Genomic DNA, 52,157 nt, shown 5'->3' on the forward strand with positions numbered 1-52,157 from the left:
ATGCTCCACCACGCCCGGCTCACCTTGCCTTTCTTGATCTTCCATGTTGATCATTGTTTTATTTATGTTTAAATGTCTTAAAGATTTCATTTTATTACTATCGTATGTGTATGGGCATTTTATTTGCATATGTTTGTACATATACATGGGAAAGGAAGGGTTCTTCTCTATCACTATGTTCCTTATTCCTTTGAATCTGAAACCTTCTCCCCATCCTCACCTCTGCTGAAAGCCAGCAAGTCCCCAAGATCTTCTTATAATCTCTCCCCTAATTGTTGGAGTTACAGGAGTATTCCCCAGTACTGGGATTGGAATTTGATTCTCAGGCTTACTCAAAAAATTGCCCTTATGGCCGGGCGTGGTGGCGCACGCCTTTAATCCCAGCACTCGGGAGGCAGAGGCAGGAGGATTTCTGAGTTCGAGGCCAGCCTGGTCTACAAAGTGAGTTCCAGGACAGCCAGGGCTATACAGAGAAACCCTGTCTCGAAAAAAAACCAAAAAAAAAAAAAAAAAAATTGCCCTTACCCATGAAGTCCTCTATCCAGTCCAGATTTTCTTTTACTTTTTTTTTTAAGATTTATTTATTTATTTATTATATGTAAGTACACTGTAGCTGTCTTCAGACACTCCAGAAGAGGGAGTCAGATCTCTCGTTACGGATGGTTGTGACCCACCATGTGGTTGCTGGGATTTGAACTCCATACCTTCGGAAGAACAGTCGGTACTCCTACCCACTGAGCCATCTCACCAGCCCCAGTCCAGATTTTCATGAGTAATCAAAATGCCTGAAGCAGGCTGTTTCAGAGCTTTGCTAGAAGCTAGGTACAGTGGCACACACCTGTAACCCAACACTTGTGAAGTACAGTCAGGAGGACCATAAATTCAAGGTCATCTTCAATTATATCAAGGCCAATCTAAGCTGCAAGATATTCTACTTATAAAGCAAAAACAAGCAGGCAGTGGTGGCACATGAAAAGATGAGCCAAGAAGATGGCTTGTCACCAAGACTGACAACCTGAGCTTGACTCCCAGGACTCAAATGGTGGAAGTGGACATTCATTGCCATGTTACATGTACACACACACACACACACACACACACACACTAGGATGCACTGTGTGAAAGTTGTCTTTGTATTATTCAATTGTTAATTCTGTACCAGTAGGGAGTACTGACTAGATTTTGGTGGTGTTATTCCTATACTTCATCATTGTCCTCACTCAATGACTGGTTTAATAAAGATTTGATGACCTAGGCAGGAAAGGTAAGGCATGGCTCTCTTGCCTCTCTCTCTTGCCTCTTGCTCTCTTGCTCCCTCTTGCCGCCCCCCTCCCCATTCCCTTTCTCCCTCACTCCACATGGTCATGGCAGGCCTCTTTTTTTTGTGGGGGGGGGGCGGAGGTAAGAGGGGTGAGACAGGGTTTCTCTGTGTAGCCCTGGCTGTCCTGGAACTCACTCTGTAGACCAGTCTGGCCTCGAACTCAGAAATCTGCCTGCCTCTGCCTCTGCCTCCCAAGTGCTGGGATTAAAGGTGTGCACCACCACACCTTTAGAGGTTTGGCCTCTACTTCTCTACTCTATCCATCTCTCTGCCTTTCTCTGCCTCTATTAGTCTCTTAACTCCCCTCCCCATGCACTGAATATACAAAGAAAGAAAGGGAAGGCATGACTAAGAGGGGATCTGTGGGAGGCCCCACTTGTTCTTTTTTTGTAGGTAGGGTCTCTTATAGCCTTGAGCTCAGGATGTAATTGAGGATGACTGTGAAGCAGAGGTGGAAAAATTAGTAATTGAGATTGGAGAAAAAGAGAGGCTCAGTGGTTAAGAGCACAAACTGCTCTTCCAGAGGACCTGAGCTCGATTCCTGGCAACCACATGATTGCTCACAACCATCTGTAATAATGGAATCTGACTCTTCTGGTGTGTCTGAAGGCAGCTACAGTGTATTTATATACACAAAACAAATAAATAAATCTTTAAAAGAAGAAAGAGCACCATTGCATACACTAGCAAGTGTTTGCTGAAAGGACCCTGATATAGCTGTCTCTTGTGAGACTAGGCCGGGGCCTAGCAAACACATAAGTGGATGCTCACAGTCATCTAGTGGATGGATCACAGGGCCCCCAATGGAGGAGCTAGAGAAAGTATCCAAGGAGCTGAAGGGGTCTGCAACCCTATAGGTGGAACAACAATATGATCTAACCAGTACCCCGGAGCTCTTGACTCTAGCTGCATATGTATCAAAAGATGGCCTAGTTGGCCATCACTGGAAAGAGAGGCCCATTGGACACGTAAACTTTATATGCTCCAGTACAGGGGAATGCCCGGGCCAAAAAGTGGGAATGGGTGGGGAGGGGAGTGGGGGAGGAGGGCATGGGGGACTTTTGGGCTAGCATTGGAAATGTAATTGAGGAAAATACGTAATAAAAAAAAATAGTGTGATCAAAAAAAAAAAGAAGAAAGAAGAGAGGGGGTAAGAAAGAGAGAGGTGGGTAACATGGATTAGGTGAATTAGTATATTTGGGTTAATTAAGTTTGATGAGTAGGTAGGAGGTAGCCTAAGGTAAGGCCTAAGCTACAATAAAATTAATAAGTCTCTGTGTCATTATTCTTCTGCTGCTGAAGGCCAAGGAACACACACACATACATACATACATACACACACACACACACACCACATACAATCCTTATCTTAAAAAAACAAAAAAGTCGGGGGCTGGAGAGATGGCTCAGCAGGTAAGAGCACCCGACTGCTCTTCCAAAGGTCCTGAGTTCAAATCCCAGCAACCACATGGTGGCTCACAACCATCCGTAACGAGATCTAACTCCTTCTTCTGGGGTGTCTGAAGACAGCTACAGTGTACTTACATATAATAAATAAATAAATCTTAAAAAAAAAAAGTCTTCTAAAATAAAACTGGGAGTCTTGAAATCCAAGCAGCACAGCACAAGTTCTTTCAAGGATTCTCTTGACTAAGTTATCTTGGCAGAATCCCTCATGTGTCTCTCTGAGATTTCTATCCTTCTCCTTAGAAAGTGACCAGGATGCAATGTTGTAAGTTTCCCCTTATCCACTCTAATTGATTCCCAAATGCCTTACCCTTACTAAATAAGATGACTGAGATTACACTGTGAGGAATTGGGCTACAGGCTGGTCTCCAGTCGAGCTGAGGTCTGAACCCCAAAGGGTGATAATTCACCTACATGACATGGTAGGCGTTCACCTCATGCTCCTGGAACTATGGCTTTTGCCTAAGTTCCACTGACCCCACAGCCTCTACAAGAGAAGCATGGCTAGAAGTCACGTAGGCAATGGCCCAAGCTTCTGACCTTCAGGCTAAACACCCCAGTCACCTAGCAACAGTAGAGACCATAAAAAGGGCTGGCTGTTCAGCCCCACCTCGCTCTCTTACTTGTTTCTCTTACCTCTTACTTCTCACTCTCTTACTTGTCTCCCTCTTACCCCTCACTCTCACCCCCCCCTTCTCTCTTTGTCTTCTCTCCTCTCCTCTCTCCCGCTTACTCTTTTTCTCTCTTCATCAAGATCCTCCACTCACTCTCTCGGGTGTTGGGAACCTCTCTTCCCTCATCCCTCTCTCCTATAACCTTGGTGGCTTTAGCAAAGTAGCTCTGGGGTTCCTAGGTAGGGCTGCCCCTTTGCCAACCCCCAAAGAGTAGGTCAGAGGAATGCCCACCCGGGGCTGAGTGGAAAGTGTATGACAGCTCTCCCACACCTGACAGACCAGAGAATTAGGTAAATCTCTGGTGGGGCATGGGTCTCCCCTTCCCTAGGGCATCCCCTGGGCCCCTCCCCTTTTTAGTTCCCAACATTACACTAGTACCCTCTCAACCTCACTACCTTAAAACTCTGGAGATTAGACTTCTACATGACAAGAAAACAACTCTATTTAAACCACAACACTGAGTTGTTTTTCTTCTCTGAGATCTTTTCCTGCTAAATCCTCATTGCCCTAATAACTCTTAGATGCCTTTTAAAATGTATACTCCATTTCTTTCTCTCCACTTTTTTTTTTTTTTTCCAGACAGGGTTTCTCTGTGTAGCCTTGGCTGTCCTGGAACTCACTTGTAGACTAGGCTGGCCTACAAACTCAGAAATCCACCTGCCTCTGCCTCCCGAGTGCTGGGATTAAAGGCGTGTGCCACCATGCCCGGCTACTTTTTCTAGTTAGTCAGAACAGAGTAAGTTAAAAACAATGGTGTATTCACTGGCTTCCGTAAATAGATTTTTCCCTTCTAGACAAAGCAGTATATACGACCCATCACTTGAAAGGTCAAGGTAGGATTGATAGTTTGAAGTCAGTTTGGAATATGGATTGAATTTCCACCCAGGCTGGATACAAATCCTTCCTCAAAATTAAGTATTGCCTAGGCTGACTTCAAACTTACTATGTAGCCAAGGCTGAAGTCCTTGATCCTCCCGCCTCATGTCCTAAATGCTGGGATTAGAGTTATTCACCAACACTGCCAACACCTAACATAACATCTTCATTAAACTGAAAAGGTCCCTTGTAGCTGGACTTTGGCTACCTTGTGGGTTCTTTTTTCTTCCACCCTTTTTCTACCCTTTCAACCCTCTAACACTAGATAGAAGAGAAAAACAGATAGAGCGGAAAGGGGTTGATGTAATCCTGCTAATTTGGGGCATAAAGTTCCTTGGGGCAAGTTTGATTTTTTTTTCACTGTCAGGATATCTAGTTTCTTCTTTCTTTTTTTGTGCATGACTACTCAACAAACTGCAACCAATAACAACCAACTAAACAATCCACCCCACCTTTCAGGGCCCTAGCATTTTTATACACCCTCTGTAAAATCCCTAGAAATACAAATGTCACACAACCATAGAAACTATCTGCTGCTGCCAAATCACACTTCTACTAGAGCATGAGGTAAATCATAGTCATCTGCTATGGACAATCTGAAGAAGTCCTATATCCCACACCTGGGATTAAAACAAAAATATATTCCCATAATATTTCTGGGTTTTTTTTTTTATTAAGGAAACTAAAACTTCAAAATTGTTACTATCATTCCTATTGTTGCCTGAGAATGTATGTAGCCAATATGGATGGCAGAATATGGAAATTGGTGGATTTTCATCTCTTATAGAAAGGGGTAGGGATAGAGAGATGCAGAGAGAGAACACGAGAACATGGTTGGTTGAACACTACAATTGTTCCCTAATTGCAATGATAATTATCCATTTAACCTACACTGATAAAAGAAAAAAGGCAACACAGCCCCTCATGGGCATGGTGCACAATTGCGGTGCTAGCACCAAAGAGGCTAAGCAGGAGGTTTGTGAATTCAAGATGAACTTAGGTTACACAGTAAGGCTCTGTCTTCCAAAGATGAATAAAATCCCACTCATACAATTCTTTGTAAGAAAAAAGTCTTATTTTAATAAATAGAGCAATTCAGTTAGGCATGGTGGCACATGCCTTTAGTCTCAGCACTTGGGAAGCAGAGGCAGGTAGATCTCTGTGGGTTCAAGATCACAGTTGCCTACAGAGCAAATTCCAAGGCAGCCAGGACTACACAGAGCAATACTGTCTCAAAACAAATAAAGGAAAGAAAGAACAGATGAAGCACAATAATCAGACAATACATTGGAAGAAGGGATCAGAGAACGATCTGCAGAGCTCTGTTCTCTAGCTATCAAATGTGTGCTTGATGTCAAACTCGGGTATTGTGCCAGGCAGTGGTGGCACACGCCTTTAATCTCAGCACTTGGGAGACAGAGGCAGGCAGATCTCTTGAGTTTTCGAGCCAGCCTGGTCTACAGAGTGAGTTCCAGGACAGCCAGGGCTACACAGAGAAACCCTGTCTTGAAAAAAGACAAAGGTACCTTTACCTTCTGAGCTGTGGCCAGGCAGCTCTGCCAATGACAAACTTTTTTTTATTTATTTATATGAGTACACTGTAGCTATCTTCAAACACACCAGAAGAGAGCATCAGATCCCATTACAGATGGTTGTAAGCCACCATGTGGTTGGGGGAATTGAACTCAGGACCTCTGGAAGAGCAGTCAGTGCTCTTAACCACTGAGTCATCTCTCCAGCCCCATTGACAAACTTTTATGGAGCTTGCATCCTAGCTGGAAAGGAGATGGAACTGTGGTTTGCAGAGAGAACAGGTTTTCTTTTCTCTCTCTCTCTCTCTTTTTCTCACTATTTTATTTCTATGAGTACACTGTAGCTATCTTCAGTGGGCATTGGATCCCATTACAGATGGTTGTGAGCCACCATGTGGTTCCTGGTAATTGAACTCAGGACCTCTGGAAGAGCAGTCAGTGCTCTTAACCACTGAGCCATCGCTCCAGCCACATCTCTTTTTTTTTTTTTTTTATAATTTTTTTTAAAGATTTATTTATTTATTGTATGTAAGTACACTGTAGCTGTCTTCAGACACTCCAGAAGAGGGCGCCAGATCTCGTTACGGATGGTTGTGAGCCACCATGTGGTTGCTGGGATTTGAACTCTGGACCTTCGGAAGAGCAGTCGGGTGCTCTTACTCACTGAGCCATCTCACCAGCCCCACTTTTTTTTTTTTTAATGATTTATTTATTTTTATGTATATGAGTACACCATTGTTCTCTTCAGACACACCAAAAGAGGGTATCAGACCCCATTTGTAGATGGTTGTGAGCCACCATGTGGTTGCTGGGTCTTGAACTCAGGACCTCTGGAAGAGCAGTCAGTGCTCTTAACCTCTGAGCCATCTCTCCAGCCCAAGAACAGGTTTTCTTTTCCATTAATTATTTTATTTATTCATTTTATAATCTGTACTATGTTTCTTATTGTCATCTTTTTTTTTTTAAAAAGGACTTATTTATTATATATAAGTACACTGTAGCTGTCATCAGACACACCAGAAGAGGGAATCAGATCTCATTACAGGTGGTTGTGAGCCACCATGTGATCACTGGGAATTGAACTCAGGACCTCTGGAAGAGCAGTCAGTGCTCTTAACCTGTGAGCATCTCTCCAGCCCCAGGACTTATAGTTTTAACCTGTTAAAATGACAGTAAGAGATGACAGGAGAGATGATTCAGTCATTAAGAGCACTGACTGCTCTTCCAGAGGTCCTGAGTTCAGATTCCAGCAACCACTTGGTGGCTCACAATCACCTGTAATGAGATCTGATGCACTCTTCTGGTGTGTCTGAAGACTCATATAAATGAAATAAATTAATATTTAAAAAGAACTGTAAGTTCTCCTGTATTCTCCTATTACCTAATATCTCCCATATCCTATTTTTCAAATTTTATTATTTTTATGTGTGTATGTCTGTGTGTAAGCCTCACATATGTGGGTGCCTGAGGAGGTTAAAAGAACAAATCAGATACCCTGGAGCTAGACTTACAGGCAGTTGTGGTCATTGGGAACTGAATTCTGAACCCTTGGAAGAGCAGTAAGTGCTCTTAACCATCGAGCCATCTTCCCAGTCCCCCATAGGTTCCCTTTAATATTTCTTTGTACCATTTTTCCTTGACCCAGTACTTTGTTTAATAAGATACTTCAGGGAATTTTCAGAACATTATTATCTTTGGCCAATATCCAAATCTAAATCTGAGACAGTTCTGAAGGACAGTATTGAGGGAGTTGTGTAAGTGGCAATTTTCAAGGACAAATTCTGGAAAATGCTTGCCAGCGATTTCTCATTCAGTAAAAGGCATCTTTTCCTTTTAGAAAAAAAAAAAAGATACAAATGTTTAGATGGAAGGAAAAGAATTTTACTTTCTGAAGGCATTCCTTTATTTAAATCGTAAGAATTACCTAATCAGATCCAACGCAAAGGTATCTGGACACTGTTAAGCATGAACTGCAGGTAGAACTCTCCAGGAAATGATATTTGTATTAAGTACACAAGACATTAAATAGTTGGAGTTAATATATATGGTGCTTCTGGCTCATCCATCTGGCTATATGTTCTTTTCCCAGATCAAGCTATTGGGATGCTATTCTCTGCCCCATTGTACTGTTGTTCTCTTCTTCTCCTATTGCTTTTTCTTGTCTCCCTAAATATGGTAAATGTAGCTGTAGCTATAATCAACTCTGCTCTTGCCTGCAGTCCTAGGAATCCCTTTGTATTCCCCATATGTCCATCCTTTCTGTTGTCCAAACAAGGATACTCTTTCCTCTTCATTCATACTGTAAAATTGTTACAGAATGTCAAGTTGATTCATCTTCCACATTTTTCTGTAGATCCAAAATTAATGTTTAGAACTAGGCAACAAGGAACGTTCTACAGCCATTGGAAACTAGATTTGTGAAGAACTGGGGTATTTAAATCTAGTCATTGAAAGTACATAGCCACACAGACATATCTAATCTTAGCACTCTGGAACCCAACCTTTGGTTCCATCCCCAGCACCAATAAAGTTGGTGTGGTGGCATATGCCTGTAATCTCACTATTGTGGAGGTGGGGGTGGGAGGACCTCTATGACTCAAATTTCTCTGGTCTACTTAGATACAAGATATAGTTACAGGGCTACATCGAAACCCTGTCTCAAACAAACAAATTGTTTTTGAGCAAGGTCATGCTCAACTTCATAGTGAGTTTGAGGCTAGTCTAAGATACATAAGACTTTGTTTTAAAGTAAACCCAGCCGGGCGTGGTGGCGCACGCCTTTAATCCCAGCACTCGGGAGGCAGAGGCAGGTGGATTTCTGAGTTCGAGGCCAGCCTGGTCTACAAAGTGAGTTCCAGGACAGCCAAGGCTACACAGAGAAACCCTGTCTCGAAAAACCAAAAAAAAAAAAAAAAAAAAAAGTAAACCCAGCCACTGAGGCTGAAAGTTTCCATAAAAGAAATTGCATTGAGACATGCTTAAATTCATACCTTGGAATCATTTTAAACACAACCCTCCCCGCCTCCGAAAATATCTATATTTATAGCTATAAAAGAAATCTTTGCTAAAAACCTGTTTGACCAGAGAAGAACCACCAGGAAATGATCCTGGTTATTAGTTTGCTTCCCTTGCAGAGGACCTGGTTGGGTTCCCAGCACCAACGTGACGGCTTACAATTGCCTACAACTCCGGTTCCAGGTCAGATCCCCTGGAACTCACTTACTGATGGGACCCGAGTACATGTCCTCATCAAGAAAAAGTGAAGCCGGGCGTGGTAGCGCGCGCCTTTAATCCCAGCACTCGGGAGGCAGAGGCAGGCGGATTTCTGAGTTCGAGGCCAGCCTGGTCTACAAAGTGAGTGCCAGGACAGCCAGGGCTATACAGAGAAACCCTGTCTCGAAAAACCTAAAAAAAAAAAAAAAAAAAAAAAAAGTGTTCTGCGTTGTTTTAAAATAAAATATCTTTTACATGGCGGGGCGGGGCATAATGTGTTGTAAATCGTTTTGTGTGCTGTAAATTATATACGTGTACTTATATATTATATATAAAACAAAATATAGATAATGTACACAGAACCTTTTTCTTCTTTACATGACCGCCTAACCTGACAGCTTCCAGCCTCACTCCAAAACTTAAAAAAAGTCTCGCGATATTTTAAGGCCGTCTCTTTCCGGACTCTACGGTGGGCGGGAAAAACCCGGAAATGACCTCACGCTCTACGGCATTGATCGACCAGAAGTGACGTTACTTCCCAGAATTCTTAGAGAAGGAGACTCGCGTATTTGCTGCTCCATGAGGAGGGTTGTGGAGCGGCTGGGCAACGTGGTCTGTCTGTCCGCGGGGAGGCGACGGCGTTTGCGCTCCCCTGCGTCCGAGGCCTAGCGGGTCTTCAGCGGCCGAAAGGTAGTCATTTGCAGTGGCGTAAGGGCTCGCGGCTAGCCGCGTAGCGCCCTGACCTGGTCTCATCATGTTGGTCCTGTTTGAAACGTCCGTTGGCTACGCCATCTTTAAGGTAGGTGAGATGGAGTTGTTGAGCTAAAAGGCTTATGTGGGACAGAGAGCTGGGTAAGACTTAAGGAGAGACGAACAACGGAACGTATTTTAGTGTCTTTCAAGTCCCCGGGCTCCGAAAAGATGTGAAAAATCAAGAGCCCGCTGGTTCAGGTGAACACGTGGCTTCTCCGACTTTAGGGCGACCTCTGCTTTAATTACTCAGTTTAAAAAATGGGCAGGACCCTTTTATACAAGTGACAATAAAGCGTTCATTTAATCACCTGAGGCTTTGTACATGTTAGATCAGCGCCGTGTCACACAGCTACACCTCCAATCCAAGATAAGTTTAATATTTATCTAATTTATGTATATGAGTACATTATAGCTGTCATCAGACACACCAGAAGAGGGCTACAGATCCCATTACAGATGGTTGTGAGCCACCATGTGGTTGCTGGGATTTGAACTCAGGACCTCTGGAAGAGCAGTCAGTGCTCTTAACCGCTGAGCTCCAGCCCCAGATATTTATTTTGAGTTTCACTGTGCTGTTCAGGCTTTCCAGGAATTCCCTCTAGCCAGGCTGGCCTAGAACCCAGAGATCCACCTACCTCTGCGTTCTAAATACTGGGATTAAAGGTGTGCACCATCACCGCTGGACTCTTTTTTTTTTTTTTTTTTTAAAAGATTTATTTATTATATGTAAGTACACTGTAGCTGTCTTCAGACACTCCAGAAGAGGGCGCCAGATCTCATTGCGGATGGTTGTGAGCCACCATGTGGTTGCTGGGATTTGAACTCTGGACCTTCGGAAGAGCAGTCGGGTGCTCTTACCCACTGAGCCATCTCACCAGCCCACCGCTGGACTCTTATTTACATTTGAGGAAGGGCTTCCCTATGTAGGTTTGGCTGGCCCCTAACATTTCATTTATATTTAACTAGATTAAAGCTGGGGTTCAAGATCAGGGTCCTTCCAGGCATGATTGGAAGGTTTTGAATAGTGACTGGCTTTGTTTGTTTGTTTTTCCGAGACAGGGTTTCTCTGTGTAGCCCTGGCTGTCCTGGAACTCACTCTGTAGACCAGGCTGGCCTCGAACCCAGAAGCCTGCCTCTGTCTCCCAAGTGCTGGGATTAAAGGCTTGGGCCACCACCACCCAGCTATAGTTTGTTTTCTTGAAAGATTATTTTACTATGTGATGATAAAAGGAAGAGGAGAAAGGTATACTGTGCTTTAATGTAGACAACGTGAATGTCAGGTCTCAGGACAAATAGCTGAGGTGCCTATTATGGCAAGGCTGACTGGCCACAGCCAGTCCACTGGGCTGTACATTCTTCAGCCCAGAAACTGAGCTGGAACCCTTTCCCCAGCTTCATTGATTCCTGTATAAACAGCGTTCTCTTGGTCTTATGTTTTCTGTTCCTCTCCGTTCATGTCCCTGCTCTCAACCTGGCCACTTCTAGATGCCTCTGGCTGTATTCTTTCCCTGGTATCTATAATGAAACCTCTCGTGCCTAGGAATGTCATGTCCCTTTTTTTTTTTTTTTTAATTCAGTGATTCTGCTTGAATGCAGAAATTTGGACTGCAAGCAATAGGATCGAAGGGGGTTTTTGTTTAAGTAAGACATGGAATTGTTGGGGACATGGTATTCACCATTTCCAGTTTGGGCTATGAGGCTTGCCCATGAGCTATCCTTATGTAATTGTGTAAACCAGGGAGGGAGTTCGTAATTACAAACATGAAAGTTAGGCGAGAAGTCTAGGTGGCTTCTATTAACTTGAGTGTCCCTTATTTAAATAGGGAAAGGTTTTTGGTCTTTTTGTTGTTTCCTTTTTCTTATTTTATGTGCATTGGTGTTTTTCCTGCATGTGTCTCTGTGAGCTGTCAGACCTTGGAGTTATAGATAATTGTGAGCTGCCATGGGGGTGCTGAGATTTGAACCCAGGTCTCTGGAAGAGCAGTTGGTGCTTTTAGTCACTGAGCTATTTCTCAGTATAAGAAATAGCTTACAAGTTTATTAGCACAGAAATGGTCTAACAGTGGCATCTTCCTACAATGGGATGCTATTGAGCTGTGGGGAACAATGAGGTAGAGTAAGTATGTAAGCATTTATTTACTTATTAGGTCACATTACATGTAGTATTCAGTGATTTTTGTGATAAATATGCTCTGTTACTTTTGGAAAGTTTTGAGTATTATGTTGAAGTTTTCAGTTTATAATTATTTGGTATTTATATTACCAATCCCTTACCTATGAAATAGGCATGTTCTAGACCTAGTGCTAGTGATTACTCAGTTTGTGAGAAGGGAATTGCATACTTTCTGAAGGTGAGGAATTTTTTTGTGAATCCCTCCAAAAAGTAGATAAGACTAGTTGCTGCCTTCTTTTTTCATGATCTTTCTTTTTTTTTTTTTTTTTTGGTTTTTCGAGACAGGGTTTCTCTGTATAGCCCTGGCTGTCCTGGAACTCACTCTGTAGACCAGGCTGGCCTCGAACTCAGAAATCCGCCTGCCTCTGCCTCCCGAGTGCTGGGATTAAAGGCGTGCGCCACCACGCCCGGCTCTCATGATCTTTCAAAATGCTAGAATATGAATTAGATTTTGAGAGAAAGCCTGTTGGCACAGACTAATGCCTGTACTCATGAATTATAATTCCTGGAAGGGAAGACAAGTGTCCTGACCAAAAGTTCCAGTTATGCAAGTAACTTAATGAGATCGTGTCACAAAAGTTAAAAAGAGGGCTAGGGATAGAGCTCATAGTAAAACACTTGTCTGGCATGTGTGGCCCTAGGTTCAAATTCCAGACATTCCAATATCTTCAGTTACATTGACTACTTCCTCACGCTTGGGCTAGGCAGTGAGTATTCTAACTACTGCTTAGACTGCTGCCTGCTTGCAGTATGCTATGTCTTCAGGTTGTGAGCCACCATGTGGTTGCTGGGAATTGAACTCAGAACCTCTGAAGAGCAGTCAGTGCTCTTACCACTAGCCCCAAATTAATAATTTTTTAAAAATTAGACAACTGTGAACACTTTATTTATTTATTTTTGGTTTTTGAGACAGGGTTTCTCTGTATAGCCCTGGCTATCCTGGAACTCACTTTGTAGACCAGGCTGGCCTCAAACTCAGAAATCACCTGCCTCTGCCTCCCAAGTGCTGGGATTAAAGGTGTGTGACACCACACCTAGCCAAAAACTTTATTTTGTTCAAATTGTTGTTACTAGTAACAATATAAGGATATATGGTAGCATGATTGGGTATAGCCAAAGTTTTATTTGCTCTACACATTTTTCTAAATATTTGGATAACTATTAATCATCATGCTTTTATTACATTTTCTTTGTTGCTTTAACTTTAGTTTTAAGAATAATGACAATTTGGGGTTAAAGAGATGGCTTAGTGGCTAAGAGCACTTGTTCTTGCAGAGGACCCAGCTTCCTGACACCCAATCACATGGTGGCTCGACTATTTGTACCTCCAGTTCTAGGGAACACTCTTGACCTCCAATAGCAGGCATGCAATTGGTACATATAACATGAATTCAGGCAAACGCACTCATATAAAATAAAGTGAATGGTGATTTAAAAAATCTTCCTGAGGCTGGTGAGATGGCTCAGTGAGTAAGAGCACCCGACTGCTCTTCTGAAGGTCCAGAGTTCAAATCCCAGCAACCACAAGGTGGCTCACAACCATCTGTAACAAGATCTGACGCCCTCTTCTGGAGTGTCTGAAGACAGCTACAGTGTACTTACACATAATAAATAAATCTTTAAAAAAAAAATCTTCCGAATACGACAATTCTGTTAATCTAATTGTTATCTTCTAATAATACTTTTTTTTTAAATAGAATAAAATGTGAATTTTTCAAGAGTTACTCTCAATTTTTTTCTTGACAGTTGGTGAGCAATAAGTCTCAGAACAATTAGAAATTGAGACTTTTGTGTGATAGGATAACTTCTAATATATACTCATGGGTCTATATCATATACAAAATAAAATAACTAATCCAACTGATGTATGCTATACAGTACAAGTTGTAGCTTACAATTTTTGACACCAGCACTGTTTTGTAATTGGTAGCTCTTATTGCTTGATTTCTTCAGTCTTTCAAGTTTGTTTGATTAAAATTAAACTCGGAGGCTAAAGAGATAGCTCAGCCCTTAGGTGTCCTGGTTGTTCTTTCAGAGAACCTAGATTAATTCTCAACACCTTCATTCAGCTCACAACCCTCTGTAATAACCTTTCAGGGAACCCATCTCCTTCTGGCAATTGGTGCACAGACGTGCAGGCAAAACACCCATGTACATAACATAAAAGCATTTTATATATATATATATATGAATGAAATATATATATGGAGCTGACCTCAAATTTGCTGCATAGTCAAGGATAACCCATAAATGCTAATATGTAATTGTTCTGTGACCTAGACCTGACAATTACAGGCTATATTGTCCAAAAAAAGTATATGCATAATTGTATAGTGCATTGTGTCATAGTTAGCATGCTTTATTATAATGCTGTTTATATTAACCTGTCATTAATTGTAAAATATCCCTATTTGAGGTGTGTTTGGTATAGAGAGTGTAGATTTGAGGATTGGCTTGACTTAATACAGAAAATTGGTGTTGAAATGAAAATCTTTAATTTACTCTTTTGGTTTTTCGAGACAGGGTTTCTCTGGCTATCCTGGAACTCACTCTGTAGACCAGGCTGGCCTTGAACTCAGAAATCTGCCTGCCTTTGCCTGGGATCAAAGATGTGTGCCACACTACCCGGCTTTTTTTTTTTTTTTTTTTTTCCATCTGCTTGCTCAGTCCCTGCTCCCTCTGACCCAAAGATTTATTTATTATTATACATAAGTACACTGTAGTTTTCTTCAGACACATCAGAAGAGGCATCAGATCTCATTATGGGTGGTTGTGAGCCACCATGTGGTTGCTGGTATTTGAACTCGGGACCTTCCGGAGAGGGGTGTTCTTACCCACGGAGCCATCTCTCCAGCCCCTTAAATTTACTCTTGATTTTATGTAAAGAAACCTATGTAAAGAAAGTGTTAAAAGTGGGTCAGAGGTTCCAGCTTAGTTGATAAAAATGCTTGCCTATATGCACAGAGCATCTTGAGCACTGGGTAAACTGGAGGTTGACGGCACATAGCCCATAATCCAGCACTGGGGATGTGAGGCGATGGTTTGTTTTTAATTATGCATGTATTTGTGAGTGCGAGTGCCTTATTAGGCCAGGGGTACCTGATATGTCTAGAGCTGTAGTTGTAGGTGTTGGCCTTTTGTGACCCACCACATGTAGGTGTTGGCAGTATAACTTGAGTCCTGGAGAAGTACAGTATACTCTCCCACTGAGCCCTCTTCCCAGCCCCAAAGTTTACCGATTTCGTTTCATTAGTTAACCCCACTTTCAGAAATCTGCCCTAAGTGTTTGTCAACACAAAAGTATGGTTAGGTGGTTAGGAGAAAAAATTGAATACATTTAAATACCAGAAGGAACAGAAATTATTGTATACTCACACAAGTCTAGATTGGTAATAATATAGGAAAGATTCTAAAAGACTATAACTAGGTTTAACTTAGATAATTAATTTGACTATAACTTAATGCTGCATAAGAAAACTAGCTTATTTCAATAAGAGAAAATTTTTTTCCTCATATTTTACGTGAATAGTTGTTAACTTGAAAAATAGTTGTATATGTCTAAGTTGCTTTTGAAAAAACTGGTTTATTGCAGGTTCTGAATGAGAAGAAACTTCAAGAGGTTGATAGTTTGTGGAAAGAATTTGAAACTCCAGAGAAAGCAAATAAAATGTAAGTAATCGGGCTGGTGTGATGGCTCAGCGGGTAGGAGCACTGACTGCTCTTCCAGAGGTCCCGAGTTCAAATCCCAGCAACCACTTGGTGGCTCACAACCACCCATAGAAAAACCCACCCATAAGGAGATCTGATGCCCTGTTCTGGCGCGTGTGAGAATGGCAACAGTGTACTTATGTATATTAACAAATAAATCTTTTTTTTAAATGTCTACTGAAGAATTAAATGTCTATCTTGAAGAATTTAGGTGTGCAGTAGTTTGTGGGGACCTCCTCATTTGTATGCTATTTTCAGCTTTTTGGTTTTTGGAAATCTGTTTTATGAACAGTGTTGGTGTGAATTTAATGAAGGCTGGATTTTGTTTGGCAGTGTGGGTATTAAGACAGGGTGTAGTCTTTGCTGTCCTGGTAGTGCTGTAGATTAGGCTGACTCACTTGCTCTGCCTCCAGAATGTGGGGATTAAAGGTGTGCACCATCGCCCAGTAATTGAGGCTGTTTTATTTGGAACATTGGTCATCACAATTTGTATTGTAGATTACAGTGGGCAATAAACCAAGGGATATTTGAGGACACACTATATCATAATTAAATGTAAACTTCTTTCAAAGAAGGAATTGTATAAAGTGTGAGCAAGTTTTCTTTTTTGTGGGTTGATAATTCAAAGGCTTTCTAGTTTACTCTGTAGTGTATTTATCCTCCATGACTTATTTCTGTCTAGCTCTTGGGGATAAAAGTAGGTTGTAAATTCTAGGTTTTAAAGTACTCCCATGTTTCCTCAACTAAATTGGTTGAGGGGAAAGGCGGTAGGCTTTCTTCCAGGTAGAGTCAGGGTCAGCATTTAACCCTTCCTGAACCATCCTGTGAAGTAACCCAGCAGGTGTGTTCAGTCCTGAGAGGAAACTCTGATCCAGTTGCTTACCCCCACGGGAGGGGCCATACCTGTGGATGCCCATGTTTAGTCATACGTCTGCTACTGCTGATAAATACACCAAAGAGTAAAGCATGGCTAACTGAGAGAAAAGTGAAACATAAATACAGTCATCATTTGTGGTTCCATCAGTAATAGCATTGTTGAATGGATTGAGTATATATGCATGGGGTAGGGCTTTTAGTGATTTGGAGAGATGTTCATGATACACTGAGGAAAACCATGCTCCAGAGTAATTTAATATAATTCCACTTATAACTCTCTGTATCCTTGAATATTTAGACAAGATCTGAGAGCTAGAGAATGGAGTTTCATACAAGCAGAAAATGGGATTAGGATAGGACAAAGAAATACAATCAGTACTTTTTTCTTAGCATCTGTATGCTTTTAAGTGTGCATTTGGACTATCAGCATTTACCTTTCCAGGTAAGAAAAATTTGCTTCAACTAATTCTGTTTTAAGGACTATAGGAGACTTCATTGTTGTCAATGATGTATACCTTTTGGAACTGAATCTAAGTGATTTAACAAAAATTCGTCACTACCACTGAGACAACAATGAGTTAACTAATACATTTTCTTTGTACAGAAAGCACTATCATACACAAACTGTGTAGGTGATAGTGTACAATAAGTCTGACAATGAACTCTTTTTCAATCACACTTGTACTTGGAGGGTAGTTGGTTAGTTAGTACTGAGGATAGAACCCTGGTCCTTGGCTATACAAGGAAATGCTCTACCATTGAACCAAATTTCCAACTTTTGTGGTTTTGGTTTTTAAAACAGCATCTTTTTGTAGACCAAGCTAACCTTGAGCTCACAGAGATCCTCTTGCCTCTGTTTTTGATTTTGAATAAGTTAGAACAGGGTTTAAAGTACTTGAACTTTTGATCCTCTCGGGTTGGCCTCTGAATAGCTGCAATTACCGACATATGTTACTACATCTAGTGCATTTATTTTACTGTTAGTATATGCTATATAGAAACAGCTAGCTTCTATTTTCTGGCTATGTAGCTTTTGCAGAATCATTTCTTTCAATAACATTTGTTCTCTTCTAATTCTAGAGTAAAGCTAAAACATTTTGAGAAATTTCAGGATACAGCAGAAGCATTAGCAGGTAAATAAGAATTTAAAAGAAGTTTTCTTTTTTCTTTACTTTTTTTTTTATTTAAAAATGTAGTATTTGTTTTTCTTATTAAAAGGTTATTGTCTTCAGTTGCCTGAGTTAATCTTCCTCAATGTTGTCAATGATGCATCTTATTGGAACTGAATTTAAGTGATCTAACCCATTCGTCACTACCACTGAGACAACATTGAGTTAGCTTTTTTCACCATAGGGTTGGTTTCCCCCATGTGATGAGAGATGACAAGTGGTTAAATTGATCTCCCTGTGGAAACCAACAGCCTAATGCTGAAGCACAATTCAGTAAGAGCTGTTCTACAAGGGACCAAGGTAATGTGCCCATGTACCCAGCTCTCTAATAATTTTATTAATTCAAGGGTAAAGTTGAAACTAGCCACTAGAAATAAAACAATTGGTAAAAAAGCTTGCCAGAGTATACAAAAGCATATCAATATTAAAAGTTGAAAGGAAATAGTTCTTTTATATATATATATATATATATATATATATATATATATATATACGCACACAAAAGGGCATGAGAGCTTATATAAGGAAACATTTTTTTTGTTTGATTGATTTAATTTAAAGGAGGTGGTAATTCAGAGCCTTCAAATTTGGGTCATGTTGGGGGACGGGCATGTTCTGTGTCATTAATCACCCAATTGTTTGAATGATTGGAGAATGAAGGACTGTAAAAATGGTTTAAAACTCGACAAGAATTTTATAGGTCTAAACACTTTAATTAATCACACATGGGGAAAAGATACTGCTTTGATGGGGATATTGAGATATGAGTAGTCTCCTGACTACTGGGATGTGCCACCATATTTGGTCCTCTCTCTCTATATATATATATTTTTTTTTTTCGGGGGGGGCGGGGGGGTGAGACAGGGTTTCTCTGTGTAGCCCTGACTGTCCTGGAGCTCACTTTGTAGGCCAGGTTGGCCTTGAACTCAGAAATCACCTGCCTCTGCCTCCCGAGTGCTGGGGTTAAAGACATGGCCAAAGGACCTGAGACCTGTCCTCTCACAGAATGTTGCTGCTGCTGCTGCTGCTGCTGCTGCTGCTGCTGCTGCTGCTGCTGCTGCTGCTGCTGCTGCTGCTAGTGCCACCATTTGGCATCTTTCCTGTGTTCCAAGATACCCTTCACCCAGACTCGGTTTTAACTGGAAATCATCACAGAGTAGGATACAGAGCCAGACAGCGCAGCCTACACTGTAATGTGAATGTGACCTACAAGCAAGGAACATTTCTAATAAAGTTTGTCATTCTGTCCTTCAAAAAAAAAAAAGACATGGCCAAACACAAAGCAAGTTTCTGTACTACCAATATCTAATGAACTGATGACAATCTTTGAAACAGTCGTATGAGAGAAGGATATTATCTTTGTTGTAAGTGATAAAACATAGGTTTATAATAAACATTTTTGGAAACTAGGGAACTATATCAAGAAGTCCATGAGAGAAATTTCTACAACTAATGGCTTTTTTAATATTCTGATTTTTATCATTCTTACTGTTCATAAAGGTTTTTTTTTTAAAGATTTATTTATTTTTATTATATATAAGTACACTCCAGAAGAGGGTGCCAGATCTCGTTACGGATGGTTGTGAGCCACCATGTGGTTGCTGGGATTTGAACCTCGGACCTTCGGAAGAGCAGTCGGGTGCTCTTAGCCACTGAGCCATCTCACCAGCCCAAGTGGCTGTTTTTATCAGATGAATTTTTTTTTCTGGTAATAAATGGTATATTGTCTCTTACAAATTGGTTTGTTTGGGGGCTGGGGAGCATAGCTAGAAGACCCTGCAACTGAGGATGACCTTTAATTTAGAGTGGTCTTAGACAAGTGCTCCACCAACTGGCCAGTATCCCAGGTACTGTGAGCAGTTCATGCAGGTGCACCTAGCATGACAGAAGATTACCTACGGAACCACTTTCCTGGTCCTATAAGGCAGAACCAAAACTGAGTAACTGTAGACCGGAGTATACAATTTAGATTTTGTAGGATTAATAGTCTCTGATAGAAGTTCATTTATGACATTTCTTTTAACATTTTATTTACTTGGAAGGGTACAATTGTGTCAGAGGACAGCTAGTGAGAGTATTCTCTTTACCAGATAGGTCTTGGGGGGTCAAACTTAAGGGCTCAGTTTGGTGGCAGAAGCCTTGGCCCATTGAGGTGTCTTGTTTGGCCTTGTTTTTGTTTGAAGTTACTTTTTAAAAATTTATTGATTCAGGCATTTATGTAAATAGGTGTTTTCTCTGCATGTTTATCTGCACATCAAAAACGGGCATTGGATCCCATGAAACTCCTCCAGTGCAGTGTGGTGCTGAGAATTGAATCCAGGACCTATAGAGAATAGCTTAGTTCAGGCCCCTGAAGTTATATGAGCAAGTTTTTTAAAGTGATAAGTATTGTTTGATTGAAGAAGATGGTGACCTAGAATGGAATCTAGAGTTAGTCTAGTTTAGAGATTTTACACTTAGAAAAAGTATGTTTAAGGGAAGGACTATTTTGTATGCTGGATTTAAATTGGATAATACAGAAGATTACAAACTAGAAATGAGCTGGAGAGACTGGCTGCTCTTTCAAAGGACCCAGATTCAATTCCCAGTACTCACATGGCAGCTCACAGGTGTTGATAATCCCAATTCAATTGCTCTTACGGCCCTTATAGGCATTAGGCCTGCACATGGTGCATGGACATACACCCATATACATAAAACAACAGAAATTTAAACTTAAACTAGAAACATGAAATGCAATTTTAATGTTTTTTTGTTTTTTCTTTTTTTTTGGTTCTTTCGAGACAGGGTTTCTCTGTGTAGCCCTGGCTGTCCAATGAGCAATGTTTATCCCAGCACTTGGAAAGCTAAAGGCAGGCTCACAAATTTGAGGCCAGTTGAGGCTATAGACTGCCCTATAAAAAGAAGCTGAATCCTAACAATCTTATTTATTTCAGGGTAGGATCTCACTTTGTATACCCAGCTGGCTTTAACTCAGGTGGTCCTGCTTTTTCATGCCTCCCAAGTACTGGGATAAAAATTGTGCATCATCATGTCTGGCATTTATGAGTTTTGGGGGGGGTGGTTTTGTTTTTTTCTTTGTTTCTTTGTTTGTTTTGTTTTTCGAGACAGGGTTTTTCTGTGTAGTCCTGAGTGTTCTGGAACTCATTATGTAGACCAGGCTGGCATGGAACTGCCTCTGCCTCCCAAGTGCTGGGATTAAAGGTGTGCCGCCACCACGCCCTGCCATGAGTTGGTTTTATAAAACATTTACACAAATATTTTTTTAATGTACCTAATAAAAATTTTCTTTGCTTTAAAGTTTACATCAGAAGAGTTCTCAGTTATAAATCTAATTTTTCTGTTTTCCTGTAAAGCATTCACAGCTCTGATGGAAGGCAAAATCAATAAGCAGCTGAAGAAAGTTTTGAAGAAAATAGTAAAAGAAGCCCATGAACCTCTGGCTGTTGCTGATGCTAAACTAGGAGGGGTAATAAAGGTAAAGTCGGGCTGAGGCTGTGGCTGTGGCTTAAAGGGCAAGGCATAATTCTTCCAGGCCTTTTAGAGCTGCTAATCCTGCTCTACTATGTGTTCTCATAGTTGATGTTTTTCTGTTAGGCAGCATAATCTCAACTAGAAGTTGCAAAACACGTTTTCCCTGTACACTGTAGAAAATAAAGATGAACAAAAATGATAATATAAGGTCTAAGTCGTCTAATGCCGTCTGTTCACATTTGTGATGATCCTCACAGAATATAAACTCTTTTTGTTGAGTAAAGAAGTGAGTTCATTGGAAGCTTTAATAGCAGGCATAAAGTACAAGAGGGGAAGATTTAAATGTCTGTGATGGTACCTAGAGTTACTTGCTTGTGATATTATAAATTTTGGCCTATATGAGGGAATTAACAAATATATGTGACAGGGAAAATGTTATGATTGAAACAGTTTTGTTTTTTAAAACAAATTTTTTTCTCCAACATGGAATTTGTGTGCCACAAAATCCAGGGTCAATAAGATACTAGTTATCTGTGTTTATACTATTCATTAATATTCTTTGGGAGGGGTATTTGAGGGATGCACTTATCCATAGGGAAAAGATTGAAACTTTTTGCTGTTACTTTTGGTTAAAATCCGGTGAGTATATGAGTACCTTGTAATTTTTATTTTTAAGATTTATTTATTTTATTTATGAATATACTGTGGCTGTCTTCAGACAGACCAGAACAGGGCATTACAGATGGTTATGAGCCACTGTGTGGTTACTGGGAATTGAACTCAGGACCTCTGGAATAGCAGTCAGCACTTTTTTTTTTTTTTCTTATATATCCAAAACGTGTTTATTGGGAAGGTTCCCACTCATCTTCAATCAGGGGCTTTCAGTGCTGCTTCCTCCTGAAGGAGCATCCTTCTGTCAGCCTCGCTTTTCCACCTGTAGGCTGACAGAGGACAGTGGAGCAGCCAACACACAAGACTACCGTTTGTGCATGGCTAAAGACCGTGGTGATTTTATAGCATCCTGGGCATTTCACGTCCATAAAGTAGGAATTGGGGCTCTGCACCAGGCGCTTTTTCTTGTGTTTCCTCTTCTCCTCTTCTGGAGAGGGATGAAGGAGATCCTTTGCGAGAGGCATGTTCTCGTAGGGAGGTCGTCACCGCCGGAAAGGCAGCAGTCAGCACTCTTAACTGAGCCTTCTCTCCAGCCCAATACTTTGTAATTTTAAAGCTAAATAAATGGCTGGAGTGATGATGGGTGAGTGGTTAAAAGTGCTTAATACACTCTAGCAGAGGACTGGGCTTCAGATCCCATGACCAACATTACACAGGTCATTACTACCCATCACTCAGTTACAGGGGATTTGATACTGTCTGGCACCTGCACTTGTCTACTGCACAAAAACTCCCTTTGGCTGGGGCTAGAGAGATGGCTCAGTGGCTAAGAGCACTAAACTACATGGTAGCTCAACAGCCATCTGTAATGAAATCTGATGCCCTCTTCTGGGGTGTCTGAAGATAATGACAGTGTACTCACATATATAAAATAAATCTTTTTTTTTTTTAATCACATAGGTACATGTGCAGATTTTAAAAGTCTGGAAATCAAATAAAATAGCAGTAGTCCACTTAGTCCAACAAGCAAGAAAAAAACTTCCTCAGATTTAATAATGCTTTGCATCTTGGGATGTAGCCTAGCCAAAAGGGTAATTGGAAGGTTTCTCTATTTAATTTCCATCAACTTCTTAACAAACATACTAGAAACAAACACTATGTACAGTTGAGAAAAGTATATATATTATACCCTGAGATCAATATTGTTTTAAAATACCAGATTCCAGTGAGGTAGTTCATGCTTATCTGTTGTATCCCTGCCTGCGGCTTACAAGGACCTGGTACACCAGGGAGGCAGGCTGGGGATGAAAGAGACTTAGACGACGAGAGGTTAATGGAGCCAAGACATGATTCTGTTCAAGGCTCTCCAGTTTACTACGAGAGACTACTTATAAAAGGGGAAGGCCTATTCCCCACCCCACCCCCTGTCCAGTCTTCCTGTCTGGAGCAAGCCTGTAGGTGATGTGCAGAATAGGATGTTCCTCCAAAATGTATCAGGTGCTTCTCAGCAGGTAGCAGTTGGTGAGAGTAGTGGCTGGTGGCAGAACAAAAGAAAGAGCCTTCTAGGTCGGAGGCACCACCCCAGGTAATTTCCTTCTCAGTGGCAACAAGGTCAAAAAGTCTGGATCAGCCTGCTTCAGGGTTGAGGGAGGCCACACTTAACATTTCCGGAGACTGAGGCAGCTTGTTACTGTGAGTTTGAGTTGAGCCTGTGAATTCACATTAATTAGTGAATTCTTTTTGGTTTTTCAAGACATGGTTTCTCTGTATAGCCCTGGCTGTCCTGGAACTCACTCTGTAGACCAGGCTGTACTCAGAAATCCCCCTGCCTCTGCCTCCCAAGTGCTGGGATCAAAGATGTGTGCCACTTCTGCCTGGCTACATTGGTGAATTCTTAAAAGACAATATCTGAAAACTCACAATGGTGAATTTTCAAGAAACTTTTTTTTTCATTTAATGTGAATTTCTTTTATAGGAAAAATTGAATCTCAGCTGTATCCATAGTCCTGTTGTTAATGAACTTATGAGAGGAATCCGATCACAAATGGATGGCTTGATTCCTGGGGTAGAACCACGTGAGATGGCAGCCATGTGTCTTGGATTGGCCCACAGGTAAGTACAGAAAAGTTAAATATATGCTTACTCGTATACATACACATATTTATATACTGCCTCCCGAGTGCTGGGATTAAAGGCGTGCACCACACTGCCCGTCGAGAAAGAACTTTACTGTGTACACGTGTTTCTGGTTCGGCCAGAAAAGGCTGTCAGGTGTCCCTTCATCCTTCCTATTCCTTTGAGGCAGACTCTCCCCCTGGTTTCCTGGGCTAGGCCAGAAATCCGCAAACCTCATTGATCCTTCTGCCTCCCAGCTGAGGTTTAGGCACACATGGAATTGCTGGCTTGTTATGTAGGTACTGGGATCAGACTTCCCCGGCTCATGATTGTATAGCAAGTACACTTACCTGCTGAGCCATCTTTATTACTCAGCGAGCCATAACATGCTAGGATTGTTGAAAGTAGTGTCCTAATTGGCAGTGGTGGAACATACCTTTAATCCCAGCACTCTGAGATCCCAGATAGTCTGGTTTACAGATGAAGTTTCAGGACAGCCAGGTAAGAAAGGGTTTTATGTATAGTGCTTAAAAATAGTACAACACTTAAAAAAAAAAAACCCAACTGCTTTCTGATAAAAATCAGAGATACTAAGTCCAGCAGCGATGGCGCACACCTTTAATTCCAGCACTTGGCAGTCAGAGGCAGGTGGATTTCTGTAGGCCAGACTAGTCTACAGAGTGAGTTCAAGGACAGCCAGGGCTACACTGAGAAACCCTGTCTCGAAAAACCTATGTATATATTCAAGATACACTGAAAATGTTCTGCAATGTAAAGATAATCCCCTGAGGTATGCAATTGTAAGGCTACAGATGTCATTAATAACATGATTTGCTAGCTCACATGAAGCCTTTTCTATAATTTTCTGTATCCAGATATTATACAAAGGCTGTGGTATTTCTTTTGAGTGTATTGAAGACCTATGTAAAAGCAACAAAACTATGAAATCAATATGACTTGCTATATCCTATTAATTACCTTTCTCACCGTAACAAATTAATTCATACAGAAATATAGGCTGTATTGGTACAGGTCTATTCATCCTCAGTATGTGGCGAATTCAAAGCTAAGTGGTTAAGAGCACAGACTGCTCTACCGAAGGTCCTGAGTTTAAATCCCAGCAACCACATGGTCGCTCACAACCATCCGTAATGAGATCAGACGCCCTCTTCTGGGATGTCTGAAGACACATACAGTGCACTTACATAAAATAAGTAAATAAATCTTTAAAAAGAAAAAAACTAGCCATACTAAGCTATATTAAAGCCCTTCTAGGTATGTAAATAGGTATGTAAATAAAACAACCTATTTAGTATAACTAGATTTACATCATCTCAAAATGGCTTTATGCAACACACTCATATCTAGCAGGTTTTTTTCCCACTTATAAAGACAATCTAGGTGAGAATAGAGATTTAACACTAAAACCCTTTTCAAGGTGAATTTAGTACGCTGTCAAGGTTTCTTTTACTGAGCTTTTGACATGGTCTTAACCCTGGTAACCAGACGCTGTGGTGGGAAAACACTGGGTTCAAAGGCCAGCCTAAGCTGTACAGTGAATCTCCATCTTGAAAGACCAAGGAGTTTTAGGAAATAACTCAGTTTATAAGGTATTTGACAATCCCCTAGATCCCAGGTAAAGATCCTGGGAGTGGCCAGTTAAATTTCCAGGGCATAGGGAGAGACAGACAGATCCTGGAGCTCAATTGCTAGCCAGCCTAACCTAGTCTGCAAATTCCAGTCCAATGATAAACCCTGCCTCAAAAAACAAGGTAGATTTCTAGCCTACACTTAGGTACCCACTCAGGTGACACACAATGAAGTTAGTTAATGTGCTTGTAAAAAATGTTGTCGCCGGGCGTGGTGGCGCACGCCTTTAATCCCAGCACTCGGGAGGCAGAGGCAGGTGGATTTCTGAGTTCGAGGCCAGCCTGGTCTACAAAGTGAGTTCCAGGACAGCCAGGGCTATACAGAGAAACCCTGTCTCGAAAAACAAAAAACAAAACAAAACAAAAAAAATGTTGTCTAATTTATTTTTCATGTCTCCAGCCTGTCTCGATACAGATTGAAATTCAGTGCTGATAAGGTGGACACAATGATTGTTCAGGCAATTTGTAAGTACATGGCCATCTGACTGTTTAGTTATATTTTTTTCCTAAATGTTGTTACTATTTCTGTCTGTTGAAAATGATGAACTAAAACTTTAATAAGTAGATAATTGGGAAAGCACAGTAGAAAAAAATATAAGCTTTGATTCTCTTGATGAGGGACTGTTAATACATACTGATTGATCTCAGAGGAATCTTTATAGTTCTATATTTCACCTGTCCTTTTTTAGGTTCTCATAAATTGAGCATAATATTACGTAACATTTGTAGTACAAATATGTAATATAGTGTATAATGTATTATATCATATGTTATATTGTATGTCATGTTGTTATTATTACCATTATTATTATTATTATTACAAACTTTACATACATTATGGCCCCCACTTCCAAATACTTGACTTTCTTTTGGGGGTGTTTCGAGACAGGTTTTCTCTGTGTAGCCCTGGCTGTCCTGGAACTCACTCTGTAGACGAGGCTGGCCTCGAAAACTCAAGACATCTGCCTGCCTCTGCTCCTAAGTGCTTAAATTAAAGGTGTGCGTCACCACTGCCTGGCTAAATTGAGAATTTTTTTTTTTTTTTTAAAGATTTATTTATTTATTATATGTATGTACACTGTAGCTGTCTTCAGACATTCCAGAAAAGGGCGCCAGATCTCGTTGCGGATGGTTGTGAGCCACCATGTGGTTGCTGGGATTTGAACTCTGGACCTTCGGAAGAGCAGTCGGGTGCTCTTACCCACTGAGCCATCTCACCAGCCCGAGAATTTTTTTTTTAAGATTTATTTATTATTATAATATCTAAGTACCCTGTAGCTGTCTTCAGATGCACCAGAAAAGCACTTCAGATCTCATTACGGATGGTTGTGAGCCACCATGTGGTTGCTGGGACTTGAACTGGAGACCTTTGGAAGAGCAGTCGGTGCTCTTAACCACTGAGCCATCTCTCCAGCCCCTAAATTAAGCAATTTTAAGAAATATCAAAGTTTATAGTATTTGCAAGTAATAAAAATTGATTTGACTAACAATTCCATTACTTAATGTGTATCAAAAGAATTAAAATCATAAGACTTAAGTTCTTTGGGTTATCATACCTGAGTTCATAACAGTATTATTTACTAGAGTTAAAAAGGATTTTGGGGCTGGAACAGCAGTTAAGAGCACTTCCAAAGGTCCTGAGTTCAATTCCCAGCAACCACATGGTGGCACACAACCATCTGTAATGGAATATGATGCCTTCTTGTGTGTCTAAAAGCAACTACAGTGTACACATAAATATAATAAATTTTTTTAAAGGAAAAATGTTAACCAAGAGTGAATAAAAAAAATGTAAATAGCTATATACACATACAGTGTGAGGCTATTTGGCATTTAAGAGAAATAACATAATGCATGCCACAGTGTGAACAGAAATCAGTGGCTTTTCCACGGATATGGCTCTTCGAAGGGAGCAGGATTTAATGCCCAAAGTGGGTCATACCTATCCAGTTCTAGGCATAGTGTGTCTGTACATTCACAGGATCTTTTTTTTTTTTTTTATTGTAAAGAAGCAAGGCGAAAACAAAAGAGAAATTGCTCATTGTTTCACTCATGAGATTCCTAGAATAGAGAGTTTACAGATTCTTGGGAGTTATAGGAGATCAATCAATAGTTGTAGGAGTATTATTATACATTATGTGGCTTTATATACACCACAGAATTCGTTGTATTAAGAGGCAACTTATGTAAGTCTCATTCCTTGTTTCATCATGTGGGTCTTGGTGATTAGACTCAAGTTATCAGGATAAAGCAAGTGACTTTACTCCCTGGGCCATTATGTTTGTCTTTGGTTTGTTTGCTTGCTTGGAAATGGAGTCTTACTATGTAGCTCTAGCTAGCCTATGAAAATCATACTAGCCTTAAACTGCAGCATCCACCTCTAGATTGCTGGTATTAAACCTTTAGTACCTGGCTCCATGGGTAAAGGGTATAAGATACTCAATTTGGAGGATATTTTGAAAAGAGATGGTTATAAATGTACTTTATACAACTAAATTTTTACTTAACTTAAAATTTTACTTAACTGCTTTAAGGCAATCTGTTGTGTATGTTAACTATCAATCTCATTAGTTCTGTTTTTATTTCATTTCACAGCCTTATTAGATGACTTGGATAAAGAACTAAACAACTACATTATGCGGTGTAGGGAATGGTATGGCTGGCATTTCCCTGAGTTAGGGAAAATTATCTCGGATAATCTGACATACTGCAAGTGTTTACAGAAAGTTGGTGAGTTGATTGTTATAGGGAAAAATTAATTTGGTATAACTCAGTAGGTTTTGTATTGAATACTTAAGATTACTGAAGCTTTTTTTTTTAATTACAAATGTAACTAATAAAATAATTTGAACATTTACTTTGTGGTTTGGTTTGATTCTGGGTTTTCAAACAGTTTCTTTGTGTAGCTTTGGCTGTACTAGAACTCACTCTATAGACCAAGCTGGCCTCAAATGCAAATTTGCCCATCTCTGCCTCCAGAATACTAGTATTAAAGGTGTGTACCACCTTTTTCATATTTTGGTTATTTTTAATAAACATGGCTTCTTTTGAGTATCTGACTTTGCAAATAACGGGTAAAGTCAGTATCCTAATGAATCCAACTGACCCAGATAGCCAAGATTATTGTTTATTACCTAATACATAAAAATGTTGCTTTTAGCTTTATGGTAGATTTGTAAGGTTACAGTTATTTGGCCATATACTGGGAATATTGAGTATGGACCTGGTCAGTATTTAATAAAGCTTGCTTCAAATCTGGCCTTTAAAAAAAAAAAAAGATTACAGCTATTCTTTGGATTAGATTCTAAAAGTTGATTACATGAGAAATCAAGTCGAATGAGGTTGATTATTGAACTGTTCTATTAAAGGCAGGTTAAACAGGCAGAGTACATGGTAGGACAGTAGCAGTGTTAATCTCAAGGTATATTATTAATTTTGGCTGTGTGGTCTAGCAAAAGTTCTAGACTGAAAGAAAGCTCCAGCTGGCGGTCCCAGCACTTCCCAGAGGAAGAAGCAGGAGGGTCTCTGAATTCACCAGCCTGGTCTATAGAGAGAGTTTCTGGACAACCAGGGCTGTACAAATAACCTTGTCTCAGAGAGGGGGGTGGGGAACAGTTTCAAAATATTGCATCTTCAAATGAGATTCTCTTTAATCCTGTTCTCGGTTGGCACCTTTCCTGAAGTGAATCTATAAGATGCTTTGTCTTAGTTTTACTTGGATGTGTTTTGAAGAAAGTTTATTTCTAAATCAAGCCTTTACATAAGGAAAGATAATACTGAGAAATGATTCTGCTTCATCTGCAAAAATTCCATAGGGGACAGGAAGAACTATGCATCTGCCTCTCTCTCTGAATTCCTGTCTGAGGAAGTAGAAGCAGAAGTGAAAGCAGCTGCAGAGATATCTATGGGAACAGAGGTTTCTGAAGAAGATATTTGCAACATTCTACATCTGTGTACGCAGGTACATTACATCCACAGAGGCTGCACTTGAGGTCTTTCTAAGTCTCATAATTTGCAGGTGGCAATGATGATTTTTTTATTTGTTCACCTGACAATATATGAAGGTGTTCAGTCACTACCTCATCTGATGCCATCTTTTTTGTGCATATTTATGTAGACATAGTGAGATAGATAAGTGAATTCTTTATGTTACACAGTTTTTTGTTTAGTGTTTGCTTTTATGAGATAGCTCTGTATCTTATTTTCATCAGGCTCCCAGACTTGCCTCTTACTCCCATACTCACATAATCTCAGTCCAGCCCTGTACTTTTAAGATCTGTCAGTGAGTTGCCTGTGTATTTCCATTTGTGAATATTGAAATCTTAAAAATTTCAAAGTGAATTAAGTATACTTTGACTTCCTTATTTTATTCCTTATTTTAGGTAATTGAAATTTCTGAATATAGAACTCAGCTGTATGAATATCTGCAAAATCGAATGATGGCCATTGCACCTAACGTTACAGTCATGGTTGGAGAATTAGTTGGAGCACGGCTTATTGCTCATGCAGGTGACAGCCTTAATGTGATTTGTAAGGACTAAAGACCATGTGTTCAATGATGATTTCTGATGCTTTGCCTGAGTTCTTTTTGAATAATGAGGGCAGCTTCAGTCACTACCTCTTCTGAGACAACGTGGTCCTTGGTCAAAAGGATAAACTTTGTTTACGTTATCATGTTTAAGTCTTAAGCTCAGTCCTCAGGATCAAAAAGAGTTCTTTGGAGCTAGAGAAAGTATCCAAGGAGCTAAAGAGATCAGCAACGCTATAGGTGGAACAACATTATGATCTAACCAGTACCCGGGAGCTCTTGTCTCTAGCTACATTTGTATCAAAAGATGGCCTAGTCGGCCATCACTGGAAAGAGAAGCCCATTGGACTTGCAAACTTTATATGCCTCAGTACAGGGGAATGCCAGGGCCAAAAAGTGGGAGTGGGTGGGTAGGGGAGGGGAGGGGGGGACTTTTGGGATAGCATTGGAAATGTAATTGAGGAAAGTACGTAATTAAAAAATATTTTAAAAAAAAGTTCATTAGACCAATTTTGAATGAATTTTTTAAATTACAGTTTTAATGGGACACAATGCAGTCTATGCTTTGCAGATCTCTTTTAAAGCTAAAAGAATTTCTTCAGCAGTATCAGACAAATAATCCATTCAGGTATCCTCTGCTATAAGTCATGATGCTGTGGGCTGTTATCATTACTTTCACCCAGTAGGTAACCTGAAAAGCGGTAGAAATGCATTGACCAGCTGGAATTTGAGTTTGTACCATTAGTGTTTTATGTATTTCCATGCAGCAAATCCAGCAGAATATCTATGTATACATCTAGATACATTTCATTCACCTGTAGAGAGTAAATAAAACAAATAACTCCGGCTCAATACTAATGATATGACCTAATGTATCTACAGCTATGGCATGCTTGATTTTCAGAATCTTGTGAGCATGCTACTGAATGTACAGATTGAGTTCTCCAGTTGATAGCTTTCCTTGCACTAGGAATAACAGGAAGAAGCATTAGGATTTTCAGGGAAATCAATATACTAGTATAGAATCCAGAGTATACCTGGAAGTATTTTGTAAACTATTTATTTATTTATTTATTTTAGGTTCTCTTTTGAATTTGGCCAAGCATGCAGCTTCTACAGTTCAGATTCTTGGAGCAGAAAAAGCACTTTTCAGGGCCCTCAAATCTAGACGAGACACACCTAAATATGGACTTATTTATCATGCTTCTCTTGTAGGCCAGTCAAGTCCCAAACACAAAGGAAAGGTGAGTTGTAGTTTTTCTACCTTTTTTTGAACTTTTCAAGATAATGTTTTTTGTATATGTCTATACTATGTGCAAGGCTGGAAGAGGAGAGCATCAAGTCCCTTGGTACTTGGGAATTGAGTGGTTGTTACCTGCCTTGTCTAAAAGGAACTATATCCAGGTTCTCAGTAAGACTAGCAAATAGTGTTAATAGCTAAGCCTTCTCTCCTACCCATGAGCTTTATTTTTTTTTTTATTTTTTTCTCCTACTGTATAGTATATAATAACTATATATAGTTATTATATATTATATATATATAATATATAGTTATTATATATATTATATATAGTATATTATATATATATATAATATACTATATATATATATATACTATATAAACTATAACAACAGTTTTCTTTTAGTTTACTATAATAAGTAAAAGGTATTTTTATTTGTTACAAGATATGGTTTTTAAAAAAACAGTCTGCTGCTACTGACATTTATATATAATAGTAAATTGTATGCATATACAATGTACTGAAGATTTTCTAAAAACCAGATTTGGAGGTCTATTTTGCATATTTCTGTGTGTTTCTTTAGATACTTATGTAATTAAGTAGGATTAAACTGGAATTTCATGAAATCCACAGCCACTAACACAAATAATGGATACTGTAAATGTTAAAGGAGCAGCTTCTCCTTTCCTCTACATCTGAGACTGGGTGTGAGGCATCATGTGCTGGGTGTCAACTGTAGCCCTAAGCTGTGTTCCTAGCCCTCAAGAAGCTTGAGTATGTATGGACTCGGGCCAGAGACAGGACAACTTGTAGAATTCAGCTCATCAGATTTGGTTCTGAGTCAAAGGTAGGAAAGAACAGAGAGAAAGACTGAATTGGACTTTTTCATTAGTAGGCATAGAATAAATGGTAATGTGATTTCTTATAATTTTCTCCTGAGTAAACAATTGAGGATTTTATGTTTTCTGAAAAGAATCAATGCTGCCTCTCATTTTATGCTTTTGTTGATGACAGATTTCTCGAATGCTGGCAGCCAAAACTGTTTTGGCTATCAGATACGACGCTTTTGGTGAAGATTCCAGTTCTGCAATGGGAGTTGAGAACAGAGCCAAATTAGAGGCCAGGTTGAGGATTTTGGAGGACAGAGGGGTAAGAACCACCTTCTTCCTATGGCAGATGCTCGCTGACTGTCTTCATGAGCTAGAAGCATTTCGTGTTACCACAGCATTTCTTATTTCTTAGATAGGAGCTGATGTGCTAATAGTATTAGTCATTGACACGTTTGTTCAAATTAGCAAAACCATTGTCACATCCTATGGCATTGCTGTGTGCAGTAGAAGATGTGTTACAGGTTTTGATGTAATTTTCATTTTTCTTTTTAGATAAGAAAAATAAGTGGAACAGGAAAGGCATTAGCAAAAGCAGAAAAGTATGAACACAGAAGGTAAAGTCATTTAAGAATGAAGACTTGGTTTTGTTAATTTAAATGTTTTGACAGGTGTTTTTTGTTTTGGGGGGCATTACTATAATTATTATTGTAACTTAAGACACAGCAGTATGGACTAATTCTTATGAAATTTGGCAAGGGGCTAGAGCGATGGATCAGCAATTAAAAGCATTTGTTCAGGTCATCTTTTAGAGGACCTAAGTTTTTGTTCCCAGGACCCATATGGTTGCTCACAACCAGACACACTTGTACATATATGTGCATACATAACATGCAGACAAAATGCTCAGGTCTTTTTTTTCTTTCTTTCTTTTTTCATTTTTTTTTTTCTTTTTCCTTTCTTTTTTTAATACAAGGAGTCTGGAGTAATGGCTCAGTAGTTCAGAGGATATACTATTCTTGCAGAGTACCTGAGTTTGATCAAATTTCAGGCATACAGGAAATCAACAAAACTTTTTAAAAATGGCAAATAAATCACATTTAGCATGTCAGTAGTTTGAGAAATATTGAGTTGTAGAATTGCTAAGTCAAGCTGACAGGCAAGATCTTTTGTGTGTCAACAGTACTTAAGGTCTTGTGAGCAATTTTCGGGAACATCTTAATTACAATCACCACCATGCTGTCTGTATACGCATTCCTTACATAATTTTTCCTTGCCATTTTGTTTTCCACATTCACAGTTTTTGTTTTTATCATAGACAAATTTTTCTTTTTTGCATGTATTTGTATGTGTTGGGGGTTGTGTTTATGTGGGCAAGCCAAAGCTCATGTGGAGATCAGGGGACAACTTGAGTTGTTTTGCCTTCCCACCTATAGTCTCTGGGATTGAAATAAGGTTGACCTTGGCATCAGATGTTTTTATTCTTGTCTGCCAACTGCTGCTGCTTCATCAACATGGGTTTAATTCAGTCATTTCACTTCCTCTGTTGTGTGCCATTTGTTTAAAAACTTAAAGAGGTATCTATAATGAAAGTTTTTCTAAAACCCCCTGACAGATTTAAAAAATAATAGTCTATCTTTATAAAGAGTATTTAGACTTTACTTGTATGTTTTAGGGAAAGTGGGAATTGTGAGTTGTGATGACTGAAATGGAGTAGTTTGTCTACTATGATAAAGAGACTATCAGGGTCCTTTAGGGAAAGGCTTGGGAAATAGAGGCAATATGGCTAGAAATTTATAGTGTTCATATTTGCCTGGCTAGCAAGTTGGAAGCCAGTCTGAGCAACAGAGGACCCTGTTTTGTATTAAAGAAAAGGCAAGATACTGCTGTATTGCTATCCTTTTATCTGGCCTTGAATTCAGGATGATTCTTCCTCAATATCTCAGCTTTTGGGGTTTAGGCATATGCTAACATCCCTATTATGTGTGGAATTCAATGAAATCATAGGGTATTTATAGACACAGCAATATTTAATGACATAATTATAAACATATAAAGTCCATTCAGTTGTCTTTTTGTGAGTAGCTTTTTATTATTAGATGGTTAATATTTGCAGCACTTTATAAAGTGAAACCACCATTCATTTACAACTTTGGTGGGCAGAATATTTTAGATTCCTGCAACTAAACACACCAGCCTTGAGATTTAGTTGACTTTATAGGGGATCTGTAAGTTCTTTGTCACTTACAGCTTGTGGTGAAGATGTGTCTAAATGGGATTATGTGAATAAGCATTGACTTAGTGCAGCTTTACTTTGAGTTACTTGGACAGTGGTTTCACTTGATCATTTCCCCCTCTAATGATGCTGCTTTTCATGGAATAGTAGAGCCTAGAGTCATTTCTTGACTGTGCCTGACCTAAAGTCCCCTAAAGCTGCTTGAACTAAACAGCATTATGTACTCTTGCATTATACAACAGTATTGCTTTTCTCTTGAACTATTTCAGTTACAGGTATTTGTAAAGATTTTCCACAATTTATTTGGTTTTTTCAGTGAAGTGAAGACTTACGATCCCTCTGGTGACTCCACACTTCCAACTTGTTCTAAAAAACGCAAAATAGAAGAGGTAGATAAAGAGGATGAAATTACTGAAAAGAAAGCAAAAAAAGCCAAGATTAAAATTAAAGGTTAGTTTGAATTTTCAAAAAGAAAACAAACAAAGAACATTGCATTTTTATTTAATTTTGTTGGGGATGGATGGGGTAGTGTGGCACAGCACACTTGTGGAGGACACATCGTGTGACTGGGTCCAGGAGTTGAACAGACTCAGGTCCACAAGCCTCACCACAAATGCCTTTACCTGATGCCCTATTTTCCATTTAATCCTTTGAATAATAATACACTCAATTATCTTTTTTTTTTTTTTTTTTTTAACCATAGCTTTCTTAGGTATTGCATTCATTGAAAACGGATGTTTTAATATGTCATTATGTTCTTTGGGTAGTTAAGAGAATATTAAGTTAGATTTTATAAAGTAATGTGTCATTAAGTGTGCAGAATTCAGTATATTACTAAATATACAAAAGTTTTAGTATGGATGCTGAACTATTGTGGAACTGGGTAGCTTTAGGATAAAGCAGTGATTTTCTTCATTCTCTGGTTCATAGAATAAATTGTTCATTATCAGAATAGTATTTCAAGACAGCTTCTAGAAAGCTATCTATACTTGATTAACAATGTCAATTGTATAGTAGCCCTTTGGCTCTCTCATACACCTGCAAGTCATCTACCCAAATACATGCTTCACAATATTCTTGCATACTCTTGATACCACTTTCCTTCATCTTTGACCTTTGTGTTGGAATTTCCATGTATAATGCCTTCTTAAATATCTCCCTAACTTCTGCTTCATTTTTATCCTTAGTATTATCTTTTATTGTCTGGTATATTATTTATTTCATGTCTCTCCTATCTCACTGAATAGTCATAAAGATAACAGCTCTTTGGGTGTGCTGTGGTTTTGCATGTGTTTCTAGATACTAGAGATAGACACTAGAATGAACATCAGCGCCTGATGTTTAAGACAGTGTATCTCACTGAACTTAGTGCTCTAGGATTGTCTAGGTTAGTTTACCATCAAGGTACAGGAAGACCTCTGTCTCCTCCCCCAATGTTGGAATGCAGGCTTCCAGCACTATATCTGATTTCTTCCTTGTGCTGGAGAGCTGAGGTTAGGTCCTTATGCTTGTATATAGTAAGCCCTTTACCAATTGAGCCATTTCTCTGCTTTCAGGATAAAACTTTAAATCTAATCAAACATTCTTAAATAGGTAAAGATATAGAAATTTTCACTTCTTGACCTTCCAAAACCATCAGGCTACGTAATTGATTTCACCTTTGTTTTAATGCTGACTTATAATAAAAGCTAATTGTGAAAAACTTATTTCAGCTTTGTTTAGATTATTTTAAGGTTAATAGTATTAGACAAGGATAAAAGAGTTGACTATAATGACAGAAAGAAGGAGGTCTAATACAATCATAATTCTTACACCAGCTGAAGTAGAGGAGGAGATGGAGGAGGAGGCGGAGGAAGAACAGGTAGTAGAAGAGGAGCCGACTGTAAAGAAGAAAAAGAAGAAGGATAAAAAGAAACACATAAAGGAAGAGCCACTTTCCGAGGAGGAGCCATGTACCAGCACAGCAGTTCCTGTATGTGATTTTGGTGTTGTTTTACATTTTGAGTTTATTTCAGGGCATTTAAAACAAACCTTAAGCATAGATGTTTATAATAGGTACTGTATTGTTAGTCAGAAATGACCAGGTGTTTGATAGGGAAAACATAGAAAAACAAAAGTGCTTAATGATATTTTTATTATAGAGTCCAGTTCTCAATTTTAGTTGTTTGTTTGTTTTTTTAAATTCATTTATTTATGTATTATTTTAAACGTAGGAGTGTTCTGTCTGCATGTACACCTACATGCTGGGAGAGGGCCTCAGGTCCTTGTGAGCCACATTGTGGTTGCTGGGAATTGAACTCAGGACCTCTAGAAGAGCAGCTCTTAACTGCTGAGCTATCTCACAAGCCCTCAAATTTAGTTTCTTACCATGAAAAGAGTTTACTGTGCTAAGAATTGAACCTAACTAAAAGCTTTATGTATGCAAGGTAAGTACTGTCACCATGCCCCCAACTCATGGTTTACTGAAGCTTGCTTTGTTGACATAACAGTTTTAGACTTTTTAGTACAAAATTTATGTTCTAAGAGTAAATTTTGCAATTTATAAGGAAAAGTTGATTATAAAATGTCCACTATTGCAAACAGCTTTCTTGTTGATTATTTTCAGAGTCCAGAGAAAAAGAAGAAAAAGAAAAAGAAGAAAGATGCTGAAGACTAATGTAAAGGAACCATAGTCCTGTCACCCGAACACATCATGCTTAAGATTCAGTTGGGAGCAGAGCATATCATATGCTCTAAAATAATCAAGGGAGGTTGAATATCTATAGCTTTTCAAGCCTTTTTGTGTCTTGACATCAACTGTTAACCTTAGAGTCTTTGATACACAAATAAAATATTTTCTTTGTATTATAAGGCAGTTTTGTGATCTCTTTATATTTTAGGCAGAGAATCTTTAGCCCTTTCTATGTTGAACTTAACATTAGACTAGGTACTGTTATTGTTGAAAAGTGAGTTGCCAGGGATTGGAAATTCCAAAGTTTTAAATAGCTTTTTGGAAGGTGGTGATTAGACAGACCAATTTAAGATCTTATGTTCCCCTTGCCTTCTCAAGTTTTAAAACTGAGAACATTCTGCTATCTGCTTCAGAAAGGAAGAAGGTAATTGTGATTTTTATCATTCACTACTTTTGATGTGTGGTTTTTGAGACAAGGTCTTATTGCGTAGACTCATGTGTAGCCAAGAATGACATTGAACTTCTGATGCTCCTATCTTCCTCCAAAGAGACAGGATTACAGACTTGTGTCAGTTGGTGTTTGTGCTGGGGGTGGAACCCATAGCCTCACTTCTGAACTATAGCTTTAGTTCCCTGCCTGGGCCATGCGTGTCTATGTGTCTCTTGTTTTTCTTGCATGTGTATATGTGTACTGTTTACATGCCTTTTTCTATGGAGTTCAAAAGAATCCATTGTTTAACCTGGATGGTTGTGAGTCAGTATGTCACCCAAGGTCCATTGTAAGAAAATCAGCCCCTATATTTTTTACACCAAAAAGATTGAAAGTAATACAAGGTAATTCATAACTTACACAAAATACCTAATTGAAACATTTCTTGGCTACTTTGGCTCGTGGTTTAAGAGCATTTGGTCAGAATTGTTGGTCATTGTTTTGGGTTGCTTTCTTTTCCTCTCACAGGATCTCATTATGTAGCTCTGGCTATCCTGGAACTCCTGTGCCTCCAAGTATTGGTCTTAAAGGCATGTGCACCCACCACCCCGCCTGTTTGCAACTTGTTTAAGGCTCGTAATCCTAACTGCCTAGCACACTAAACGAAAGACATGGTGTGCTGTTGTGATTAATTTTGTGTCTAACTTTAAGTACTGTATTTGGATTTATTTATTTGATTGGACTTAACTGAGTTGCATAAATTTTATTTTCATATTAAGTCTCAACTATGGTATATCAGACTATCTGCCCATCAAATCTCTTAGAATTGGCTATTGGTTGAGAATATTGAGTGGTATGAACAAAGAAGACATAGTGCTACTAGCAATAGAAAATTAACCATTTGCCGGGCAACCATTCGCTGGTGGTGCACGTGGTGGTGCACGCCTTTAATCCCAGCACACTTGGGAGGCATAGGTGGGCGGATTTTTGAGTTCAGGCCAGCCTGGTCTACAGAGGGAGTTCCAGGACAGCCAGGGCTACATAGAGAAACCCTGTCTCAAAAAACCAAAAAAGAAAGAAAGAATAAAGAAAATTAACCATTCACCACTTTGATCCTAATGCAAATGTTTTTTAGAATCTGTATCTGCCCCCATACTGTCTGGATCCTGAATTTCACAAAATCCAGAGGAGCTCTATTCCCCTCTAAGCAACTTGGAGCCCTCTGCCCCATGGTTCTTTATGAAAGTTACCTTTAGTCCACCTGATTCTCTCTAAGGTGAGTTTAGCATTGGGAGTAATGAATTACAGCATGTACAAGGCCATTTATTTACAAGCCTACGTATTCCACGTAGAATAACATGGGTTAGGGTAGTTAGTGTTGCATGAATGTCCACACTAGGGTTGTAGCAAACTATGTTAACTTACCCTCCAGAACAGAAATGTTTTCAGAAATCAACTTTAAGAACCTAGGTGAGTTTTGTTTTGTTTTCTTCATTTAAAGAAAAAGATTTGTGTATCAATTTCCTGACTTAGTGCATATGTAGAAGCTACATATGTAGAAGGACAGCTTCCATTGTGTGGATTTGTGAACTTTACCAACAAAAGTCAACATTTTATTGACCTTGGTTGTTTTCAGATGGGTTCACACTAGCTGTAGCATCACTGGCATTTATCTGTTACACTTTTCATGTCTCTTTGTCTCCCAAATGTCAGCTACCCTGCCCTCAGCTATGGGCCAGTTTTATTTCTTGCTTTGGGTGTTTTGTTTGCCGTATATCTGTACAAAGTACCTGCAATGTACTCAGGAGACCACAAAAAGGTATCTAATGAGCTGGAACTAGAATTACAAACTGCATGTGGCTCCTGGGAATTGATCCCAGATCCTCTAGATGAGCTACCAGTGCTTTCCAGAGCTTGGGCAATCTCTAGTCTGTTTCTGCACTTTTAAAATACAATTCTGTATTGTTTTCAGTAGTTTATTTTAAACTATTTTGTAGAACAAATGTCAGATGGAAATTGAGTTTTCGTGCTTGAGTTGATTGTCAAGCAAAATTATCAGTATATTAGCATAGTAATCAAAACCAGTAGTTTGAAACATTTGGAACCCTTCTTAGTGTGCTAGGGATGGAACCAAAGGGTCTTACTCATGTTAAACATTTTCTACCATTGATAAATATCCCAGGCTTTGGGGTTGTTTTTATAAAAGGCATGATCCCAGAAGTGAAGTTTGCATTATGAGTTCACTGGTGGAAGTGAGCATACAAACTGGGCATAGTTAACATACAAACAACTCTTAGTTCTCTAGGTCACCAGGCTAGAACTAATTTAGTGGTCTGCGTTTTGGTAGAATGAGTGCCACTACATGATTTCAGCTGTAGTGTTGCATGGTAGGTAATTGAAGAGCGTTTCAGGGTTGGACACCAAATGACCACTTTGGGCAATCTCAAAATTCAATTTTCATAAAAAATTGTATAATTTTTTGTTTTGTTAAGGAAAAAATCTATGTGTGATTTGTAAGCAAGTAACTTAGTGTTTTCTGAATTTGTAAGAACATTCAGAACTACACAGCATTTGCAATGTTTATGGGTATTCATTTATTCATAGACATAGTGCAAATATCTGAGCAGTTGTCAGTCTCACTTTGATTGACTTTAAACTTAATGATGGGTGTCAAATGTTGGTACAAAAGCCTCTGTTGCTGTTTTTATTTTTTCCAACCATAATATATTTTTTTAGAGGTTTGGTTTTTTTTGTGGGGATTTTGCTTGTTTTTGTTTTGGTTGTTTGCAGATTGTTAGCATATATCACCATTCTTGATCTTACTGAGATGTGTATTGCTAACTCCTATTGATTTGTTAATAATTTTCCTATAGTTATTGGTTGCTTTTCTTTTTTTTTTTTTTTTTTTTTTAAATATATTTATTTATTTATTATATGTAAGTACACTGTAGCTGTCTTCAGACACACCAGAAGAGGGAGTCAGATCTTGTTACGGATGGTTGTGAGCCACCATGTGGTTGCTGGGATTTGAACTAAGGACCTTTGGAAGAGCAGTCGGGTGCTCTTACCTGCTGAGCCATCTCACCAGCCCCCTATTGGTTGCTTTTCTTCATGAGCTTGTGTTTTGAGTATTTTCTAGAGCTCCATGTGATACTATCCTCCTGTAATGCCAGCACGTGAGGAAACAGGCAGGATCATCACAAGTTTGAGGCCTTTCTGGTCGTCAGTGAGATTTAGGCAATCCAGGGCTACGTGGTTAGAATCTGCTCAAATAATGGAGAAATGGTTTATGGGTAAATATAGCCTTACTATTGTGGTAGAGTGTAAAAATAGTGCCGGAGGCCAGGTATAATAGCACATACCTTTAAAATTAGGAAGCAGAGGCAGGTAAATCTCTTGTCTGGCCAGCCATAATGAGACTTTCAAAGTGGGTGGGGTGCAGTTCGGGTTAGGAGTCTTAAAAGTGGTAGTGTTGTTTTGCCTAGCAAGGGTAAGACCCCACCTCAAATTTTTGTCTATCAGTATGGCTCCAAAACATTTCAATAATTTATACCCATAATGGTTTCGTAAAAAGGCTCCTTTGGAACTGTCAATCACCTTAAGATTGTTTTCCATTTCTTACTGTATACATGTTACGGAACATGTTCTCCACATAAAAGAGTAAGTTTGCCCAGTGTGGTGCAAGCCAGTATCCCTAGCACTTGGGAGGTGACAGCAGGAAGAGATGTCACCTCGTGCTCAGCCACATTACCTCTTTGGTGTCTTAGCACCTGCTTGCCACTGCTCTGCAGATGAGGCTGGGGGTAGCTCATCACCAAAGCTGGAATTTTCTGTTCCCTGTGTTAGCCAAGCCAAAAGGCTTCTCGAGCTCAGCTCTTTAACCATTTCCTTAAGTCCTCAGAAAATAACATCCTGAGAGTATCTCTCAAAGGTAACCAAAGGCAAACATGAGCATAAGCACAGCCTGGATTTTCAGCTGTTAAGATGTCAAGACAGTTGAGCACTTTGGCTATGATGGAGTTGATTTGTGTCAGTGTTACTGGAAGGGAATGGTAGGTCTTTAATGCTAGGAGTTAACTGCCTGGCACAGCTGTCACTGCAAGTGAAGATTTGAGTTTCATATTTACTATTTCTTTAGAGAATTTTACATGCTTTCAGGCTGTTTTCCAGCATGGTACCAGCATTCAGAGCTAGATGTTCTACATACACTAAAAATTGTTTGAGGTTCCCTTTTGGGAGCCCTCTATGTTTTATCCTACTTCTCCTTAAGTTCACATTCACTGATTTAAAACAGGGAGTTGGAGGCTGGGAAATGCTTGCAAGCATGAAGACTCCCACAACAATCTATGTTCTCACGACTTTTACTGTAAAGCTTATTGTAATCCTATTACTGGGGATGCCAAAACTGGTTGCTCAACTAATCTAGCCTACTTAGGGAGTGCCAGACCACTGAGAGACCCCTCTCTACAAGGAAAGGTAGGCAGTGCCTGGAAACAACATTCAAGGTTGCTCCATGGATACACATATACCTTCACAAATATGGATACACACACACACTCCAAAAACAAAGTACCTTGGTCTGGTAGACTAGATTTATAATCTGTCACCTGGGAAAGCTAGGGGTAAACTGAGTTTGGAGCCAGCCTAGGCTGTTGTAGCCCAGTAAGACCATGTCTTCTAAGGTGTTTGAGTGGAAGGCATAAGAATACTGTTTTGAGTAATCATGCTAGGAGTCAAAAAAGTTTCATCCAGGTTGCTTAAAGAAAACCCAACTTTAGCTTTTGTTATTTTTTCAGACAGGACTTATCTATAGCCCTAGCTGTCTTCAAACTTGTTCTGTAGACCAGGTTGGCCTGCCTCTGCCTCCCAAGAGATTAAAGGTGTGCACTATCATGCCGAGTTTTTAAATTTGTAAGATTTAAAATGTTTTAAATGTATGTATGTTTGCCTGTATGTATATGCACCATGTGCATACCTGTTACCTGAGGTCAGAAAGGGGTAATTAATTGGTCCCTGAAATTCCTTGGTGTTAGCCATGAATGTGAGCCACCATATGGATGCTAGGAACTGAACCCAGGTCTCTGCAAGGTCAAGAGGTGCTTAACTGCTGCATCATCTCTTCAGCTCCTAATTTGGTTAGAAGTACATTGCAATAGATAAATAAAAAGCTATTTGGTGGTGGTGCACCAAATATTTAATCCCAGCACTCTGGAGGGAGAGGCAGTCACATCTGAGTTTGAGGCCATCCTGCTCTACAGAACAAGTTCCAGGACAGTCAGGGCTTTAAAGAAAAACTTTTATCTCCAGAAAATGAAACTAGATTTTTCTTTTTCTATCTGGAGAGATGGTTCCACAGTTATGAATGCCTTTGGCTCCTCCAGAGGAATAGTTTGGTCTGGCAGCCTGGAATTATAGCTCTGAGAGATTTGACTTTTTTGGCCTCCACAGGTACCCAACATGTAAGCATGTATTTGCATATATACATACCTATAAACTTTTTTGTTTGTTTTTCTGAGACAGGGTTTCTCTGTGTAGCCTTGGCTGTCCTGGAACTCACTCTGTAGACCAGGCTGTCCTCGAACTCAGAAATCTGCCTGCCTCTTCCTCCTAAATGCTGGGATTAAACCTATAAACTCTTTAATTGTTGTGTTTTGAGGCTGAGTCTCACTGTATATCTCTCACTGGGCTAGAACTCAGAGTTTCAACTGCCATTCGTTCCCCCCACCCCTTTTTTTTTTTTTTTTTTTTTTTTTTTTTTTTTTGCTTTAATGTGTGTATCTTGCTTGCATGCATGTCTGCACCACATGCATGCCTGGTGCCTTTAGAGGTCAGAAGAGGGCATTGGTTTCTCTGGAACTGGAGTCAGATGGTTGTGAGCTGCAATGTGGATGCTGAGAATTGAGGCTGGATCCTCTGCAAGAGCAACAAGTGCTCTTCATTGCTGAGCCATCTTTCCAGCCTGCTAAATGCTGGGGTTTTAAGGATGCATGCTACAACTAACATTATTCCTAACGAGAAGTTGTGAGTTGATGGTTTCTACATCATAGACTGTCAATGGTCCTATGAATGGTAGACCAGTGCCCCGTCCCGCCCCACCCTGTGATGCATCTCCTACCCTTTTTAATTTTTATACAATACTTGGAATTATACACCTGTCTTGAGTTTATAACTGTACTTTCTAAACAACATATACACACTGTGCTCATTCGTTGAAGTTTTATCTTTGACTAAGCTGTAGCTATGTATGTCTCCAAAAGAACTGAATATTTGCAAACAGCCCACGAACCTTAAAATAGATATTACCTGTCAGCCCTTTGGAAAGACTCTGACTTCAGGCTTAGTTTAAAATGGATTTGAAAGAGTCAAATACAGTGTATAAGCCTTGATTTATCTTAGTTCCATGAGAAAAGAGATCAGAGATATTGAATACAGGATAATAGTAAATGGTTTGGAAGAATTGTGTCACTTTTTAGATGTAATAATGGCACTATAGTTAAGTAGAAGAATAACCTTAGTTTTTAAGGGTAGGAAGAAGTAGCCAGGCGTGGTAGCACACGCCTTTAATCCCAGCACTCGGGAGGCAGAAGCAGGCGGATTTCTGAGTTCGAGGACAGCCAGGGCTATACAGAGAAACCCTGTCTCGAAAAAAAACAAAACAAAAAAGGGTAGGAAGAAGTATCCTGACCTCTAATTTACTTTCAAGTAGTTCAACAGAATTCAGGGCTATAAATAGATGGAGCCAGTATAGCAAGATGTTACAGTTGTTACTCGTGGTATATTGCTTTGCTGTTTGTTATGGTGTTTTCCTTTTTTCCTGTATCTTTTAAATGGTCACAATAAAAAGAAATCCTGTTTTTAAGAACCAGAGGGTGCTGCTGATTTTGATTTCACCTTGAGTTCTTTATTTCTAAATAAAGATCTTTGTCAAATACTTGCCCAACTGTTATTTGGGACATCTGTAACTAGCAGGGACTTGTCAGGGTAGCAAGGCAGTCTGAGGAAACAAGACAGGAGCTTCTAGTCTGATAAAAGGCTGTGCAGTGGTAGCACACTCAGGAGACAGAAGCAGGGGATCTCTAAGTTCAAGGCCAGCTTGGTGTACAGAACAAAGAGAACCAGAGCTACACAGAGAAACCCTGTCTCAAACCTAAATGAGTAAAAATACATTATTTGGGGATTTTGTTTTGGAGAGGGCAGCTCAGCAATTAAAAATGATTTTTGCTCTTCCAGAGGTACAGAGCTTGGTCCGGTATCATGATCAGACTTTTTACAAGATGAAGTTGAGAAGTTCCTAATGGACAAGGCATACCCTGCTAGACTCCCTTCTTGAGAGAGGGAGAGCTCAGAGAATTAGGGTGTAAGGACAGATGGTATGAAACAAGTTGGGTCTATGAGAAGCTGTGCATTTAAAGACTAGGTGATGGGAGTGACTGCAGAGACTACCATTACAACCATCTTTGTTCTGTTTTGTTTTGAGACAGGGTTTCTCTGTGTAGGCATGGCTGTCCTGGACCTCTCTCTGTAGACCAGGCTGGTCTCAAACTCAGAGATCTGCCTACCTCTGTCTCCTGAGTGCTGAGACTAAGTGTGTGCATCACTAAGCCCAACTCAACTGAGCTCTGGCAATTGAGAGGGTATTTCTGTGGCATAGAAGTGTAACACATCATATACATTCTTAGGGCCTCAGGAATGGTCTTCATAACCTTGGCCAAACGACAGGAATAAGTGTTCTTGACTACAGGAAAAGAATCAAACAGACAACAAATACATCTATTTATATCCTAAGATCCGCTGGTCAACAGCAGACTAATAACCCACAGGCCTGATAAGAGACCACAAGCTAGCTGTCAAGACAGAAAGGCCCCCTAGTGGCCAGAGAAAAAATACATAGTGACTTTTAAGGTTTTGTTGGTTTTTTTTTTTTTTTTAAGATTTATTTACTTTTATGCATATGAGTACACTGTAGCTGTACAGATGGTTGTGAGCTTTTATGTGGTTGTTGGAAATTGTATTTAGTACCTCTGCTTGCTCCAGTCAACCCCATTTGCTCTGGTCAGCCCGCTTGCTCCGGTCAACTCTGCTCACTCAGTCCATGCTCACTCCTGGCCAAGGATTTATTATTAATACACAAGTACACTGTAGCTGTCTTCAGACGCACCAGAAGAGGGCATCAGATCTCATTATGGGTGGTTGTGAGCCACCATGTGGTTGCTGGGATTTGAACTCAGGACCTCTGGAAGAGCGGTCAGTGCTCCTAACCACTGAGCCATTTCGCCAGCCCTGTTGTTTTTCTTTTAATATCCAAGTACTTTGCCTGTGTGTATGCATATACCCCACATGCATGCTTAGTACTCCTGAGGCCAGAAGAAGGCATTAGAGCACATGCAAACAACAGTCACGACAATTGGGAAACACCATGTAGGTTCTGGGAACCAAACCAAGGTCTTCTGCAAGAGCAAGTGATTTTAACCACTGAGCTATATCTCTATCTCCTCAAGAGCATTTATGCAAGACCTCCTTTAGGTGTGATGGTAAATGTCTATAGTCCCAGCATTTGGGAGGAAGCTGAGGTAGGAAAACCATGTTCAAAGCTAACCCAGACTACCTAACAAGACCTTTTCTCAAAATTTGTTCCAAGCCAAACATGGTAACATATTCCTTTGATCCCAGCACTTGGTAGACAAGATACAGGTGGATCTCCTAGTCTACAAAGCAAGTTCCAGACCAGCCCAAATTATACATTGGGACTCTGTCTAAAGGAACAAAGCATTTTTCTTGTAAACTGGACAGACAGTATTGTTTTTCATAAGCTTAGAACTCAAGAATTAAGTATTCCAGAGGCAATCAGGAAATGTAGCATCTATCAGTCAACAATTTACCAGACCCATTTCCTCTTCTGGACACACAACTAGACCACCCTTTTTGTAAGTACACTGTAGCTGTCTTCAGACACACCAGAAGAGGGCATCAGATCTCATTACGGATGGTCGTGAGCCATCATGTGGTTGCTGGGATTTGAACTCATGACCTTTGCAAGAGCAGTCGGTGCTCTTAACCGCTGAGCCACCTCTCCAGCCCCATAGACTATCCATCCTTTATAGTTAGGTGTGGCCACATCACCAAGTTCTACAAGTAGTGGATTGCAGCTATATCACTTACACATCTGTCCCATATAAACCACACTCCAGAATATCCTGTCCCAGACAGGTTTCTTGTGCTACATCCGCTCCAGTAATGACTCCCGTGACAGGCTCAGAAACCTGGGCGCAGTCCCAAGGAGAAAAGTTCATAGAAACAGTCTCCTGGAACCGTGGCGTCCTGTATAATGAATGCTCCAATGTCCTTGCTTTAGTCGGTGAACGGATCTGTGTGCTTTCCCTCAGTATTGTTTTATTTTTATTTTATTTTATTTTGTTTTTTTCTTTTTTTTTTTTTTTTTTTTTTTTTTTTGGTTTTTCGAGACAGGGGTTCTCTGTGTAACCCTGGCTGTCCTGGAACTCACTTTGTAGACCAGGCTGGCCTCGAACTCAGAAATCCGCCTGCCTCTGCCTCCCAAGTGCTGGGATTAAAGGCGTGCGCCACCACCGCCCGGCTTATTTTGTTTTTTTCCAGACAAGGTTTCTCTGTATAGTCCTGGCTGTCCTGGAACTCACTCTGTAGACCAGGCTGGCCTCGAACTCAGAAATCTGCCTGCCTCTGCCTCCCAAGTGCTGGGATTAAAGGCGTGCGCCACCACCGCCAGCCGTATTGTTTTATTATAGGTGTCGCCAAGCAATGACTTGCCAAATACCTAAGTAAAATCTAACTTTGCTTCCTGGTCTTCACCAATGCCCTAGGTAGTCCTTGAGCCAACTCTGGGCTTAGAATTCAGTAAGAATGTTGCCTATCAGTGACATTCAGATACACACTCTCTGTGTCCGTGTCTGTCTGTCATCTGCGCCAACTCCTTGCTCACCTGTAACCACTGTAACCGAGTTTCGCCTGTGGATCAAGGACCCAAGTGAGGTCTGTCTGCAGCATTCTTTTTTTTATTTTTTGGTTTTTCGAGACAGGGTTTCTCTGTGTAGCCCTGGCTGTTCTGGAACTCACTCAGTAGACCAGGCTGGCCTCGAACTAAGAAATCTGCCTGCCCCTGCCTCCCGAGTGCTGGGATTAAAGGCATGTGCCACCACGCCCGGTTGTCTGCAGCATTCTTGCTTCAGTAAACACACTGTCTATGGAAGTACTGTTAAAGAAATGGAAGATACAGGGGTTGGGAGTTAGTTCAGTTGGCAAAGTTGCTGCACAAGCATGAGGACCTGGATTTGAGCCAAAGAATCCGTTTGGCATGATGGTGTGGACTTGTGATCCCAGCATTGGGGGGAGCAGAGAAAGGTAGACCTCTGTGGCTTGCTACAGCCAAACTTGCCTATTTGATGAAGCCAAGATCTTGTCTCATAAAGGAAGTGAAGGAGCTGGAAGTTGCTCAGGAGTAAAGGATGATTTCAATCCCCAACACTTACACTAGTGGATGTGGGGAGATGGCAAAGGGTTAAGAGCACACACACTAGCTCACATTTACCTGTAGCATCAGCTACAAGGCCTCTGATGTCTTCTGCCTCCATGGGCACTCACACATAGCGTTTACTGACAGAGACACTTGCTCTCACATGCACATACCCACATACAGACACACAAACACACATAATTAAAAATAATTTAAAAATTTTTTTCTTTTTTTTTTTTTTTCCTGAGACAAGGCTCACTATATAGTCTTGTCTATCCTAGAACTCTTTCTGTAGATCAGACTGGCTTCAAACAGAGATCTAACTGTCTCTGCCTCCAGAGTACTGGGATTAAAGGCATGTTACCACCACTGCCAGCAAATAAATCATTTTCTTTTTAATCTTAAAAAACAACAACATCAAAACACCCAGGGAAGGAGTTACAGAGACAAAGTTCGTAGCTGTGATGAAAGGATGGATCATTTAGAGACTGCCGTATCCAGGGATCCATCCCATAATCAGCTTCTAAACGCTGACACCATTGCATACACTAGCAAGATTTTGCTGAAAGGACCCAAATATAGCTGTCTCTTGTGAGACGATGCCGGGGCCTAGGAAACACAGGAGTGGATGTTCACAGTCAGCTATTGGATGTATCACAGGGCTCCCAATGGAGAAGCTAGAGAAAGTACCCAAGGAGCTAAAGGGATCTGCAACCCTATTGTTGGAACAACATGATGTACTAACCAGAACCCCGGAGCTCTTGTCTCTAGCTGCATATGTATCGAAAGATGGCCTAGTCGGCCATCAATGGAAAGAGAGGCCCATTGGACTTGCAAACTTTATATGCCCCAATATAGGGGAATGCCAGGGCCAAAAGAATGGGAATGGGTGGGTAGGGAAGTGGGGGGCGCTATGGGGGACTTTTGGGATAGCATTGGAAATGTAATTGAGAAAAATATGTAATAAAAATATTAAAATTAAAAAAAAAACCAACAACATAGGCAGTAGTAGGTAGCACATGCCTTTAATCCCAGCACTCGGGAGGCAGAGGCAGGCGGATTTCTGAGGCCAGCTTGGTCTACAAAGTGAGTTCCAGGACAGCCAGGGCTATACAGAGAAACCCTGTCTCTACGAAAAAAAAAAGAAAGAAAATAGGTTAGGTCTAGAGTGATGACTTATGCCTATAATTCTAGCACTTGGAAGGTAGAGGCAGGAGGAGTATGAGTTCAGAGCTAACCTATGCTACATGAATAAAATCTATGGAAGGTAGAGGCAGGAGGAGTATGAGTTCAGAGCTAACCTATGCTACATGAAAAATGTACGTATTGGAGGTGTGAGTTCCTGTGGCAGAGCATTGCCTAGCATGCATAAGGCCTTGAGGTTGAGTGCCAGAACCCCCCCCCCAAAGGTTTAATTTTTTTTTTTTTTTTTTTTTTTTTTTTGGTTTTTCGAGACAGGGTTTCTCTTTATAGCTCTGGCTGTCCTGGAGCTCACTTTGTAGACCAGGCTGGCCTCGAACTCAGAAATCCGCCTGCCTCTGCCTCCCGAGTGCTGGGATTAAAGGCGTGCGCCACCACGCCCGGCTTTTTTTTTTTTTTTTTTTTTCAAAGGTTTAATTTTTAGTTCACAAATATTGAGTGAGAAATCCAAGCTTTGGGTGGTCCTGCTTGCATGAGGTCCATCATGGTAAGAGTATGCAGAGAGCTAGAGCTCCCAAGACTGGGGAGTGAGACTGTTTTGTTCTTTTGTTATGCTGCCTTCTGTCAGAAGTAGTCCTACTAACAGCAACACCCCAGTAACCTAATCCCTTAACACTCCAGGCAGTTGCCACATTGAGAACCAATGCTTTCAACATATGAATCCTTTGGGAGTGCACACTCAAGCCACATTCAAGTTCTCAGAATATGTGTGCATTCTCTGCTGCCAGACCTGCGTATGAGAAGTCACCGTGGAAGAGAATGGACGGAGAATAGGAAAGAATGGCTTTGTTCTTCTTTCTGTGTTGTTTCATTTTTAATTTTAAAATGTTCAATCTGTTTGCTTGTTTGTTCTGTGGGGCAGGGGTGGGAGCTTGGAGGCTGGAGAACAGCTTGCAGGAGGCGGTCCTCTCCTGTCCTGTGAGTCCTGGGGCTGAGAGTGGGGTCCATGATTTGAACCACCTCACCATCCTCTTGTGACTTTTTTTTTTTATTATTATTATATGTAAGTACACTGTAGCTGTCTTCAGACACTCCAGAAGAGGGCATCAGATCTCATTACAGATGGTTGTGAGCCTCCATGTGGTTGCTGGGATTTGAACTCAGGATCTTTGGAAGAGCAGTCAGTCTCTTACCCACTGAGCCATCTCGCCAGCCCCTCTTGTGACATTTTAAAAACATCTTGTACTGTGTTTTTTTTTGTTTTGTTTTGTTTTTTGGGTTTTTTTCGAGACAGGGTTTCTCTGTATAGCCCTGGCTGTCCTAGAACTCACTCGGTAGACCAGGCTGGCCTTGAACTCAGAAATCCGCCTGCCTCTGCCTCCCGAGTGCTGGGATTAAAGGCGTGTGCCACCACGCCCGGCTTATGTATTTTTTTAAAAAACATATTTTCGTGTTTTGAAATATAAAATGGGCTGGAGAGATGGCTCAGTGGTCAAGAACACTGGCTGCTCTTGCAGAGGACCCAGGTTCAGTTCCCAGCTCCCACATGGCAGCTCACAACTCTATCAGTTTTGGGTGATTGAATGCTCTCGTTTGGCCTCCACAGGCACACATGTGTTGCAAACATACATGCAACAAACCACTCACACATAAAAATAAATACTTAAAGAAAAATAGTCGGGCCGTGGTGGTGTTATCATCTTAGCACTTGGAGGGCAAAAGCAGGCAGATCTCCGTGAGATCCAAAACAGTCTGACCTACAGAGCTAGATCTAGAATAGCCTAGGGAACACAGAGAAACCCTGTCTTGAAAAAAGAAAAAAAAAAAAAGGAAGAAGAGGAGGAAGACAACGAAACAAGAAATGAAGCTAGCAACAATATATACTTCATGAAAAAATGTAGCACTGTAAATTGTTTTGCTGGTGAGGTGGCGCACGCCTTTAATCCCAGCACTTGGGAGGCAGAGGCAGGCAGATTTCTGAGTTCGAGGCCAGCCTGGTCTACAGAGTGAGTTCCTGGACAGCCAGGGCTACACAGAGAAACCCTGTCTCATTAAAAAAAAAAAAAAAAACAAAAAAACAAAAACAAAACAGAAAAACAAAAACAAAAAAACCAAAAAGTTTTAAGCTGGGTGTCTCTGTGTAGCCCTGGCTATCTTAGATCAGGCTGGCCTTGAACTCACAGAGATCCACCTGCCTCTGTGTGTCTGCTTCCTAAACTATGGGATTAAAAGTGTGTGCCACCACCCCCTTGCCCTTTTTGTTGCTATTTTGTTGTTTTGTCATGCTTTTAGATAGGGTCATACTATATGGTCTCTGAACTACTGCTAGAATCAAGTGATGTCCCTGCCTCCAACCTCCGGAGTAACTAGAGGTGCTGGTTGTACACCAGGATAGTGTGTGTGTGTGTGTGTGTGTGTGTGTGTGTGTGTGTGTGTGTGAGAGAGAGAGATGATGATTTTGACAGCATCATCACCAAGATTTTTCCAGTAACAAAATGGGATGTAAAGTTAGGAAAAACTAGTTTATTTTGACCCATTGCTTCCCTGGACATGATTCTGAGTTCTCAAAAATTATCATTTCTACTTTAAGCTGAGAAGTCACCATGAGTCTGAAGTTACTAAAGTCTCATTCTCACTTGATAGCATAAGAAAGTAGAAATAGCCGGGCAGTGGTGGCGCATGCCTTTAATCCCAGCACTTGAGAGGCAGAGGCAGGCGGATTTCTGAGTTCGAGGCCAGCCTGGTCTAGAGTGAGTTCCAGGACAGCCAGAGCTACACAGAGAAACCCTGTCTCGGAAAAAAAAAAAAGTAGAAAATATATACATTCATATACTTATACATACATATACAAGTCATATATAGAGATACACACACACACACAACTTGACCTTAAATGATCTTCCTGTACCAACTTGAATACCTGGATATTAATGAATCTCCCACCTGTTCTATATGGGCTTTGGTCTTTCTCTTAGTCTTTCTTAGA

The 52,157-nt window shown here is 40.2% G+C and overlaps 2 protein-coding genes and 4 non-coding genes across 7 annotated transcripts; 5 read left to right on the forward strand and 1 right to left on the reverse strand.

Moving 5' to 3' along the window:
• Positions 1 to 9,638: 9,638 nt before the first annotated feature.
• Positions 9,639 to 40,397, forward strand: Nop58 (NOP58 ribonucleoprotein). 2 transcript variants are annotated; one of them, XM_021163287.2, is made up of 15 exons: positions 9,639 to 9,882; positions 15,602 to 15,678; positions 17,674 to 17,726; positions 21,119 to 21,240; positions 23,824 to 23,960; positions 26,013 to 26,077; positions 28,208 to 28,342; positions 29,428 to 29,573; positions 29,995 to 30,121; positions 31,221 to 31,384; positions 32,396 to 32,530; positions 32,764 to 32,825; positions 34,761 to 34,894; positions 36,262 to 36,416; positions 37,050 to 40,395. In XM_021163287.2, the coding sequence occupies exons 1-15, from the start codon at positions 9,838 to 9,840 to the stop codon at positions 37,098 to 37,100; spliced, it is 1,608 nt and encodes a 535-aa protein (XP_021018946.1). In that variant the 5' UTR covers positions 9,639 to 9,837; the 3' UTR covers positions 37,101 to 40,395. The 2 variants fall into 2 exon arrangements, with proteins under 2 accessions (XP_021018946.1, XP_029334262.1); XM_029478402.2 differs by lacking the exon at positions 9,639 to 9,882 and adding an exon at positions 17,947 to 18,062 and having other exon boundaries at positions 37,050 to 40,397.
• LOC115032521 (small nucleolar RNA SNORD70) lies at positions 17,085 to 17,171 on the forward strand. Its single transcript, XR_003838177.1, has one exon. It is a non-coding gene; the product is annotated as a small nucleolar RNA SNORD70 (small nucleolar RNA).
• On the forward strand, positions 17,844 to 17,927 carry LOC115032522 (small nucleolar RNA SNORD70). The gene has a single exon (XR_003838178.1). It is a non-coding gene; the product is annotated as a small nucleolar RNA SNORD70 (small nucleolar RNA).
• Positions 22,049 to 22,399, reverse strand: LOC110294810 (small ribosomal subunit protein eS27). Its single transcript, XM_021163300.3, has one exon. It carries the CDS (start codon positions 22,370 to 22,372, stop codon positions 22,118 to 22,120), a length of 255 nt encoding a protein of 84 aa, XP_021018959.1. The 5' UTR covers positions 22,373 to 22,399; the 3' UTR covers positions 22,049 to 22,117.
• On the forward strand, positions 29,629 to 29,708 carry LOC115032536 (small nucleolar RNA SNORD11B). Its single transcript, XR_003838191.1, has one exon. It is a non-coding gene; the product is annotated as a small nucleolar RNA SNORD11B (small nucleolar RNA).
• On the forward strand, positions 30,161 to 30,244 carry LOC115032534 (small nucleolar RNA SNORD11). Its single transcript, XR_003838190.1, has one exon. It is a non-coding gene; the product is annotated as a small nucleolar RNA SNORD11 (small nucleolar RNA).
• Positions 40,398 to 52,157: the final 11,760 nt, after the last annotated feature.

Source organism: Mus caroli, unplaced genomic scaffold (genome assembly GCF_978045245.1).
Source record: "Mus caroli unplaced genomic scaffold, Mus_caroli_1 scaffold_1, whole genome shotgun sequence".
NCBI classification, from domain to species: domain Eukaryota; kingdom Metazoa; phylum Chordata; class Mammalia; order Rodentia; family Muridae; genus Mus; species Mus caroli.

What these genes read in the sequence shown, in the direction of transcription:
- Nop58 (XM_021163287.2), top strand. Translation starts at nt 9,838, where the DNA reads ATGTTGGTCCTGTTTGAAACGTCCGTTGGCTACGCCATCTTTAAG. An exon ending in TTGGCTACGCCATCTTTAAG is followed by an intron (nt 9,883 to 15,601) that starts GTAGGTGAGATG and finishes GGTTTATTGCAG; the next exon opens with GTTCTGAATGAGAAGAAACT. An exon ending in AACTAGGAGGGGTAATAAAG is followed by an intron (nt 21,241 to 23,823) that starts GTAAAGTCGGGC and finishes TTTCTTTTATAG; the next exon opens with GAAAAATTGAATCTCAGCTG.
- LOC110294810 (XM_021163300.3), bottom strand. Translation starts at nt 22,372, where the DNA reads ATGCCTCTCGCAAAGGATCTCCTTCATCCCTCTCCAGAAGAGGAGAAG.